This window comes from Pinus tabuliformis, chromosome 1_2 (assembly GCF_031772625.1).
Source record: "Pinus tabuliformis cultivar Carrire ecotype Pingquan chromosome 1_2, CPIR1, whole genome shotgun sequence".
Taxonomy (NCBI): Eukaryota; Viridiplantae; Streptophyta; class Pinopsida; order Pinales; family Pinaceae; genus Pinus; species Pinus tabuliformis.
Window position 1 is genome coordinate 764,202,401 of NC_142298.1, and position 72,089 is coordinate 764,274,489.

Here is a 72,089-nt window from a genome sequence, read left to right on the forward strand (position 1 = left end):
CTCCACTATCCGAAGAATTCAGAGCTTGAACTGCAGATCTAGTTGCCTAATCAATCAAGATGACCGGGTATGTTGAAGATCTTTTTTCTATTGAAGGTTTTAAGGAATATTGGGACAATTTTGATGATGATCAAATTGATGAAGCCTTCTCAAGTTTCTTACCTATTTATTTAAATTCGTGCAAATGTAGTTTTGAGGATAAAATTCATTTCTTAGAAGCATTTGCTGAGAAACTTGAAAAGGATCTCAAAGCTTTAGATATTCAAATACAATCCCATAATTCCCAATATCAAAATCGACCTTTTGAAAGCCTTTTTTATCCAAGTCAAGAGGAGGTAGTGTTTCCCTTGGTTTTCAAGTTTGAAAAGTGTTTTATTTTTTGGAATGAGTTTAGCAATTCATAGTTGAATTCATGGTTTGACATAGTGAATAGATTTGAGAAATTCAACAACGATTATCCAATCATTCAATACCTTGAGAATCATCAGATAGATCATCATTTTTATGATCCCATAGTTGACTACACGGAGGGTTTTTTCAGTTTAAATTTTCCACGATTCTTTCCCTGTGGAGACAAATTACATGGTTAAGAGCATGTGTTTCCTCCTAAGAGGTCACAGGTTCAAAACCAAAGGGGGGTACAGTATATATGCCTTCGTAGAACTAGCAGTCAAATTGTTACACAGAGGTGGATCCCTGTCCCACAAACAAGGGGGTCTCATACACCAATTTGGTGTCTAGCTTGGTCGTGACCTTAAAATTAGACAATAATAATAATAATCATGAGTTGTCTTTGCCACCATATTGTCCAATTTTTATTTTGTTGAAGCACAAAAAAAAAGCCACAGTATTTAAGCAGCCACTGGATTGGTTGCATTGGCATTTTTGTATTAGTTGATTGAGCATATATTTCAACAGTTTAGTGTAGGATGAGTGTGCAATAAGCTTATTGGCCAAGCATCTATTTTCAACCTACATTTTTCAGTTTCAGTTTACAGTGTAGTGTATAGTTTAGTTTGGATTACAATTTGATTTTCAGTTGCAGAATAACTGTAGGTTGCAAGTTCCAGTTGTTGAGTTGGGATCAACCCAATGGATCAAGCTTTTGGTCTATGGGGTTCTTGTTGCCATCGATGATCAACAACATCCCCATGGAGCCAGTGGTTATCACAATTTTAGTCAATATTTTTAAAGTACTGACAATTTCAGTATCAGCGTCGATCTATAAATAATAATAAAAATTAAAGCGTTGACAACGAGAGTGTCAGCGCCAATTTTAATAAAACAGGGTTAAAGCGCTGAAAACCAGAGTAGCAATGCATTTTTGTAAAAATGGTCAATTTTACTATGTTTTTTCCTATAAAAGGCAGAAAATTAGGGCACGGTTTCCAATCACCTGGAAACGAATTTTTGAAAATCCAAATAGGTTTTTGTCAAAAACAAAGCCATTAACAAAAACCTCTCTCAAGTTTTACACGTGTCACGGTTTGAAATATTCAAATTGATCTCTGAAGCCTATTTTTAGGAATTCGCCAAAATTAATCTTTTCTATTTTTAGAAAAATGCCTTATCAAATTTGACTTGGATACCACCTCATCAAATTCGACTTGGGGATCCTTAGATTAATCCATGACTCCAGTAACAACATGATCTTCGGATACAAAATATTATTTCTTTTGTTTTACGATGGAAAGATGTAATGTATTCAGTTTTTAATCAGAGAATTGCTCATCTAGTTTTAGAATTTGTAATTAAACCTTTACTGGAAACTTGCTTACATTATGTGAGTATTCTATAAAGACAGAGACTTTGTAATTGGAAAGGGTTGGAAAATTCTTACAGAACCCTGGTATAGTGTGTAGAATTTTGACAATAATATAAATTGTCGTGATCAATGTTACTTGTTCAAATTTACATAGATTCTTGTGTGATGGGTTTCATGTTTGTTTTCTAGTGCATGTTATTTCTTTTATTTCACAATATGATCCATAAGTCTTCTACGTTTGGAATTGAGTGATTAAATCTGAATTTTGTTTATCAACGCTGATTTAGAATTGCTAAATTGTTTATATGTTTTCGACTTGAATATCTTTCACAGAATTCACCAATTGCTTTGTTTTTTATATTTATTTCTATCTGCTTCTATCATAGTTGAATGATGAATTGTCTAAGAAATTTGTTGCTACCTTGCCTATGTATTCTATTCATATAGCCTGTAATCAGTGACTTGTTGTCAAAAAGACTCCATGCCCAATGGTTTTTCCTTATCCTTTCCATACCAATTTTATATAATCCAATCAAATATAGCCATTATTCTAAGTACATAATGAGTCAAATTGACTGAGTTATAGAAGGGATCACCTTTCGAATTGAAAGAGCTAGCTTTCAATTCAAAAGATTGGTTAGAGGTTACCTTATTGTTTTTCCCTTACAGTTGGGGTTTTCTCTATGAGATAACACCACCTTTGTATTAATATAATTGTACAAGGTGATATATCTAGGTTCAAAAATGTCTTTGATCTACCCCAACATGCTATCAATTTGCTCATACACCTCCCTAATTATTGGTCGATTTGAATCTGCAAACTTGGCCATATAATAAATTGGTTTGGTGAATTGCATAACATATTTAATCTGTGATCAAAAGTAACTATCAAGAATAGTTTCCTTGGCTACATTAGCACCATCTCTATCAGTGTTATTGTCCTCCCATGATTTGGAAATCGCCATATTATTTAAAGCTTTTCTCACCTTCACTAGTTGCCTAAAGGTGAGGTAATAACTTGCAAATCTTGTTTTTGCAAGTTTAAGCAACTACAACTTGGAGTAAGTGCCATAAAAGTAGTTTACCCTTGTATGCCCTGTGATAAATTTAGTGAGTTGCTTCCCTCTCTTGTAAAGCCCATTAATCCATTCACATTCTTTATGCTTCACAATATCATGCATCAAAAGGTTCAATGTGTGCACCAAGCAGCCAAATCAAAACATGTGTGGATGAGTACACTCAATAATTTCTCTTGTTACCTTACAATTTGTTGCATTATTAGTGACCACTTGAACCACATTATTAGTACCAACATCTTTGATTGATTGCAATAGGAGATCTGCGATGTTTTAGGAAGTTTCACTGATGGAGGAGGAGTCATGACATGCAATAAACATTGCACCACTAGCAGAAACACCAAGAACAATTATCAAATGTTGGTTTCTAACATTTTTCCACCCATCTGATACAATGGATACGCCAAAATCCACCCACTCATTTGTAAAATGGGTCAAAGCTCTTTGAACCTTTGTTTTTTCTCTTTCTAATAACATTGTTCTATCTTTCTCATAGTTGGAGCTCTTATATCCTTTTGGGGCTTCATTGATGACCTTAACCATATCATGCCAATAGGGAGCATGAAGCACATTGAATGGTACACCGAAAGCACAAAGAAACTAGACTATCTTTCCATCCACATCATCCCTCCCAACAACATTCAGGAAATCCCCTATTGTTCTTTTACTTCTAGAGGTTGCAACTATTGTTCTTTTACTTCTAGAGGTTGCAAAAGTACCATGAGGAGATGAACTACCAAATCTAGATGTTGCACTTGATTCAGAATGAGTTTCTTGTTTCTCGTTTTTTTGTTGGGCAGCCTCCTTTATTTGGATGTATTTTCTTCTTTGTTCAGTTGAGACCTTTGGGCAAATTTCTATCCCCACAACACCATTTTTGTGATCATTGTCCAACACCCCACAAAGATACCTCCTCACATGGGTATATGAACCACTATATGGTTTTCCTCCATGACAACCATGAGGGCACAAAACCTTGAAGAATCCAATTTTGGTCTGACTTGTGGTGTTGGTAAGAAAACTCAGAGGGCTACCATAGGATGTAATTTCATATCTTGGAGATCTGAAATTACATAGGTACAATAGTTTCAATATCAAGCTCCTAAAAAACAAGAAAAAGTTGTGTATATTTTTAAATTTTGCATAACTTTTGTTTGAAAAATCAGTTTGAAGTGATTCAAAGGGCATAGTGAAGCATAGATATCATTGTTTTCTTCCAAAATGCCTCGAAATTGTTGGACACCTAATCCGCTAAGGGTTAAGGTGTGGGAGCTAAACAGTCAAAGGGAGTCCAAGAGACGTTGGAATATGAATCCAACAGTCATATCAATGTATTATAAATGTGTATCATTGTTAATAGTAGAGGCATTAACGCTTTATCTTATTTGGTTTTCCACATTCCATGTGTGTTTAACATGGTATCAAAGAGGGTGATTGTTGGTCGTGCTCCAATTTGAGGCATTGTTCTTGTGGCCTTGCCCAACCACTGGCTTTGTCGTCTTCGTTGCCATGTGGTGCCTATAACTCAAAAATGACAGCATATAAATTTAATTAAACCTGGTGCTCAGAACTTATCATCACTATCCATCCTCACTCAATTAAAAGGTGTCAGAACGTCCCTGCCATGTACAATTATTAAAATACTTTTCTGCCACCTCTTTGCTTTATACGGGTCGATTTCTATTTGTGCTCTTCTTGTCAAAGTGAAAGTTTATGTTGATGGCTCTGTCACATTAATTTCCCAACCAAAACGATCGTACTGCTCTGCTCAGTGAACATTAGGTTGTTTGTTCTGCATCCCTGGCAGACTAAACGCCTCATGATTGAGCACTAGTGTCTCCTCCTTGAATTTTTTTTTGTGCATGGAATCTCTGCAAAAAAATTAGCGCCAAAATAAAGACTAAAGGTGTAATTATTCTGCATTGAAAATGTTTTGCAAGAGTGATTGAAGGGAGCAGTATGATGTGGTGAAATGGTGATTGGTATGTTGTACATTGCAATGTGGAAAAAGTCGAAGTCGGGATTAATTTGGCAAGGTCGAAAAGTTGAAAAACTCGTCAAAGTCGGGAGTTTTTTGAAAAAGTCGGCAAAATTAAAAAACACAAAATTATTCATTTTTTTTTTTAACATCTAGAGTATCCACAACATCAAATAAATGCATTTCCACATAAACATGTAAAGAAAGCTAATATATAATATGTATATGAAGTCTAATGCTACATCACATATCAAAATAGTGAATCAACTCCTGAATTTTGAGTCCTGTCCGAGTCTCAACTCTCAAGAGTCAAAATATCAACAAAAAATATAATAAATGTATATCATGAGTCATCTAAAAGTCATCAAGTAATCAGTCACTGAGATCCTCTTCCCCTTTTAATTTTTGTTTCCGCTAATTGTATTAAGAAATAAGTCATGCATTTATTCAGTAGATTGTAATCTGCTTGGGTAATAAGGTGTCAGGTGCTAGGTACAATGAAAATTAACAGTGAGTATCACAGTAGATGTGAAAATTAACGCTTGGTGAATCCAAGCTACTTATTTTCTGAGAAAACAGTAGATGTCAGATTATTAACCTAGCCTTGGCATCTATTATTCAAAAACTCTTGGAGGTAAAATCCACTTCTGATACATAACCTTTCCCCACATTTACAGGGAATTCACCACTAAAGAAGATTCCCTTTCAAAACGTGCTCTCATTGCAGGAAGGATCTTTGCTATCACAAGATTTCATAGGTACTTTGTTCCTGTCTGAAAAATGGGTTCTTTTTTGAGGCACTGGTTTTGTTTTTTCTGGACAGGTTGTTGCTATTTGATCTTCATGGAAAGCATTCAACAACTGTAACAATGTTTTTGATGGTGTGGGGTTCTTTCTACGGAAGATTGTTGTATGCCTATCCTTTTGGTACTTTTGTAATCTTTTGAAGGGGCAATGGCTGTTACAGTCTGGATCACTGAAAGCCTGGAGGCTTAGCCAATGTATACTTTGCTTTCTAACTAGAAATATGAAGTATAAAGATTTGTTTTTCCTTGGAAAACAAAAACATATCTTAACCTCAAAATAATAGATTACGAATGAGACTACTATGCTCGCAAGAAGTATGACAAACAATACAATGCAATAACTTGAAAATGCATGGATGGAAGCTTCAATTTACAGTTTTTTCACCTTTGCGGCCTCTTTATCCGCGGCCTAGGAAGGGAGGAAGACTTTTTGGGTAGACTCCCGATTAATTCGGGAGTATAAGGAAAAAATCGCGATTTTTCCTTTGTGAAAAAGTCGCCAAAAAGTTAGTTCAAAAAAATCGCGTTTTTAAGATTAAATCGGGATTTTTTCAGACTTTTTCCACACTGGTACATTGAACTCAGCAAATCATGATTGTGCTTTGTTGTACATAAAAGTATTGCTGGCTTGTGGCAAGCACAATTTGACGTTGCTCCTCCACGGCCAGGACTGCCATATCCTCCAACAACTAGTTTTAAGTCGAATCATTGTTTGCAAAAGCATATTTAGACGACTATGTAGCATAGAGCTCAGTAAAGTCATTGCATTTTGTTTGGAAAGGACGGATATATATTTTGAAAGGCATATCATTGAAAGGCCGTTGAAAGGATATAAACTTGAACCTAATGGCTTCTAGACTTTGAAAGGCATTTTCTAACCAATCTTAAAGGTTATGCCAGTGATTTCGACCAAATTTTTTACCTGGGCCCTCTTAAAACTCTCGTAGTTCGCATGACGGTAAAGCTGAAAATACTCGTTTGTGTTGTTTGACATACTTGTTTGTGATTCTTACCTTTTGACATCACTTGAGAGGCCTTTGCACTGTATGAACCCTTTGCCTCCATTATTGTATTCACAGTCCAATGCAAGGTGACGAAGGGGAACGTTGTCGGTATTCTTCAAGTGATACTGAACTCCTATTTCTAAATTGGATTTATGTATGGTAGATGTTGATGTTGTATGGTATATGTTGATGCTGATGTTGTATGTATTGTTGTCGGATTTGGACAACACGTCGAAATCGTTGAACAACATACATTGGAAAATATCCTCTTCTTTGCAATCATTGATTGCCTCCAGATTGAGGAGCTGGGAGTTTGGGCGAGAGCGAAGAACCTAAATTTCATACACTTAATGTGCCAACAAAGGCTGGTCGTTGCACTGGTTTAGACAGAATGATGTGCAGGAGGTGAAAATTGCATTATTTTCCGAGGAACGGCCCTTAGCTTCAATTGATGGTGTTGGACACAACGACTCTTAGCTTCAATCGATAGTGCAGGCTTGCTAATGAATGTTGGGTAAACACCTCTGCCTCGTTGTGATCGTCAAGTTATCCTTCAGGGATTTGAAACTGGAAATGTAAGAAGTCTAGTGTTCGAACTGCTCACAGAAGGGCTCACAATACTCAAGAAAATACCACTCTACTTGTTGCATAGAATCATTGTTGAGTTCTAGTTCCTAGTGGGATGCATCCATTTCCTGTTGAGATATCATATATCTGCAACAATTATTCTCTGTCACGTTATAAAAGCAATCCAGATATACATTCAGAAATAGATTAACACCAGCCTATTTTTGGGTTTGTCGTGTTCAGACGGCTTACCAAGGCGAGGTTTGCATCCGCACGACACTTTGCTTTGCACCTGCCATATCTCATCATTCTCGAACATTGCAAATCCGTTACCAGTCGCCATTATTGCTACTGTTGTATAGGAAATTCTATCATGTCTAGAAATTGTGTTTCTACTAAGGCAACTTAAGGTGTGAAAATAGGTGGGAGGTGGGAATGTTAGTTATAAATTTAGAGGTATTGAATCTCTTGTTTTTAAATCAAGTGAGCCCTGTGAGAGCCATTCTATATCTGGGTTACTATTGTGTGCCAAAAGGGACGACGAACGCATGGAACAAGTTTTTTCAAGAATGGTGATATCCACCATATATGCATGAAATTCCTTGAGTGTTGGTTCTATTATTGAGGTCTACTTTCTTCAGAGAATATTGGTTCGTACTATAGTCAAAGCGTCTATATATATATGAGCATTCAATTCCTGGTATGCCATAATTCCTTCTTGAAAACTGTGTGTATATGTATTGGAGGCATATGTGGTTCTTTGATATGAAAACACGTTAAAAAAAAGGCGTCGATATATGCTATGAGTTTTTAAAATCGTCGATATATATTGAATGGTATTCCATGACATGGTGCGACAGATGTTGAAGTTTTGATAGCCATCGTTGCCACTTTGAAAGTGTATATGCTGGAGGATTTTATAAGATCGCATCTCAACATTGGTTATTGTATTATTGAAGTCCAAGGGAATGACAGAGTTCAATTTTCTATCTGCAACCATATTGCACACAGGCTAAATTTTCAGATTTGATACTCTGGAAAGCTTCTCTAAATAGTATAATATTGATGCTCCTCTAAATTACCACAAGTTCAGTAAGTATTGCAGAGTGATATTGTTACTTCTATTAGTGATATTGGAACTCCAAGAATTAATGATATTGGTGCACAGTGTTCATAAGCATTAGGGATTTTTTATATTCTTTAAAGTTACAGCTATTTAGCATTGTGTGAGATATCTGTCCATAAGAAAGTGCATTTGTAGTTGAAGCATTGTTATGAAATGGATTGAATTGATGATGCATTAAAGTTATTGAATAACCTAATATGTTCCACTACTGATGGGATGGTAAAATCTAGTAAGGAAACTCTTTTTGACATTCAAATTTCCTTGCAAAATTCACAAGAAAATATAGAGTTTTTGCAGTTGGAGTCTCATCTTCAGCAAGATGAGTTATAGCAGCATAAGCATCATGACACCCATCAGAAACCAGCAAGTGATAAAACCGGTGACATTATGGTTGACTCCCATCATGTGCCTATTTCAGGAGCAGATTTGCTTGCAGATGCAAAAATTTAGCTTGCACTTCCCAAGCCAATCATCAGACCTTAGAAAGATATTGTCAACAACAAAAATAAAATAGGTCTTGGATATGATAAGGATGTTTCTCTTCACACTCCAGACTATTCCAAGCCCATTCAATTTCAAAGTGTTGGGTTTCTCCATGGAAATTCATCCTCACCTCTTTCAGATTTTTCTCATCTTCCACAGCAGCCACAACAGAATGTTAGATGCCAACATTGTGATAGAATTGGCCATGTGAAAGATCATTGTTTTGATCTTCACCTGTCCAAGCACCGTGGTCAACACAATCATTCTTCATACAAATGCTTCAGAAACAAGCCTCCTACAAGAACAAAGATTCACCTTGGATGAATCGCTTCTTGGCAATGGAATTCAACATCTACGAAGATATTTCAGTCATATTTCAAAATTTCTTCTAGAGTATTGAAAATTCGTTCAGTTGAGTTTTCTCCATCATCTCACCTTGTATCTAATAGGGGGGGATTAATGGTCATCTTTAATTTTCAAGGATAAATCAAGTGAACCTGAGCCACAACCTGAACCTGTTGCCTGAGCCTACAGCTAGAGACAGTCATACCCAGATTCAGAGTTGTAATCAGAAACACAGAAGCCCCTAAACATGCCTATGGTTGGTGGCCTTCCTTAAACCACTACAGGTTGCAAACCTCTCTTTTCTAGGTTGAAGGTCTCCCTCTCTAAAACATTAAGGAGCACTTCCTCTAGCAGAAGACTTCAGCTTCTTGCCAGATTTGGAAGAGTTTCAGGAATCGCACTAAGCGTTCCTTTGGTTGGTGGCCTTCCTTAAACCATCGCAGGTTGTATACCTCCCTTTCTCCAAGTTGAAGGTCTCCCTCTTCAAAGCATTAGGGACACTTCCTCTAGCATAAGACTTCAACTTCTTGCTAGATTTGGAAGAGTTCTGGGAACTGCACTAAGTGTTCCAGTGTTGGTGGTCATCCTTAAACCACTGTCGATTGAGACCTTGAGTTCTCCCACCTTATGCCGTCATCAGAAATCACATTCAGCCTATTTCTATCATGCATTATTGTATTTTGTATTATAGCTCTCTTCTTGTACTTGTACACACCCCTTCGGATTAAGGGGGGGATGTTGGACGCCTAATCTGCTAAGGGTTAAGGTGTGGGAGCTGAACAGTCTAAGGGAGTCCAAGAGACGTTGGAATATGAATCCAATAGTCATATCAATGTATTATGAATGTGTAACATTGTTAATAGTAAATGCATTCACACTTTATCTTACTTGGTTGTCCACATTCCATGTGTGTTTAACAGAAACAAAAAAAGTGGACACACCTAGTAAGAAACCAGAAAGCTCTTCTATGACACATGAATAAGAGGAAGAAATGTAGCATGATATATCAAAATTACGAGACCAAGTGCAACAAATTTCTCTCTCACAAAAAGTAACAAAAAATGATTTGGAAGCCATGATGAATGTTAAGATAGATGATATAAAAAGGGACATGGTAATTTTGAATGATGGTTTAAAAGCAGACATGGAAGTAATGATGAATGTCATGATAGAAGGGTTGAAGGAAGGTTTGGCAAAGTTTTTAGAAGAAATGCTTCCCAATGGTGACAAGGTAATCCATGAAAATCATGATGGAGACAATAGGAATATGAATTATGATTTTAGAGACTCCAATATTGGGTTTAAGAACCACCACATTCCAAAATTGATATGAGGAAGTTTGATGACAAGGATCCGATAACATGGATAATACAGAGGGAGTAATATTTTGATCTCCATGATGTGCAACACACATAAAAGGTACACATTGCATATCTATATTTAGAAGCCAATCAGTTTGTATGGCATTGATGGCGTTTTTCTCATAAACCACTTTTCACTTGGTCAATTTTTACAGAGGAAATGATAGCACATTATGAGGATACAAAGAACAGCACCTTCTTTAGCCAATTGTTAAATCTCAAACAAAAGAGTTCAATGGCAGAGCACATTGAGGACTTTCAAAAATTGAATATCAGGGTAAGTGATATTCAAAAGGATCATAGGATTGATGTCTTCGTAGGGAATTTAAACGATAAAATCCACCATGAGGTTCGTCTTTGGAAACCTGATTGATTGGAGAAGGCATTCAGGGTGGCAAGAAAATTTGAAAGAAAAATTATGGCAACAAGGAAGTCTACCACTCACAAATATAAAGATGGAAGTTTTGTTGCTCATAGCTTCCACAACCTAAAGGTTGACACCACAACAATTGGAGGAAAATAGAGCAAAAGGGTTGTGTTACAGTTGTGATAGAAAGTACACTAAAGGCCATAAGTGTGTTGAGAAGAAATTATTCTACATAGATTGTGAAGAGGAGGAAGAAAAGGAACAAGAAACATCAAAAGATGAGGATATACACCAGGAACCAACCCTAGAGAAAGAATAAATGAATTTGACAATATCTTGTAATGCATTGGCAGGAATTACCACTCCTCAAACTCTCAAAGTAGAACGATATATCAAGAAGAAAAAGTTAGTAGTGTTGATTGATTCAGGTAGTACCCATAATTCTATTCATTGTGAGATAGTCAAGGAATTGAATTTATTCTTATATCCAGCACCAAAGTGTCAAGTGATGGTTGCAAATGGAGGTATTATAAATTGCTATGGAAAGTGCCATAATATCAAGTTAACCATGGGGGAATATGTATTGAATAGCCCAATGCTTTCCATTCCAATGGGTGGTGTTGATGTTGTACTAGGAGTCCAATGGTTACAATGTTTGGGGACGATAGCTTCTAATTTTCAAGAAAATTTCTTAAAAAAAAATTGGGAAGAAAAGGAAGTTGAATTAAGGGGTATCGCAGGGAAACCAGGAAAGATAATCAACTCTAATGGCATCACAAAGCTTCTAAAGAAAGACGAACGGGGCGTAATTGCACAATTATGCTCAGTAGAGGTTCAAACATCGAAATCATCTATTTCTCCAGATCTCCAAAAAGTCTTGGACAATCATTCCAAGGTTTTTAAGACTCCCAAAAGCCTCCCACCTATTTTTTATCATGATCATGATTCATTTGATTCCAAAACATGTTCCTCCAAGAATCAAACATTACAGATATCCCTATGTCCAAAAGAGTGAAATTGAGCATATGGTTGCAGAAATGCTAGAGGTCAGTATAATTCAACCAAGCCGAAGTTTTTCCTATGCTCTAGTAGTATTGGTGCACAAAAAGGATGGATCACGACATATGTGTCTGGATGCTTTTCCTTTTGTTGGTTTGTTCATGTTTCTTCTTTTCTGGCTCCTCATTTCCTTTAGGCAGTTTTGTACTTGAGGTGAATTTATTTCTTCTAATATTTTCTGTTTACATTTTTCCAAATACTGAGAAAGAGGAGTATCATCTTCAAGTGAGTTTTCTAATGCCTCTATTTCATTCTGACCCGAACCCTCCTTTTCATTTTCTTCTTCAGGATTAGAGTTTGAGAGTGACCTGTGCCGACTTCTTTTAACCTTTTTACTTATTTCTTCTTCCTGGGCTTCTACAAAATGATTGTGGACTAGAAAATCTTGCCAATTATCTCCTTTGGCTTCTAGGTGTGCTTCTATGAGGATTTTAATGAGTCCATGATGATAGAGGGCACTATCGAGGGTTTTTTATTCTCATTGCACACTAGAGGCCATCTTCCTAAGACTACAGAGCAAGAAATATGGCAAATTTATTTCATTCCCATCAATAAAATGCATCAGAAGTCGAGCACGGTAAAAGAACATGGTTATGAACCTTCCTTCGCAGGTTAAAAAAAATCGGAATAACTAACAGCAAATTCCTCCATTTTCCTTTCAATGTTGTGACTGGAATTCCCTTTTTAAATATAGAAATGTCCATACCTGGATCCATGAGGAAGTTTACCCAGTCTTTCTCTTTGATTTTCCTATTCTTAAACCAACTCTCTCCATTTTTGAGTAATTCTGTAGTTTCTGCCATGATGGACTTTGTCAGTATAAGTTTAATGTTGTGAATTTTTGCCTCTACCCCATCAAAAGCCTGAGAAAAAGATTTGGTCACCTTTGTCTCATGCCCATCAAATTTTTCAAAGAACCTGAGCCAACCTACTTGCTACAATTTTTCTTTGACTCGTGGATATGCCTGAAGAAACTTGACTCCATTTGGTTCTGATCGGACGATGACAACCATGGTGGAGAGAAGTCTTAGTCTTAAATTGATTCTTTCTTAACAAATGTGATGGAGGGTTGATAGGAGGAAAGGTAGGAAAACTGGATGGCGATAGGTATGAAATGGACTGAACTGATAATGGAATGAAATATCACAGCGTATTTAACTTATGATAGGACTAAACTATTTCGCATGATTCCCATGATTTTTAGATCCGATTTCATAGGATCGATAAAATTTATGTGATTTCAAATGGATTTGATGTGACAAGTTAAGCTATAATGATGGAATGGGGATATAACGGTTATGACAGTGAGATATATTTTTTAGGCAGTTTGTAAGGTCCTTTTATTTGCCCAAGATTTTTAATGAAACCATCCAATGAATTAAAATCTAATGCCCTTGTATGAAAATAATTTAAAATTCTACATACCTCATTATGATATTCCTTTGTTGCAGATTCTCTGAATGTAAATTGTTTGACTTGTTCTAGCTGTAGAATTTGGAATCAACTGCGGGATTGAAGATTAGTTGTAGAATGACACTAATTTTGTTGTTGTTTATTCCTTGAGATTCGCTGCTTGGTCAGAGGAGAACTCCTTATTGTTGTTGCTTCTTTGGTGATCATTGAAGAAGGTTGGTCTCTTGTAAAGTTATTAGAAGAAAGAGGGATAAAAAGAAATGGGGAAATGATAAAGAAATTATGAAAATCTAAACTGCCAAGAACTCTTGGTTTTCAGTTAATATTTTATGTATAAGCATGCCAACATTGTTGGTTTTCATGCTTATACTTTTATTTGATTATTATTATTATTATTATTTATTTATCAGGGGATGATAAGAAAAATTACAATAGAGTTGGAGAATGGGGAGAAAAATCTCCCTTCTTAACCAACTTGAATTCATAATTTTCTTGCAAATATTTGAAAAACTCTTCCTTTGTTAGTGGTTTATGATAGAATCTTAATCTATGACCATTAACAAGGAAAGTAACTTGTTCATCATCAATAGTTTTGATTTTGATTGCTCCATTTTCAAAAATAGTATCTATCTCATAAGGACCAAGCCAATGAGTTTGAAACTTCCCTTGAAAATCTTTGAATTTGGAATAAAAAAGAAGAGCCCAGTCACCTGGCTTGAACTTTTTAGCTTTGATAAATCTGTCATTCCATCTTGATCTTTGTTGTTGAACTATGTTGGTTCTTTGGATAACATCTTATCGAATTTCATCTAGCTCATTCAATTGTGCTAGTCTTTGTTTCTGAGCTTCAAATAGATCAAGGCCCAATTTAGTTGTTGTCCTAAAGGTTTCCACTTGGAACTCAATTGGAAGCAAAACTTGCTTCTCATAAACAAGATCATAGGGAGTATGCCAAGTTGTATTTATCCATGTAGTTCGATATGCCCATAATGCGTCTGGAAGTTTTTCTGCCCAATCTTTCCTATGCAGATGCATAGTTTTGGTTAGAATTGCTTCAAGTGCTTTATTGGTGTACTCCACTTGTACATTGTCTTTTGGATGATATGGAGTAGACTTTTGATGCTTGATCTTATATTGCTCCATGCTCTTTTGCACCAACTTGAATGTGAAATGAGTACTTTGATCTGTTATAATTTCTCTTGGAACACCAAAACGAGTAAAGATATCATCAAAAAGAAATGTAACTACAACATTTTCAGTTGCAAATAAAAGAGGTTTAGCTTCTACCCATTTTATAACATAATTTGTACAAATGCATATATACCTTTTCTGTTTAGATGGAGGATTTATTTGTCCAACAAAATCTAGAGCCCATTTTTCGAAAGGCTCTACAAGTACCTGTGGTTGTAGATACATTTCATCTAATGGAATAGGATTCCCCATTCTTTGACAACTATCACATCTTTTGACATATTCCTTAGCATCCTTAAAAAGAGATGGCTAGTAATATCCTAAAATAAGGATCTTGTAAGCAGTTATTATGTTAACAAAGTTTCCTCCACATGGCTCATCATGACAAGCTTTTAATATGGCTGGTACTTTATCTTCTCAAACACACCTTCGAATGATCAAATCAGGTCTAGCTTTGTATAATTCTCCATCTATCCAAGAATAAGGTGCATTGATTTTGATAACTTTTTGTTTTTCCCTGGATAATAGACATGGAGGTAATTTTCCTTTAGCTAAATAATTAGCAATATTTTCAAACCAAGGTGTTTTAGTAGATATTGCAAAAATATATTCATCAGAAAAATTTATCTTTTATAGGAACATCATCATTATAATTCTACATTCTAGAAAGAAAATCAGCAACTGTGTTTTCTTTTCTTGGTCTATCAAGAATAGTAATGTTGAATTCTTGCAATAATAATAACCATCTTGTAATTCAACCATTAGTAATTGGTTTGTTCATTAGATATCTAATAACAAAATGGTTTGAATGAATGAAAGTTTCATAACTAGTGATATAATGACGAAATTTATTAATGGCATGCACAACAACTAAAAATTTGCTTATGTAATAAAAAACATGAGTTAGATTTTGTTGTCCCAACACAACTCCTAAAGTTGTATCTAAAGCATCAATAGAAATGTGAAAAGGAAGAGACCAATTAGGTCTTCTTAAAATTGGTGCTTCAGTGATCTTTTGCTTCAATGACTCAAATGTTTTTTGGCAGTCAGAATTCCAAACAAAGTCACAATATTTTATAAGAAGTTTGAAAAGTGGAGAGGTTATTTTTGTGAAATTTTCTATGAATCTTTTATAATAACTAGTGAACCCAAGAAAACTTCTAACATCCCTTTGACAAGCAGGAATTGAAATTTTAGAAATCACTTCTTCTTTAGATGTATCCACTTTAATCCCATTACTTGAAATATGGTGGCCTAAAACAATCCCTTCATTGAACATCATAAAACACTTCTCATGGCTTAATGAAAGGTTTTCTTATTTACATCTAATAAGAATGTTTTCCAATTTTTCAAGAGCTTCTTCGAAATTGTTTCCATATACAATAAATTCATCCATATAAACTTCCACAAAATCATGAATTAAGTCAGAAAATATACCTAAAACTACTCTTGAAAATGTTGTAGGTGCATTACATAATCCAAACAAAAGTATTTTATAGGCGTATGTTCCCCATGAACATGTAAAATTAGTTTTATCTTGATCTTCTGGTGCTAGTTGGATTTGGTTATATCCACTAAAACCATCAAGAAATGAAAAATATTTCTTCCTTGCCAAGGTATCTAATACTTGATCTATAAAAGGTAGTGGAAAATGATCTTTCAAAGTAGCTTTGTTCAATTCCCTGTAATCAATACACACTCTACATTTCCATTTTTCTTTGGAACAATAACCAAAGGTGACACCCATTGACTATCTGATATCGGATAAATTAAATTCACATTAAATATTTTTTATAATTCCTGTTGAGAAATCTAGGGCATGAATAGTTAAACGATTTCTCTACTTGATAATTGTTTGTGATATGCTTTTACTTCTTAGCTTATAATCTTTTCTTCATTATGTTATTATTGTGTTCGTTTCATTAAGACAATTACCAATATGCACAATAAAAGACAAGTGACACAGTATGTAGGCTTGTCAGCCAGGGCCAAATTCTCTCACCTCTTGAGAGGAAAACCCGATCAAAATTCTTCTTCTAGATTTTCAATTGATGAGTACCAAGACCATGACAAACACCCTTGACTCTAGTATCCTCCCAAGAACCTTGTCACTAACCTTGATGTTTTTCATCTTCCCTTTCTCAACTTTCTTTTTTATCTCGAACTGCTCTCCTCGACTCCTTCTAGAGAAACTCAGTCTCTATACTTCACATTGATTCTTCTCGACTTCTCCTAGAGAAACTCGGTCTCTATAATCTCACTAGCTTCCTTTAGAGAATCTCAATCTCTAAATCTCTATCTTGGTTACCCAAAACAAGTATCCCAGAAGAAACCTTTCTTCGTTGGCCCCAGAAGTAAACTCTCCTTCGTTGACCCAGAAGAAACCTACCTCATTGCCCCAGAAGAAACTCTCCTTATCCTTTTTCGCACTTCTCTTGTGAGCCTCTTCTTTGCACTTCTTCTTCAACGAATGCTTGTTGAGTTACTTGCCGCTAAGTGAGGCCGAGTGAGGCTACTTATACACATCAACTCATGACCCTTAGGCTGACATGATGACAAGTCGAGCGAGGACTTAGACAAGGATGTCCTCTCTCCCCATTTATTTTCTTGTTGATCATGGAAGGTCTAAGTCACCTTATATTTGAGGAGAAAAGGTTGGGTAGATTACAGGGTATCAAAATTACCAATGGATGAATACTTACTCATTTAATTTTTGTTTATGATGTACTAATATTCCTAAATGGTTCTATTGGTGATACTACATCCCTTTCATTGATTTTCAGAACTTTCTACTTGACAACTGGTATGGAATGTAATAGTCAAAAATCGACTATGACTACGGGTAGTTGTTCACCTCATGAAGTTCACTATGTCAGCCAACGATTTCCTTTTACTGTTCTCCCTTTTGAAGAAGGGCTCAAATACCCTGGATTTTGGCTCAAGCCTATAGAATATAAGATTGCATATTGGAGCTGGCTAGTGGCCAAAATTGAAAGGCGATTGAATATTTGGCACCACAGATGGTTGTCCCGGGTTGGTCGACTCATTCTCATCAAATTGGTTCTTGAATCCACTTCGGTGTACTGGATGTCTTTGGCTTGGATTCCAAGGGGAAACTTGAACAGGATACAACAGTTATGTTGCAGATTCCTTTAGAAGGGGAAACATGAAGGGAATTTATATGCTTGGGTCAGATGGGAACACATTGCCCTTCCTAAGAAATGGGGTGGTTGGGGCATGAAAAATCTTGTTGCATTTGCCAAATCATTAGCTACCAAATTGGGATGGCATGTCATGACGACCAAGAATCTATGGACTGAGGTGGTCATACATAAATACATAAGTCATCTACACCCTCTGGATTGGGTCAGGCTACCCTCTTGGAACAGGGGTCATATCTCAACCATTTGGAGAGTTGTTCTAAAATCTCTCTCATATATTCGTGATGGGCTTACTTGGAGGATTAGATCTGGATCCCTGGTCTGATTGGGAATGGATCCTTGGTTTGGATGTGGGAATGCTTATCATCTCCCACCTTAGCCCTTACTCTCCTCTCGACATTTGGTCACACTCATCTTGCACACATTACTGATCCAGACAATACCTCCATATTTTGACAAGCCTGGAAATTTGATGAACAATTGAATATCCCGCACAACTGGCATAATGAGTGGCAATCCTACATAAATGCTCTATCTAAATCACATGTCAAGATTACTGAGGGTGAAGATGTACTTATTTGGGCACATTCTCAGCATGGACAATACTCTACTAAGGATGAATATCCCCTTACATTTGCAGCACAAAATCCCCAAATCACAGATTGGTGGTGGACATCTCTTTGGAAGCTAAAAGCTCCTCCCAGAGCCAAACTATTCACATGGTGTATCCTTCGCAACATTTCTCCTACAGGGGATAATCTTCAGAAGCGAACCTTTCATGGCCCCACCTGGTGTATCCTCTACAATCCATAGATCACCTCTTTTTGCAATGTCCATGCACCATTTCCATTTGGCACAATGTTCTTACATCCCTCCAACTCCCCTCGCGCTGGCAAGGTAACAATCTCTTGGAAGCTTGGCAATTGTGGTGGTCTGCTGCACAACCCATCAAGGCTAGGAATATCCCTCTGTTGATCTGTTGGTGCATTTGGTTACTAAGAAACAGATATATTTTCTCTAATCATACCCCGCATTGGCCTCATGCGACTGCACATATCATTTCTATATACAACAACATACCTGATGACGATCGCCCCCAAAATGCTCGTATCATTACCGCAGAGAACATTGACAGGAACATCCCTTGGGCTTACTTTGATGGTTCAGCACAACAGCAAGGCTGTGGGGGGGTGTCCTATTGCATTTATCAGACATTCACTATTACAAAATACATATGGGTCTAGGAGAGGGTACAAATAACTTTGCAGAGCTCATCACACTCAGACACTTACTTTGTTTTGCACTTGAGAAGGGTTATACTCGCATCTAGATTTTTCGAGATTCTAAACCCATCATAAACTGGTTTAATCATCAAATTGCATGTCACATGCACACACTCCGTCATATATTGGATGAGATTTATCTTATGAAATCTCATTTTGACTATATCTCTTTTCATCACACATACAGGGAGTGCAACCAGATTTCCGACATATTATCCAAGGAGGTTGCGCTCCAGCCACGGGGGCACTAGTTGATTTAGGAGTAGATTAACCAGGATTTCTTCCAATATTTCCACCTACCATATGAGGACAAACCACTTGATGGGGCCAACAGGACCTGATTTGATGATATTTTCTAATATATTTGTGTATATATTTATATTAGCTCTTTCATGTATATATTTTTTACAGACTTTCTATCAGTTTTGTTTAGATTCCCAATCTGGGAATTTTTTTATGAAGTTACTATATGATAGTGGCATAGCGACCTATATAACATATGCTCTTTAGCATCTACAACATCTAATTTTCAACATCTTAATGAAAATTGTGATTTTTCCTTTGGGAAAAAATAAATGAAACTATCTACTCTTACAACTCTCCAGGGTGTCCTCCTGTTGAGTGTAAGTTTGTAATTGATTCAATCGACCCGCTTAACCACGAATGATTAAAAACAAAGTATTATATTAATTGCAGAAGTCTTTAACAAAGCTTGTAGATAATTAACAATAACAACTATTGTCTTTTTGGTTTCGCCTCAAGGCTTTTATACATTTCTTTATCAAAACTGATCTAAGAGTCCTATGTCGAGAGGCAATTTAACAACTAAGAAGTAATATTAAATTGAAAGTCTATCTCCTCATGATTTTCTACTGGAAGAGAAAATCATGAGGGATTCTAATCGAACACATCAACTCCTAATTGAACAAATCATTTCCATGCTCGCTTGATCTCGCCATGATCTCCTGCTGAAATTTGCTTGACCGCTGGAACATCATAGCTAGAGTTGACTTTTGGTTTGACTTCTAGATCTTTCAACCTCTGTATCTTGCCAGATCATGAAGATAGGTGGACATCCATGTGTGGAAAAATTGTCATCTACTGGTACCTTTCATTCATTCTTTAGTGCATTGAAACATGTCTAACCATGGAGATAGCTACAAAATTCTACATTAGTTGTGGAATGAGCAAGATTTTGTAGTTGTAGAGATGTTTTAATTATATTTCACAAAGAAACAATATATTCTAAAACATGGATGATAATACCTTTTGGATGCTTGAGTATGTCTATGATGACCTTGTTTAGATTGAAACTACAACAAAATGGTTATAAAAAGGTAAAGGAGAGGAAAAAGGGTTGTCAAAAAGAGAACAATTTCGAACTTCAACACCTATCATTCTCAGGGTAAGGAGTGAATAAATCAGACACATTTAGGATGATATTATCTTGTTTATTAGGAAAACAAGAGGGGGGACCATCATTGTACCTGGGGATAAACCATGATTCTCCACTTTTCATAGGGGAAACCAAATCTTCATCAAAACTAAGGGAATGAACCTCATCACAAACATCTATTTCTGGGCTAAGAACACAAGAAGGGGAAAATTGCTCACTTTTATGGGTTTGAGATACTATGGGGCCTTCATTTTCATAATCATACCAAATTCCCCAATCAACAACCCAAAAATCGCTCATAAATTCTTCATTTGATGATCATGATCTTCCTCAGAATCATTCAATTCCTCACTATGTATTTGATGTTGGCCAAGTTGCAAATCATCCTCTTCTTTGTTAGGCGGGGAGGCCTCTTCTTCTTTCCTCTTTTCTTGAAGAATACTATCTAAGGTTTTTACTACATGAGTTTGATATAATACTTCAAGGAGAAGGGCATCAGTAGGGTTCTTGCTATAATCACATTTCATATTATAGAGCCTCTCTGATTGTCCATATAAGTGGGAGAAAATATCTTTGGTGTTATATGTTTCCATAAGTTACCTGCAAGATTCGCTGTATTCCACCATCCTTTCTTGCAACACCTAGAGGCCTTCAAGGTACAAGTCCTCATCTTCCTTTTCATGGGAGGTGCCTTCAAGTTTATCATTGTTAGTATGCAAATTTTCTTTTGGCAACTCGTCTACATCTTCCTCACTTTCCTGGTCATCTTGGTCATCCAAATCCTCATCGGGTAATGAGCCATATTTTTCATTGATTTTGTGACACAAGGAATTGAATGCACCAATATAGTAGGCAACCTCATAGAAGAGATATTTTGTAGGGCTTTCTTCATACTCTTTCCATATGTTTTGGAGGTTTAACTTACTCTTGTTATAAAAATTGAGTATGAAGTCTTCGTTCTCATGCTCTATCAAATGATCACAAAGCTTAGCCCACAAATCCAATCTTTCCCATAATATTTGGACATATTTGGGGCTAATTTCATGGATACTTTCCTTCTCTCAATTAGCCATTTTTCGTGATTTTTCACATAAAACCAAAATGGAGTCGCGAGGGTGAATCTAAGTGCCTTGATAGATGCTTGCTTCACCCTACAAGCATTGACTTTTAAAGCTTAATGAAGAACTAGGGCTTCGTTCTTCCAATGGATTCACCACGAATGACATGTCAATATTTTCATATCAGGAAAAGGACACATGTCTCACGTCCCCAACAACGATGCCAAAAATGTCACCACTAAAACTAGCAGGGGTCCTAGGAGGGGTTCTTATAGAGCAACTACTAGGTCAAGTGGCAACAATGGAGCAATAGCTCACTATGACCTTAGCTAAAGCTCCTTACTCTATACGAACTTTCACCAATAGGAGAAGTCCCAGTATTAGGGAAATCACTAGGAGAGATATACCAATGGTGTGAAGGTAGTGATTCCAAGAGCCTATTCAAAGGAGATACTCTAATGATACGGATTGCTTGCTTTGGAAGAAATAAGAATGACTCTCCAAGGGCTAGAAGGAGACCTAAACCTAGGGTTGAGGAGTATTTCTTGATATGAAGCCCCCTATACCTAAGAATCCCAGAAGAATAGGGTTTACTAAGCAATCCTTAAGAAATGGGAGTGACAAGGTTACAGGACCACAAAGAAACCCCAATGGACCCAAACAAGGTCAAGGTTTTGGGATGAAACTTCAAACAAAGGATCTTGACCAAGTGAGGGAGACGAAAAGGATCAAGAAGATGAGATTTGACTTGGACTTTCAATGCAATGATCCTTAATGAAGCCACTAACCAAAGGAAACCTAGGGAGAAATGGTCTTCAAGCTAGGGCTTGTCATAACTTGAGATTCAACTATCGAAATCGCTTGAAAATTGGAGGACCTATCAAGGACACACTAGTGAATTTCTAGGCCAAGTTTCATCAATTTTGTATGGCTACAATATATTTCGTATGATGTCATAGGAAGCCTGCTAGGGTTAGGGCTTGGAAAAGAGAAAAGGAGGTGAGAATGATTTTTGTTTTAGTGGTCACCTAGGGCTAGACCAGTGTCTAGCCTATTGGGAGAATGGAGTGAAGGATGGGATTGATTTAGGGATTTTTCTCTATCAAGGAGCCTAATTGCAACTTCACATACCCTAGTGAAGTAGCTACCCAACTACAATAATAATTTATACTTCGATTTGTCAAAATAATGGAGTTTCAAGGTTGAATCCTCAATGATAACCCCTAGGAACATTCACTTTTCATGCCCAATGGATAACACATGCAATAGATCAAGCCTACTTAGTGATTCAAGATTTTCGCATAAGTTTAGAGCACAAGTAGCATCATGATGTAGTATTTCATACATTAAACATAAAATGAAAATTTTGCATAAGAGAGAAACTTACATGGCATAAAAATTATATCCATCCATTATATTTGCAAGAGAGAAGCTCCAAAATAGAATAACATCAATCCAAACATCAAAATGCATCCAAGAATCTCCAATTCGTCCTCAATAGCTAATGTGAAATTCTCAAGAAGAGATACCAATCCAAATCCAAGTGATGATCAAATGAAATGATCATCACATCAATATATATCCTCCCTAAGGGGTTTGATTTTCCTAATAAGGCTTAATAATGCCCCAACTAATAAAATAATGTGCCAAAATAACATTCCTTGGTGACAAGCCCACCAAGATAGCTCCATAATACAAAAATAAGCCTCCCAAGAGGGAAAAATAGTAGATACAATAGGTTGAAGGGCCATTGAGGAGGCCTAGTGGTTTCTAATGTGTGCCAAGATGAATGAATGAGCTCCAAACATAGTGATAAAGGGGGTAAACCTTTGAATCCAAGCAAACAACTTGTGGTTAACCATGAAATTGGGCATAGGAGACAAGAGTACAAACCAAGCCCACTCTTTTTGTCGAATCCCCCCACTAATCCATGCCTCAAAGTGTCCATGATAAGTAAACAAAAATACCCAAATGTACAATTAAAAGCCATACCTTCAAGGTTGGAAAGGCCCAGCTTCAAACATACAATCATAAAAAATAGGTGAGGGAGCATATGGTTAGCTTAGGTGGCGGAGATAGTGGCACATCAAGCTATCTGGTTGTTGCAAGGGGTTGCTAGTTGCCGGCTAAGGACCATATAGGAGAAAAATTTTCTCCTATGGATACTACCAATGAGTGGTGGGTAACAGTAACTTTCTTACAAATCCTAAGCTAGAAAAACACTAGAAGGCAAGGCTTGTGTCAACTTTTTTGTGCCCCTAACATTGAATATGGTCCACTAAGATAGTTTAATGGTTTTTACCCCTAATGATGTTGATTTGAATTAATCTTGAGGGTATGTTTCAAGTGGTTCATTGCACATGTGGCAGAGATCCTTTGAAGGATGACTTGACACTTATCCAACCATTCAAAGGGCATTTTGTGCAATATTTAGAGCATATATGACCTTGCAACCCTAGAATTGTCGTCCTGAGATAAACATTTGGATTTGAGGAGCCTCACATGGTTTTATGCCTCTTGCTACACCTCCAAATGTTGAAACATTAAACCAGAAAGCCAAGGCATTAACTCGTTTGATAATGTGTTTAGATGTACCCAAGATGCCCTAGGTTGGCCTTGACCTTGTTTCATGGAAATTACCTTGTTCCATAGGCCAAATGATGATGGAGATCACTGAGATGACATGGGAGGGATAACACATCATGTCAAGATGCCAACGCTTGTCCTAAAGGTTTCCATATCATCCCTACATGCCCTAAAAGGGTGACATAAGCCTCCTTGGAGATGATCTCATGTTGGAGGAGATGTTACTTAGAGATGTACCCATGCAATTTAATGAGTTCCTTGGAGTTAGAAGCACTCATGGACCACTTTTTCACTTTCTTGATGGAGATTGTCCCTTCTAGGAGAATTATTTCATGTTGGAAGGAATTTTTTCCCAAACATGTGGGAGATTTCGATTTGTTTATTATGTTTTAAAGTTATTTTAAGGCTGCCTTCTAACATTTAAACGTAGTCGAATGCTCAAGAAAACCTTTCAATATTTGTCTTGTAAAATTATGAAAAATGACTTGTTTTCCCTAATATAAATAGAGGGAAGTCACTTTCATTTTGTATCATCACACATTCATTCACTTCTCTCTTATAAGAAGTGCACACTAGCTCTATTATACTTTTCTCTTAAACATAATGGATATCTAATGGAGATAATTGTCTTGGGAGGGATATTTTTGGATCGAGACACTTGTTTGGGATTGATGAAGTGATTCTCATGGAAGTTTTGTAAGTTTGTTGCCATTATCTTCCATTTTGCATGCTATATTTCTACAAATAGGGTTTCTATTTATGCCATGTTAAAAAGTGCAATTATTTTTCTTGAAATTTTGATTCTTAATGATATGTAATTTTGTTTGCAAGCATCCATAAAAAGAACTTGGTTTATGCATCCCTAGACCTTAAATATCCTATATAGAAAAGTCACTAGGGTTTCTAAGGGATGAAATTTAGTCTTCCACCCTCTTTATCCAAGGCCCTCTATCATAGACCTTTCCCTCATTGAATCCATTGTCCAATTGAAAGAAGGAACTAGTCTAGTTGTGGTGATCAACCTAAATTTCTAGTTCTTTTCCTAATTTCTAGGTAGCTATGGTTAGTGTTTGGATTTAATTTACATGTCATGGTAATTTTGCATCTATATGTCAATATTCTATGGACGAAAAATGCATTAAATAAATTGAAAAGGAAAAACTATCATTTATTGCATCTTTATCCCCTAATTAGGATCAACATTTAGACTTATGTTGTTTTTTTGTGCATGTTAAACCATTAAAAAATACAAAAGTTTTCCCTAGACTACCCCTTGATAGCCTTTGATACTTTGTTGAATCTATCTTTTAAAGGTTATTTTTTGGCTGCTATATGCTTTTGCATGTTGTAAACTTTCATGTGATAGAAACTCTAGTTATAGTGGCCCTCTTCTAGTCCATTGAGATTAGTGGAAAGTGTACTTTATTGTTTGTATCTTTTATCACAACCATCAAGGCCTTGCTAATACTTTCCTTCATAACCATTACACCTTATGTCACCCTTGAGCCCTTGTTTGTTGTAAATATTGCTTGGTGATTCCTTTAGGTAATCCTCCCTTGTGGGGATAACATCCACTATTAAATAGTTGGAGAGATACCATTGAGGTGATAGTGATGGTTGGTCTCTTTGTTTCCATAAGACCTAGGTGTCCTAGTGAGGCTTTGCACTAGCCCTGCTAGATTTTGCGGTAACAATCCTAGAATAATTTTCAAACAAGGCATAGCGGCATTTCCATATAATATAGTTCCTGAGAGGATTTAAAACATGAAATTTTGACATGATTTATCCACGCACTTCCATTTATCCTTGTCAATCTTTTGTATTTTAACCTAGGCTCATTTTTTCTTTTCTTTCTGCTGCATTGACCTCTTAGGGAAAAGTTTCTAGACCCTTGCTCAAGGATGAGGACAACAGGGAACCAATACTAGTGATAAGTAGCAATCAACCCAAATATGGGATGTGGATACATGGGGAAGATGAAAGGTGATAAGTATGGATTACCATGGACACACAACGTCAATTAGAGACTCATATTTGTGGCCCTCTTAGAAAATGAAAAAGTGGCCTCAAGGAAGGTCAAAATGGACTAGGGACAAGTGATAAACAACCAAATGAAACAAGAGAACAAGTGTATAGTCAAAAGTAATCTATTGTCCAACTCAACTTGTGATCCATACCATAATGCCCTTAAACATTAAATGCATGCACTTGAGTAGAAAAATGGTTAATGTACCTCATATTTGATGACCCACCTTCATCTAATGAGTAGGATAGACAAAGAAATAACTAACCAAAGAATGGATGAGAAGCACTTGAGGCTAGTTATCTGTAGATCATGACAACATTGCTCACTGGCAAGTTGAAACATCAGGAGAAATTTTTTTTCTCCTAGTGGTCACTCCAATGGATGGGTAATAGGGAACATATGGATATCTCAATATGCCATTCAAGCTTATAAATGTAGGATCAACATTAGAAAGGGCTATGGATTTTTCCTTTATAGACCTAATTATGAAGGTTATAGAGATATACCAAGATGACTACCTTCTCCAAGGAGAGAAAGGATCATGTGCCACATCTAAGGCAAGTATTCAAAACATGCATAAAACATGGTATATTTCTAAAGCCAAAGAAATTTGTCTTCAAGGTTTAAGAAAATGTGGTATATTGTTCCTTGGACATATTATCTCGAAGGAATGGGTCAAGATAGACCTCTCAAGGGTAAAATCCAAATAGCAAATTCCCTTCCCTGGAAGCAAGAATGTGGTGCAACCTTTCTTTGGAAAGATCAAATTTATATGAAGTTTCATCCTCGACTTTGAAAAAATTAACAAGCCCATATCCAATTATTAAAGAAGATAGGAATTCAAGTGGTATAATTATAGAAAAAGGGCCTTCAAAATGATTAAGGATGTTATAGTTTCAACACCAATCCTAGTAAGTTCAGAATTCTCAAAGGAGTTCTAGGTGTTTTTTTTCACTTCAAAAGATACAATTGTTGACATTTTGTTGGAAAAGAATGATCAAAACATGGAACAACCTATAGCATTTAGGAGCAAAGCATTAATGGATTCATAATTGAAGCACACTATAATGGAGAAGCATGCCCATTCCCTTGTACAATCTTTAAAATATTTTCGGGTTTGTGTGGGATATTTAATTATTATTGCATGTCCCTCATGGTGTGATTAAGGTTATACTAACTTAGAAGAATTGTTTAGGCATCCTTGGAAAATGGTATTCAAAATTCAAAAGTACATCATGGAAATCATTCCTACAAAGTTGGTAAAGGAACAAGGATTAGCCAATATGCTTGCCGAAGGAAATGAGAGAGCAACAGATATGAATAAGGAAGAGGTCCCTAAAACGATAGTTGTGGTGTTGGATGAATTGGAGCAACATGAGTGGTATGCTAACATTGTTTGTTACATGAAGAATTTGACATGTCTAAAGAATCTAATTGATTACAAGAGAAGTTCCTTGATACTCAACATAAAAAAAAAAATTGTATGATCAAAGGAGGCCTCGGTTGGAGGAAACCATGTGCTTTAATCCTAATATGTGTTGATAGTATAGAGTCCCAAAAGTTAATGAAGGAAATGCACACGAGATTGTGTAGTGGACATCACATAGCTCAAACCAAAATTGGACATCACATAGCTCAAACCAAAATGCACAAGATTTTGAGAGTAGGGTAAAATTGGCTAACTAGATTAACCAATGTTCATAAATTTGTTAGAACCTATCAACAACGTCAACCTATCAGATATTTGCAAGAAAGTATAACTTGGAAGCTTTACCTTTTACAACCAATGAAAATAGAGTCACGCTTCCAAAAATGGGGCTTTAGACTTCATTAGGGAATTTAAACAAAATTATAGCAATAGATTCAAATGGATCCTTACCACCATTAATTATTTCAGTAGGTGGGTTGAGCTTATACCCACGAAGAGAGCAACATGTAGTGTGGCTAAGGACTTTCTGGAAGAAAATACCATCACCATGTTTGGTGTCCCTACCAAGATTACGAGTAATTGAATGCCTGACCCAATGAATTAAGTACAATAGAACTATTAATATTATGCTTTGATTACAACATTATCCCATACCACTCACCAAATTATTACCAACAAGAAAATGACCTCAAGGAGTCAAGAAAACAAGATTCTATGGCCATTATCAGAAAGGCTATGGGGGACAATAAAATAATTTGGGACAATACAATTAAATATGCTTTGTGGGTGGATAAGATAATGAAGAAGAAACCAACAAGAAAAATTGCATTTGAGTTGGTGCACAGGATGGAAGTCACTTTGTCAATGTATTTGAAGATTCTAGTATATCGTTTATTGTAGCATTTCACCATTGAGAAGGAAGCAATCTAGGTGAGAGTCAATCAACCTAACAAATTGAATGATAAATTTGGAGGAAAGAATTTGAATATCTTATCCAAAATCAAAGCAAGATCAAGAAAGTGTTTGATAAAAGGGATCATCAGAGGGACTTATAGAAAGGATACTTAGTTTTGATGTGGGATAAGAGGAGAAAGAAGCCTGGAAAGTATGGGAAATTGTGATGTTACTACTTAGTAGTTTTTCTAAGTAGTATTCGGCACAATTTTAAAGTTTTTCTAAAGAGGACTTAGGAAAAGTGGGTTAGGAGGGCCCCACTTGCAAATTTTTGGCTAAGGGAAGCCCACACATAAGATAAAGGAGGCAAATAGAATTCCTAGTGGATGGTGGGGGCCACCCCAATGGGAATATGCACCCCTTAGAGCAACTCACGCTTTGGAGGGAAAAAGACAAGAGGGGGTCGATGCATGGGACCCAGATGGAGGAAATGGGAGCTCAATGATAAATAGGAGGAGAATGCATCATTTTGGGGTTTTTGATCATTTGACAAACATACATTCTTGTATGCTTGAGCTATTAATCCAAGTCTACGAAGTGTTGTTCAACACACAAGATTTCTGAGGGGAGATCTCAACTCCTTTGGTGGACTTCGAATGCCACCCTAGGGGAGCCTTTGCTACATTTGAAGATATTTTCTAGGAGATTCAAACTATCTTTGGAGTGGACTGGGCACAGAAAGGGACCACACATTCTTGTGGAGAGAGAGCTTCAAGGTAGAGTTGGTTAAGGGGTTTTAGGAGCACATGTCCTTGGAATTTAGCAGCATTTTTGTAGTGGTTTCATGGGCTTATTGGGTGGCCATTATTCTGGCTGAATTTCTTCTTTTTGGGTCTGCGCAAAGGTGGCTTGACTAGGCATGCACAATCATTTGAGTAGTGCACTTGTAGTGGGAGGATTGATAGAGAGTTTGAGGCTAAGTTTTTCTAGGGGTGGTAAGGAGAATTAATGGAGGGTTTTCTCAGCATTTTGGGGGATCATTTGGGTAGCAGACTCAGGGGTGTGAATACCTAGCTAGAGGAGGAACCCTCTCTATTTGGGGATATTTATGGGAGGTCGGACCGAGGCCAAACCCTTTCTGGGTCTTTGTGGGTTTGGTGACGAGAGCTCAAGGTTAATTTCGCACAAATTTTCTGAGCACTCTAGAGGGGTGAAACTCCAGTTCCATTCTAGCCAGCATCAACAAAATTCCTGGGCCGGAACAGGGGTTGAATGAGCAAAACTTCTTATCATTCGGGCAACACATTTTATCACCTGGGGTTAGTCTAGATTGCTTTTGCAAGCCCAGGTGAACCTACTCCATACATCTTTGTACCCTCCTTGATATATAAATAAAATGGCTCAGCTTGGTGCAATTTTGGCTAAATTTTTGGGTGTCTAATTGCTTGTTGAATTTTTGTGTTGTATATGGTGTTTTTGTTTTGATTATCACTGTTAATTCCTAGTAGGAATACTACAATGGTATCAAAGCACTGGTCTTGGCTCAGTCGTGGGGGAAATATTCTATGACCACAGAAGAGAAGCAAAACATTACCTACAAGAGGCATAGATACAAGAGTTGGGAGAGGGAATTGGATATCATACTTGATATTGATACCCTAAAAAAGGAGGTAGTGGAAGTGAACATGGGGGAACTAACAAGCAAAAGCAAAGAGGATATATCATTCAATAGCCTCTTGAAGGCTTTGAATGACCTAGAAAAGGGGTAAAAATAAATGTTGGAGGAGCTTAATCAGAAGAACTGTGACAAGCAAGGATTTCGTGTTTGGGGAGACTTTAGGAGCTTCCCACCAGTACGATCACCATTCCCCTTGACTCACCCACACGCCTTCAATGGGCCAACCAGAACGACATTTCCCACGTTTTTACCTTCAGGAGCTGGTGAGCAGGCTGCACAGGATGAGATGTCTATGGGAGAGTACTTCTAGGAGTGGCACACTACAAGGAAAAGACCTTCTAGCGAAGGTTTTTGCAGAAGCCCCTATAAAAATAGCCCAAAAATTCATTTGTTGCGAAGGTGGGTGGGCAAATGTTTTAGCGAATATTTTTTGGAAGGTGCATCTAAAATATACAAATGCACCATTGCTTTACTATCCATACAATCACATGGTGCACCGTGGAAAAATTATATATATATATATATATAAAAACAAAAACAAAAAAAAAAAAAAACAAAAAAAAAAACAAAAAAAACAAAAAACAAACAAAAAACAAAAAACAAAACAAAAAACAAAACAAAAAACAAAAAACAAAAAAAAACCATGATGCACTAAATAACACAATGAATCGGTGCGTGAATAGTCAATAGCACTGATGTCCTTCACATAGTATAACGTCCCAGTCCATACCAGTAAGGAGCACTGATGAGGTTTTAAATTTCAGATAAATTTTGTGTTATTTTCCAACAACACTCCAGTGCGATAAACTTATCAAAACGCCTCGGAGCATCATCTAAAGTGCACAGCTAGGCGGTTTTTAATTTCTAAAAAAATAACGGTGCTATATTAAAAACACAGCACCGTTGCGGTACCTGTAGAGAAACAACCCAAGGCGTCTCAAGAAAAGCACTCCGATATTTTCTAATTAATAAAAAACACGGTGCTTTTGGATATATCACGCACCGATGCGGTTAGAGAAACACACTGGAGGAGCGTTAAATAAAAAAAACCTTCCTGACCATAATTTTCATTTTTACCATCTAAAGTGCGTTAGAGCTCGGAAGCACCAGTGCGACTCTTGCCACATGCAAGCACCCTGACATAGGTGCTTCTCTTGCTCACCATCTGATGCAGGAGCATCCAACTAGGGCACCATGACCGGGTGTTGGTCTCCGCCAAGATGGAAGTTGTGTTTTTTTTATGTTAGTTTGTTAAAGTAGGGTGGAAGATTTTGTTTACTTTCAGTTTCAGTACTAGTTAGGGACAGTTTGGTCAGTTAGGGTCATTAGTTTGTTTGTCTTTAATCAATAGAAATTTAATAACTGTTTTGTCATTTTGGAGAAAAAAACAAAATGTGTTTGATGTAAAATCTTGTCAAAAAGCATAACCGAATACAAGCATCGTTATGTAACTAAATAGAATTACAACTGAAAACAGTTACTACACAGTTCAAGTAACTGTGAACAGAGACTACAAATGTACATGAAAAATCCATTGAAAGGGTTCAGCATTTTTAGCATTCAAGCAATAACAATAAAAGAACAGACAATTCGAATCCATCTGTGTGTCCATAACATTTTCGTTTTTGTTTCCTAATTCACCAAACATCAGAGTAACCGATACAATGCATACATACAAGTTTATTTAATTCTTATTTTTCTAAGAAACAGAGTCCAGATAGTGAGACAGAGATGCACTTCCAGAATGAGGGTTTGTAACCCGTGAAAGAAATCGACAGTGAATGAACAGGAGCGAACGCAGACAAACAAATCGGACAAGTTAAGCACATACGAGCCATACATTATTTTCCTAATTTCGAAATCGACCACCAGAACGAATACCAGAGCAACTACAGTGCTTTCTGTTCGTGGAAGAAATTACAAACACAGCTGCAAATTAACAATCCTAATTCGAGGGCATTTAAGTCGGAGTGAAAGGAACGACAGCCAACAATTACCATTAAAACAAAGGTAATCAAAACCAACATTTCTCTGGAATTTTTCTTTCAATTATAATATGAAATGTATGAGCATACATAGCAGAGTTCCAACATAACCCACGAACAGTCACATAGCCGACAGTCGACAAACCCTAGGTGAGGGTTTTGGGAAGCGGCTCCCACACATTATAAATTACAGTCAACAAGCACAGAATCGAGGAAGCCTACGCTAAACAAAACGACCAGGACGCTGGGCTACAGCCGAGAGACAACATTGACCAAGCATTGAGGAAAACCAAACCCTCAATCTCACAGGCCTAATCCTAAAACTAAAGATTAGTTGCATTGACAGAGCCTACCAGGCAGAGGCCGGCGTGATTGTTCCGAGCATACCCAACTGCAAACCCTATCACCTGCACAAGAACCAAAACGCAGTTGTTAGCAACCTGTCGACAGAGGGAGGAAAAAAAGAACAAGTGCATGAATGAAATTGTAAGAGGGATTCATTCCCCTACCTGAAGGGTTCGCAGCAAGAACAGAGTACAAGCCCTTGAACCTCGAATTCCAAACAACGACTGAGACAAAGGAGCAGCCACATTAGTAACAGAAGGATGGAAAAAGAAAATTGAAACATGGACGGAAGAGGCTACCTGCATTGAAGCCGAAGACTGGAGAGCGCCATGGTTACGCAACCTGAGTGCATGCCAACCCACTGAGATTCACAAGCAAGACAACCTCATACCAGAAACCGAGCCCGTGGAGCAAAGACCAGTTGAAACAATTGCAAAAAGAGCACAGAAAAACACTTACACAGGCGGCAGAACCATTTTTGGTTGCCTAATGAACCAGGACCAAAAGTTATCCAAGAAAATATAAGAGTCACACTGTCGGACAAGAAAACCCTGAAAGTGCGCCCAACAGGTGCAGCGCAGCTGCATACACAGGCAGCAAAACCACAACAGAGCAAACCTCGACGACAAAGTGCAAAGAACAGAAGTGGTTGAATGAAAGACGGTGGAAGGGTTTTGGCGTGAAACGAGGAGCGGGAAACGCGACCCGAGATACAGTACAGTGTATTAATTGCACACATAATTGCCACCTTATCATTTTCCAGAAAAATCTGAGAACGATTGGTAATCATAAACTAATCCACGGTTAATCACATTTAAATCATTTAATTGTTGAGTAATCCAAATAGTGTTGGGTTGGTCCCATCACCATCCTTCCCTACCCTGCGCACTGGCTGAGTTTTCAAATTTTTCAAACCGTCCTAAAAAAAAAATTCTCCATTACTTGTCCACAATGCCTCCCCGATGACCAAATGTCCAGGTAATGTCTATATTTCTTTGTAATTTAATTTTTTAGCAGATTAGAATTGCAAATTAGGTTAAATTTGCCATTGTTTTCTAAAAGGAAAAAAAAATCATCGTGTGGTGCGCTCGATATGTTCAGCTCACGCTGATAGTGGTGCGCTCGATAAATTTACATGGTGCATTGCATTTCGGTGTGTGAACATAATGCACTGTCATTGTTGCGGTGTGTTTTGTAAATGAAAACCCACCAGGAAATATGTGACAGATTGTACGTCAGTGTGTCACACCCAGTGTGTTTATATTTACCAAAAGCACTGCAAAAATAATATTTAAAAATATAGTTATAACTTGGTGCGTTCAATAAACTGAACGTTCGGTACTAGTGTGAAAAGGTTATATGTGCTTACTGGTGCATAAGTTTTTCGCACTACTAACAAAAATTAAATTTGTAAACCAACAACAGTGCCTCATACTTACGTGCGCACCGATATCGGTGTGATTATTGTTGAAAGCACACCGACATTGATGCATGACTGTGTTTTGAGCACAGTGGTGATTTTTAATTTTATTTTTTAATTGAAAGTTATGTTTCTATATTTATAAATGCATGATTCATTTAATTAAAAAAATGTATTTTATGCATGAGGATGATGTATTTTATATGTCAACCATGTAGCAAAGACATCAGTAAAGGGAGCAGCAGGAGCAGCAGGCGGACCCATACAATATGCTCTGAACATGGAAGGCAATAGAGAGGGAGAGAGATTTATACCCTACCCTTATACTGCAGTGACTCGAGTGCTCTTGAGGAATGTAGGCCTCCTCAAGTAATATGAGGACGATACATCCCTGAAGGCGCACTTTGTCTTATTAGTGCATCTGATCCGCCAATGGAGTGCCCAAGAGCAAGCTTTCCATGTCGGTCCTAGGGCATGGTCTAGGCCCACTAAGGAGGATATATACTTTATCATTGTCCTATCAAGGAGAGGGGAGGATTTTCCCCAATTCCCTGATGTCCCCCATGGGGTTGCAACTGAGAGTCATCTTGCATACACTCAAAGATATGTCGAGCCTCATGTGGTCTGTCCATTAGATTTTCAGGTATGTGGTGGACAACTATGGATTTATTCTTTTGTTGCAGAGGAGGTTAGGTGCCTCTCGTTATTAGTCACGATGCTTTAGTGCGATAAACTTATCAAAACGCCTCGGGGCATCTTCTAAAGTGCATAGCTAGGCGGTTTTTAATTTCTAAAAAAATAGCGGTGCTATAGTAAAAACACAGCATCAGTGCGGTACCTATAGAGAAACGGCCCAAGGCATCTCGAGAAAAGCACCACGGTATTTTTTAATTAAAAAAAAACATGTTGCTTTTGGATATATCACGCACTGGTGTGGTTAGAGAAACACACCGGAGGAGGGTTAAATAAAAAAACCCTCTTGACCATAATTTTCATTTTTACCATCTACAGTGCGGGAGAGCTCTGAAGCATCGGTGCCACTCTTGCCACATGCAAGCACCCTGACGTTGGTGCTTCTCTTGCTCACCATCCTTCCCTACCCTACTCACTGTCTGAGTTTTCAATGTTTTCAAACTGTCCTAAAATTTGTTTTCTCCATCACTTGTCCATAATGCCTCCCCGACGACCAAATGTCCAGGTAATGTCTATGTTTCTTTGTAATTTAATTTTTTAGCGGATTAGAATTGCAAATTAGGTGAAATTTTCCATTGTTTTTTGAAGGAAAAAAAAAATCACTTTGTGGTGTGCCCGATATGTTCATCTTGCACTGATAGTGGTGCGCCCTATAAATTTACATGGTGCATTGCATTTCGGTGTGTGAACATAATTCACTGTCAATATTACAGTGTGTTTTGTAAATAAAAACCCACCGGGAAATATGTGACATATTGTACATCAGTGTGTCACACCCGGTGCATTTATATTTACCAAAAGCACCGCAAAAATAATATTTAAAAAATATAGCTATAACTCGATGTGTTCAATAAACTGAACATTTTGTACCAGTACGAAAAGGTTATCCGTGCTTATTGGTGCACAAGTTTTCCGCACTTCTAACAAAAACTAAATTTGTAAACCAATAACAGTGCCTCATACTTATGTCTGCACCGATATCAGTGCAATTATAGTTGAAAGCACACCGGCATTGATGCATGACTATGTTTTGAGCACACTGGTGATTTTTTATTTTATTTTTAACTGAAAGTTATGTTTCTATATTTATAAATACACGATTAATTTAATTAAACAAAAATGTATTTTATGTATGAGGATGATGTATTTTATATGTCAATCATGTAGCAGAGACGTCAGTAAAGGCAGCATCAGGCGCAACAGGCGGACCCATACAATATGCTCTGAACATGGAAGGCCATAGAGAGGGAGAGAGATTTATACCCTCCCCTTATTACTGCAGCAACCCGAGTGCTCTTGAGGAATGTAAGCCTCGTCAAGTAATACAAGGACGATACATCCCTGAAGGCACACTTTGTCTTATTGGTGCATCTGATCCGCCGATGGAGTACCAAGAGAAGGCTTTCCGTGTCGGTCTTAGGGCATGTTATAGGCCCACTAAGGAGGATATATACTTTATCATTGGCCTATCAAGGAGAGGGGAGGATTTTCCCCAGTTCCCTAATGTCCCACATGGGGTTGCAACTAAGAGTCGGCTTGCATACACTCAAAGATATGTTGGGCCTCATGCGGTCCGTCCATTAGATTTTTAGGTCTGTGGTGGACAACCACAGATTTATTCTTTTTCTATAGAGAAGGTTAGGTGTCGCTCGTTATTAGTCACCATGATGGCAGACTCTAGTAGTGATGGGCAGCACATTAGTTTCCTTATTTTGTATTATGTTGATTCTTTGATTCAGGTGTCATGTTGCATCAGATGGTCTACCATTTTTTTGAGGTTATTTTGCATGGCTTTAGATAGATGTCGTCCGTTGATACATGGGACGAAGACCTTCCCTTTCACTTTTGAGATTTTTTGTTTATTTTTTCATAGGTTTCCAAATATGAGGCCTACATTTGACCGTCGCCCTCCTAGGTCGATCAATGAGGGACAAATGCGCATGTGGGGGCAGATGATGCCCAAGAGGGGCCTTCCGGAGTATCCGACTAGGATTTATCCCGAGGCACTGGCCCTACTGGCTAGTGAGGATGACCATGCATTTGTCACATTGGCATTTCCATGTGTGGGGATTGATTGGAGAAGGTGTCCCAACATCATCTTCACGACGGATGAGCCTCTAGATGATAGAGGTGATATTAGTGTTTTATTTAAATTAATTTAGTTTCATTTTCTTGTTTTAATGAATTAGAATAAAATTTATTCTAACACATTCTTTAACTTGTTTTATTAAATTGTTTAATGAAATTGCCTAATTATTTTTGTGTACTATATATTTTGTAGACATCGGCTCATTTGATGGGGACATGCATCCTCCCCCAGCATTGGATGGAGGAGATGAGGAGATGGGCAAGGCCCAAGAGGGTGAGGCACATTCTTAGGTGGGCATGGGCGTCCAGGGCCGTAGGGATGGTCTGCGATTTCGGATGGACTACTGCGAGAGATTGGTCAGGGTTTTGGTTCGGGAGGGAGTCTGCCCTGTGAAGCCTCGAGATATCAGCGTGGATCCAATGTTTGTGGATCTCTACAGGGACTGTCCACACGAGATGATGCCTCTTGTGCGGACTATCATCAGAACTAGTAGGGCACTGACAACGATGAGGGATGCAGGCCGACATGATGCAACAACAGATACATCGAATGAGGGTGGTGATGATGATGATTAGGTTGATTATCATGATCATGATGATGAGGGTGGTGATCATGATGCTTCTGGTAGTACCACCCCATTAGATCATGGTCGTTAGGGTGTCAGTGATCCTTCTTGTAGTCAACATCCTTGTAAGTCGCATGATGATGTGATGCCAAAACCAGGATGTGCCTTATGTTTCTCCTGATAGAGCAGACCAACCACCTCCTCCACCACCTCAAAGTTCGACAAACCGCGTTGAGGGTGCAGTAGTTGACCATCCATCGTCTTCTATTGCAGACCAACCACATCCGCCTCCACCTCAAAGTTCGCCAGACCGCGTTGAGGGTGCAGTAGTTGACCATCCATCGTCTTCTATTGCAGACCGACCACCTCCTCCTCCACTTCTATTGCAGACCGACCACCTCCTCCTCCACCTCAGCTGATTTTGACAAACGTTGATCATGAAGTAGTTGACCATCCATCATCTTCTACTGCAGACCAGGCTGGCACTATGTCTATTTTATCAGATATTTGATTACACTTATTTAACTTGACGTAGTTATTTGACTTGTTTATATATATATATATATATATGGTGCATTCTTTTGTTAATATTTATGTACTTAATTTATATGTTGGTGTTAATATGTATATTGTTAGGTCATGTTAGATATGTTCATTTAATGTGCCTGCAGATAGATGTGTATGTGCATGATAGCAGTTATTTGACATGAGATTGATATTAATTTGATGATGTGTGTGGTGATGATGTTAGATTACAATGTTTGTGTTTTATTAAATGTGATCACAATGATGATGCCATGTTAGATTATTAGATTTGTGTGCTAGCTAATTATGTTTATATGTGCTATAGGTTTATATAATTAGATGATGGTAATGAATTCGAATGTGTATCTTAGATGATGTTTATGATTGTTAGATGATTATCATCATAATGTTTATTTTTATGAAATGATATTTATTGTAGATTGTGTATTGATGAATTTATATCGAACTTTTATATATGGAATTGCATGCAAAACGACTTACTTTAAAAAAATGCAAAGATATTTTTATAAATTACAAAGTTTAGTGTGGTTGAAACTATGATTATAAAATTACGATAAATATGTGTTTATTGCTTATATAGTTCATTGATATTCAATCTAACTTAATTAGTAAAATATTTCAATACTCACAAGAAAAAAATAATTAAAGGTAAAATAATTTAGTTAGTTCTTAATAAGACGAAAATGTGTAACTCATTCAATTTTTAATATAAAATATTATTAATAATAAATTATTCAAAAATACAATTTAACTAATTCAATATTGGTTTATAAAATTCAATCTATTGTTAAATTTTAAAAAATTCAAGTCGCAATTTTTTGTAACCTGCAACCTAGATCCATCTTAACTCTGGATCTACTAAGCTTTGAGATGGATCAATTTTTTATAATGTGCAACCTAGATCCATCTTAACTCTAGATCTACCAAGCTTTGAGAGGGATCAAATCTCTTGAGATGCAAATTTTTTTAGAGTAAAAAGAGATTTGATCCCTCTAGACGCTTGGTAGATCCAGAGTTAAGATGGATCTAGACTTGTATAATATATATGTAGTTGACATTGAATTTTTTTTAATCTATAATTCAAGCTCTCCACATTAAAATGTTAAAAATCCCCCTTGTATTTTTTCTTGTATGTATACATTTAATTGTTTTTATTATTATTATTTTGTAAAATATTACATATCAAATCCATATTAAACATCGAAAAATTTATAAATATCCCTCATGCACTAAATTAGAAAGAAACTATTAATGGAATAGGAGGTATCTCAATCTTTCTCACTAAAGTGAAAATATAAGGAAAAAATCAATTTAAATTACTTTATTTGTCTCTATATAAAGTATCTATAAAATTATGTTATTTAATATGGGCATTGAAATATTTTACTTATGGTTGTTAGTAAAATAATTTTTTTTATAAATATATTTTTGTTTTAAACATTGCATGTAAATGGAACATAGAATGAATTACACATAACGTAATATCAATAATACTATTTCTTGTCATGTGAAAATTTTACATTTCTTCCTTGTAGTAAAAAGTAAATTATATTTTTTTACTCATTACATTTCTTCCTCATAACAAAAGCTATTTTTTTTACTTTCAATTACTTTATATCTCTATATAAAGTTATATAAGATTAATGTGTAAATTGAAGTATTGTAACTATGGCGGACATTAATTTCTTTTGTTATTACTATTTTTTAATTTGTTAATTTAAATTATTATTTTACTATTTTTAAATGTAGCGTTGCATGACAACATCTCTCCCGTACTGAGCTGTAGTACTGAGCTATAGAGGACCTCTCGACACAAATTATTTAGATTTAATATAGCTTAAAAAATTATATTTTTATAAAATTTAATTTATTGCTGAAGTTATGAGATTTTCAAGCAATTTAAATTTAATATTTATAGCAATTCTTACTAATTTAAATTAGAAATGTATCTCTCTTAAGATGAGGATAAAGAAATGTAACATAAGGCTTCAGGGGAAGTTACTTGTAGTCGGGGATTTGCTCGATTGAAAATTCTCCCTTAAAGAGGCAAGTAAATTTTTTTCTAGTAATAAAGATATAACATTTTGATGTTATTTTGGTTCTTTATTATCCTATTGCCGTTGTCAGTTATTATGCATTTGGTAAGTCGTTGACTGTGGAATTAGTGAGCTATTGACCAAAAATTAAAAATCGTTGTCAAATGTGAATATTGCAAAACCAAAAATATTTATTTTTTAAAATATTTTGTTTTGTTTTTTCTTACACTCTATTGGTCATGCTCTTATTTGGCAATGATTTCACTGCACTGACAATAGTGAATACAAATCAAATCCAGCTTGCCAGTTGTTGGGTACGAATGAATGTAAACGTCAAGTCAAGTTGCTCCACATCAATGTGAGAACAAGTGGACACCTTAGACGCTTTCCACAAGTTGAGTACGCATGACTCTGAACATCAGAGTCGAAAGGATGTGAACCTTTCCAGCTGTTGAGCATGCTAGTATTCGAAGTTGAAACGATGTGACCCTAAAGCTAACTAAGCTTTTTCTTTTTCAACATCCTGTTATACTCTACGTTATGGTGGGGATCTGTGAAATTCTAACAACAGGATGACAGGCTTTTTATGGAGAAAATTCCATTGTTTTTTTCAACAACAACAAAAAACTAAAGTTTTGTATTGACATAATGAAGTGTTCAACTCTTCAAAAAATTAATCAAAATATCATCTCCATCTCACTAAAATAGTAAAAACACTAATCTACATATAACATATCGACCATAAAGATCTCTATCATCAATAAAACTAATATTAATAATCTTGATATTAATAATGTCAAGTCTATTTATCCACTCCACATAACTTCAATATTCGATCTCTTCTTTCAATTCCAGATTCTAAATGATGGTATGTCCTCCACTGCATGGATTCAACACTGGGCACGCGAATTCAATAATGAACTATCCTTTCCTGCCTGGAATCATAAAATAAGATATTGAACCAAGATTTTAATCTGCATATTCACATTTGGAACCTGTAATTGGACATCGATCTTTTGTGATAGGATAATCTTATCGAGTTGCGCTCCCAAGTCCAATTGCTTATAAGTTGTTGAGTATGAATGACTCTAAATGTTGTCAAGTCAAGTTGCTTCACATCAAACATCACATCACTGTAGTGGGCACCTTCGTCCTGAACTAAATTCAAGATTCAAGATGCTTTCATTAGTTGAGTATGGGGTCGTTGTGGAGAAAAATCCACCGAAAAATATGCATTTGGAAATATGTCTTTAGACTATTGCCAAAGGAGTTCTCTACCGAAGTAGGCCATAATTTTGTTACGAAAGTTATTTTTGTTTTAAAAATCTGGTTTTTTGCACGCGAATTCAATAATGAACTATCCTTTCTTGCCTGGAATCATAAAATAAGATATTGAACCAAGATTGTAATCTGCATATTCACATTTAGAACCTGTAATTAGACATTGATCTTTTGTGATAGGATAACCTTATCGCGTTGCGCTCCCAAGTCCAGTTGCTTATAAGTTGTTGAGTACGAATGACTCTAAATGTTGTCAAGTCAAGTTGCTTCACATCAAACATCACATCACTGTAGTGGGCACCTCCGTCCTGAACTAAATTCAAGATTCAAGATGCTTTCAGTAGTTGAGTATGGGGTCGTTGTCGAAAAAATCCACCGAAAAATATGCGTTTGGAAATATGGCTTTAGACTATTGCCAAAGGCGTTCTCTACCAAGGTAGGCCATAATTTTGTTACAAAAGCTATTTTTGTTTTAAAAATCTAGTTTTTTTTCTTAATTGATTTATTTCTTCTTCTTTTTTTAAATCTAATTATAAAAATATTTAAATCATTTTATAGTAGAAATAGATACAATGCTATGAAAAGCATCAAATCTTATTAAAATTGTGACATCGTTACCGTGTCGTTGTTGAGTGCGGATAACATTGAATGTCACCATAGAACCTTTCCAATTGTTCAACATGACTTATTATCCTAGCAGGTATTACCCATTCGGTAAGTCGTTGACCACCGAATTAGTGAGTTATTAACCAAAAATTAAAAATCGTTGTCTAATGTGAACATTGTAAAACCAAAAATATTTATTTTTTAAAATATTTTGTTTTGTTTTTTTCTTACACTCTATTGGTAATGCTCTTATTTGGAAATGATTTCATTGTACTGACAACGGTGAATACAAATCAAATCCTCTGGCGAAATGTACAAAGTTCATACTGATAACAATGAAATTCTTGCCACGAATTGGATCAAATCAGATCCTCCAACGATCTTTGCAGTCGAAATGTACATAGTTCTAGCAACAGGGTTCGTGGAATTCCTCCTCTAGAGAGACAAGAAACGTCTTCCGGAATAATGTTTCCAAGGGATCTGCGCACAGAGAATCTGATGCTTTCTCCATTAAACATTTATTTAATCGATCTAAGAGGACATTTGACTTCTGAACAGGACAACCATCCTGAATACTCCCATGAATATTTAATTTCCTTTTGTACTAACAATTTAGTTGTACAAAAATGATATCTATTTTTTTTTATAAAGAAGATTTAAGACAAAGCCACGCTTTTAATTTTTCGATTTTGATTGTATTCTACACAACTACACAAAGTAGAAAGAGTCTTGCTATTGTACCTGATGTGGCAAAGTTAACATATAGATCATTCTTTAATGCATTTAGGGTTAATTAGTTCTATATTGATGATAAATTTATATTATTTATATAAAATATTATATTCATTATTATTTTTTAACATTCAAAATTATTTAGGTAATTTTCATTCGATTATGGATCGAGAATCTTATTGCAAGGCCGATAGTAGGTGTACTAATGTTAGGTGTATTAATGCCCACCACTTTCAATCATTAATTTATTTTAGATTCAAAATTAAATGAAAAAAAGTATGAGTATACGTGTTTTTCTTATTATACCTGCTACAACAAGGTATAATACAACCACCCAATAAGACTAAAAACCTATTCACAATTACATCAAAATGAAGTCATAACCTTACGAGTAAGTAATATCATCTTCAAAATTGAACTCAAATGAGAATGTAATTCATTAGGAATCCAAAACATGTTTTAATTATTCGTTCACAACAAACATTGTATTCTACATTCACATTAATATCAAACCAAACAAATATGTAACTAGACAACTATAGGTGATACCATGTTCACAACTGAGCTAAAAGTAGAATGTAACTAGACAATAATTAATAGCATGGTCCACTATTTATCCATTAAATCATGTGTATTTGAGTACATATATATAAATTCCATATAAAAAAAACTCAGAACAAAACTCACATTTCCATATAAAAAAACCCATAAAACAAAATTCACAACTAACAACGCAATGAGTTCTAAACAAATCCAATTATAACTAAAAAATATTTATGCAAGAAAATTATTATTATTAAATAAAAATACTAAATCTATTGATTTACCCAATCAATAAAAGCATTTAATGTAAATGACATAAAATAACTTCACGTTAAGCTTTTGTTCAAATTTGAAAGTTTATTTATATTTTCAAAGTTCAATAATTAAGCAGGAAACACTAGCTATGCGGCCTTGTTTGCTATTGTATTGGTTTAAATTTAACTCTTTTTAATAATAGATATGAGTTAGATAACACAAAAATGATAATATATTAGATTTAAACTTTTGACAAATAACATATTTGATTATTTCTTAATGAACAATTCAAAAAATATTATTTTTTCCACATACTTATCATGAGATAGTCACTAAAATTCATGTTTTCCACATTTGTCCTAGCTAATATTACATCATGTTCACAATGATAAAGACATGTCTACTTTAAATCATTCTGTTATAAATACATTAAAAAATTAGATATTTATTTCACATAATCTAAATAGGAAACAAAAATGCATCACCAAGTCCATTTGAAAGTCAAATAAATGTCTCTTAATCAACATCAAAAATTTGGTTCACTTGATATGTTCCTATTTGAGAAGGATTGTGACCTTGAATCCTTATTATCATAGATAATGTACACAATTGGAAATACTTAGTTTTAAGTACTGTAAAAATGTTTCCGTTGCAAAAAAACGTGTAAAAAAGTTTGTGAATCTTATCAATTATATTACAAAATGCCAACAAGATGAATAAAAAAATAATATAATTAGCAAAATAATGACAAAAAAAACATACAACAATAGTATAAATGATGAAATAACACAAGTACGTATCGCTCTCCATTGCATCACCCTGATTATCTTCCTCGCTTGGCATGATAACACTATTGTTCTCAAAAATATATTTTGATATAGGGTCGTGCCTTAACATGAACCAATGATCCTTATCCAACACATTTGGGTAAAAAAAAAACTAGTTGCAACGTTTTGGGAAAACATAAGGCTCCCCAAATTCATGCCACATCTTTCTAGAGTTGATAGATATCAGCCCACTTTCATGATATTCATTTACATTATTTCAATCAAAGGTGTTATGAAACCAGCTCACAAAAAGATAGAAAAGATAGATGAACGAAATGAACAATTTTTGGATGATACAAATGACAATACCTCCTTTCTATATATAGGAGTCTAAGTGGTCCCAATATAATCAAAGCCTACATAACAATAATGTTGTAGGGGCACAACAATAACAATAGTGGGCTTCTATGGGCACAATAATAACAACATGGGGACTACATGGGCACAACAATACCATAAGGGGGTTGCACTAATAACAATAAGGGGCTACACTAGTAGTATAGGGACATAACATGCCCCTCTCCTTCAAAAAGTTTTGTCCTCAACACTTGAGTAGTTATGGATGTTTCTGTATAAAATTCTCGTCCTCCCATATGGAATCTTCAGCGGGTAAGTTCTTCCACTTGATGAGATACTCTGAAATTGATCAACTTCTTAGTTGTCGAGTTCTTGTTTTCATGACTACTTCAGGTTCAAATATGATTTTTTCTTCCTCGTCAAGTTCTGACAATATTGTTTGAACTGGGACCTTGTCACCTATAACCTTCTTTAAGCATGAAACATGGAAAATTGGGGGCACTCAGGAAGATGCAGGAAGCTCCATTTTGTATGCCATAGTGCCAATCTTTTGCAGCACTTTATAAGGACCATAGTACTTTGGTGATAATTTATTATCCTCCTTAGCTTGCTTGAGGAACATTTGTTTGTATGGTTGTATTTGTAATACCCAGTCCCCTATATCAAAACTTCTTTTGCTACGATGTTGATCTGCTGGTTGTTTCATTCGATTCTGTGAGAAAGTGAGGCTGTCTTTTTTCTTCTTGATATGTCCTTCTATCTTGAGAGTTTGAGGAGTGGTAATTCCTGCCAATGCATTACAAGATATGGTCAGATTCATTTCTTCTTTCTCTGGGGTTGGTTCTTGGTGTATATCCTCTTCTTTTGACATTTCTTAATCCTTTTCTTTCTCCTCTTCACAATCAATGTAAAATAATTTTTTCTTAGCACACTTATGACCTTTAGTGTATTTTCTATCACAACTGTAACAAAGTTCGTTTTCTCCTTTTTCTTCCAATTACTGTGGTGTCAACCTTGTAGGTTGTGGAAGGCTAGGAGAAACAACACTTCCATATTTTTAAGTGTGAGTGGTAGGATTTCTTGTTGCCATAATTTTGCTTTCAATTTTTCTTTCCAGCCTGAATGTCTTCTCCAATGAATCAGGTTCCCAAAGATGAACCTCATGTTGAATTTTATCCTTTAAATTCGTTATGAAGACATCAATCCTCTGCTTCTCTGGAATATCATTTACCCTTATATTCAATTTTTGGAAGTCCTTAATTTGCTTTGCCATTGAACCCTTTTGTTTGACATTTATCAATTTGCTAAAGAAGGTGTTGCTCTTTGTATCCTCATAATGTGTTATCATTTCCTCCATGAAAATTGACCAAGTGACAAGTGGTTTACGAGAACAAAGCCCTTTATACCATGAAAATTGATTCAGTTATAAATATAAATATGCAATACGTACCTTTTGTAACAGTTGCACATCATGTAGATCAAAATATTTCTCCATCTCTAGTATCCATGTTATGGAATCCTTGCCATCAAACTTCCTCGTATCGATCTTTGGAATATGGTGGGTCTTCAATTCAATGTTAGATTCTATGAAATCATGATTAACATTTATTTTTTCTCATCATGAGTTTCCTCTACTACCTTTTCGTCATTAGGAGGCCTTTCTTGTAGCAGCTTTGTCCCACCTTACATCAAACCTTCCATGTCTTTCTTCAAATCTTCCATGCCTTTATTCAAATCTGCTTCCATACCATTGATATTAGCTTCCATGGCACATATAAAACTATTTATCTTAGCTTCAATCACATTCTTCAAATCATCCATCCACTTTTGCTTACTAGGCATTTCTATTTTCTTGATTCGAGTCATTATTTTTATTGCTTTTAGGAGCTTGATATTTAAACGACTGTAACTCTGTAATTTCATATTTTTAAGTTTTGAAATTTTGGTATGTGATAACCCTCTGAGTCCTATTTCTAACCCCACCAATCTGATCAATATTGGATTCTTCAATAAAGAGTTATGCCAAATCTCCTACGATGACCTGATTATAGACTGTTCAACAGAGTGAACTTGTACGAAGTGCCATGTGTCACTGTTTCAACCTTCGGACCTGAAAATAATATACATAAAAGTACAATTTGTCCTCTTTTTGTAACTTCTTACGAAATTTCAATCTGATGCTCAGAGAGAAAGTTATGACAATTTTCCCAAGGTCACATGTTTGGGATGTAATTCAGGAGCCTACAGAAACCCTAAATGTCTTGGACTGTATCTCCGAAAATATAGCGAAACAAGATCTGAAATTCAGGCCCGAGCTTCACCAAGATTTTGGCTCAAATGGGTTTTAATTTCAGAGTCTGAACTTTCGTAGAAAAACAATTATAGCGAAAATTCCACGATGGCCTGTTTGAGATGGAATTATGGATCTTGCAAAAACCCTAACTTCCTCAGATCATATCTCCGAAAATATAGCAAGACAAGATGTGAAATTTGGACCTGCGATTCAAAATGGTTTTAGCTCAAATGGGTTTTTTTAGCTTATGAAACTCGTAGAGAAAAAATTATAGTGAAAATTTCACGATGACCTATTTGGAGCAACGAAACCCTAGAATCCAAAGCTCTAATACCAAATGTTATGAAACCAGCTCACAAAAATATAGAAAAGATAGATGAACGACTTAAAAATCAGCCTCTTCGAGGAGGCAACCTTCTTTACATTACACAAATGAACAATTATTGGATGATACAAATGACAATACCTCCTTTCTATATATAGGAGTCTAAGTGGTCCCAATATAATCAGAGCCTACATAACAATAATATTGTCGGGGCACAACAATAACAATAGTGGGCTTCTATGGGCACAATAATAACAACATGGGGACTACATGGACACAACAATACCATAAGGGGGTTGCACTAATAACAATAAGGGGCTACACTAGTAGTATAGGGACCTAACATCTGATACCAAATGTTATGTAACCAGCTCACAAAATAGAAGAAAAGATAGATCGATGTCTTCAAAATCAGCCTCTTCAAGGGGGAAACCTCCTTTACATTACACAAATGAATAATTGGATGATACAAATGACAAGACCTCATTTCTATATATAGGGGTCTAAGGGGTCATAATATAATCAAAGCCGATATAACAATAATAATGTAAGAGCACAACAATAACAATAGTGGGCTTCTATGGGGCACAATAATAACAACATGGGGACTACATTGGAACAACAATACCATAAGGGGGTTGCACTAATAACAATAAGGGGATACACTAGTAGTATAGGGACCTAACAAAAGGTGTCACGCCACTTGCACCTAAAAATAACACATTGGAACAAAGAGAAGTCCACTTGAATGATCTCGTGCATCTTTCCAACATAACCTAATGTCCCCTGCATTCGGTTTTCATCGTGATGGCTAACATGATTACATTGGTCGAACTTGACTTCCACTCCACAGTCTTGTGTCATGCATCCATCATTGACATCCTCCATGCATGCAAAAATGATGTCCATATGTCGACATAGATGGGAACAAATGCACCTATAAAAAGTGAAAAAATCAAGTGTCATGTGTCTAAAAACCCTAACATAATTAAAAATATAAAATATATATATATATATATATATATATATTTGTTTGTTACAATTCAAAGATGCAGTAGGAAATTAAAACTATATAGAAAGAGAATATAATTACCGAGTTGTTGCACCTAATCCCTATGTTTAGCGCATCCTTTTTAGCATGCGGGTAACAACCAGATGCACCATATTTCTCTCTGACTTGATCAGCAGCCCAACTATCACGGCATGTCATTGGCATATTTTCTTTTAAATGATGAGTATAAATCATGTTTTTACCATTCAACCATTTGAATTATTTCCTATCATTGTCTCATTTCCTCATCTTCTCTTAGTACGATGTGACCCAAGGTTGTTTCGCTTCCATATTGTAAAGAATGAATTTGTTGATGGCTTCAATTTATGAATTTCTTAATGAAATCAAACCAATATATATATATATATATGAGATTAAAATATGCATTAATATGAAGTTCAGTGTGAATAGCTATTGTGTAGTAATTTGACAAATGATAAGCCTACGATTACTCTTTCACATGCACCTCTTTCCTTCGTTTCAAGAAGTTTCCCTTCTCTTTTGTCTTCATCCCTTTTGTTGTTCCAAATTGTTGCACCTGGTGTGTTATCAATATGCTTGATGTACTCACTGGCATAATAGAAAGATTCATACGATATATATACCCCTCTGCCATAGACCCCTCAAGTTTTTCCCTTTGTCGAATAAAATCTTTTTTTTTCTTCATGTACCTCTCTAAGAAGAACATCCAATGAAAAGAAACGACCCCAACTAATTCAACCTCATCTACTAGGTGAATTAGAAGATGAACTTGCAAGTCCATGAAACTCGTTGGCAACTCCTTGTTGTCTAGGCAAATCCTCTCTACTGACAAAGACAATCCCTCTAGCCCAATGAGTGGGACTAGCAACCTACGCGACAATCTAAAAGAACACTTTCCTAAATTACAATCGAAATGAGAGAAGAGGAAGATGGCTTACCTCGTTCTGATGCTATAGCGTACTCTTTCGTTGAAGACCTTGAATCGCTTGCGCCTCAGGCTCAGCTCTACTGCTCACAGCGTTTGAATTCCTGCACAAGAGATCAAAGACATAACAAATCATACAATTAAAACTAGCATAATTAAAAGTAATCCACTTAACATATCAAGGAGCATTAAGATAAATGATGCATTAACACAAACATTTATGGAAAGTGAACCAACTATTGGATATATTAATGAAATAAAGGAGAAAGCATACAACCAAGCCTTGATGTCAATAAGCTCTCCTTGAGTGAATGTCCAAGTCCAAGCTCAAGCTCTCCAAGCACTCCTTCTCCAAGCCAAATGAGTAGCATGTAAGCATTATCTCAGCATAAGGGTGCAAATAGCCAAAGACCAACCATTTGGGAATGGGAGAGGATGAATATATAGGTGGGGAGAGGGAGTTAGGATCTATCCAAACATAGGGAAAGGCCCTCATCTCAAGGAGGTAGCTCATAGGGATAAGATCAAAGGGAAAAATTGGGAGAATTCGACCACGTCCACATTGAACAACCTCCAGTTCGTCGTTCTAGAAGTCTCTAGATCACGAAGCTTCTTGTCCACTTTAGGAAAACTTCACTTTTAGGGATCAGTGTGGGTATCCAAAAAAAAATCGTGTTGGCATCGCGAGGCTAGTATAGTGCAACTAGTAATCAGCACGAGTTGCTAGTGTCAGGGTCGTATTGATCCTAAAATTAGTGTTTTAGAGCTCACTTTTTCAAGGAAGGCTCAAGGCATGTTTCCATTAGTGTTTCACGGAGGATCTGAGCTGCATATCAAGATGGGTACATTGCATGATTGCCAAGTTTCGGGCACTTCGGGGTATGACACAAGGAAATGCAGTAAGCGTGACAAAATACTGTGTAACAGATGCCCCCTAAAGCATCAAGGCGGAACAGAGAGTGATGGTTGAGAAGCTTTACGAGCTTTTGCAAGGACAAGAACAAACACTGTCAAGAGACCTGCAAATCAAGGATGCAAATACATATACATATCTGATATCAAAACATGAATCCACGGTATGGACGCAACCATTCGGATAGAAAGGACTACGTGAAAGGATCCATGGTATGGGTGTAGTCATCCAAATGAAAAGGATCCCCTGTAAATCTAAGATCCAAGGCATGGGCACATCCATCCAATATAGAAGGATCATCATTATAAATATAAAGTCCAAGGTATGGACACAGCCATCCGTATAAAAGAAACATGTGTACAATCATGAACAATACATAACTCCACTCAACCTGAGTCGTATCTGACAAAACTCAGGGTCTTGCGCTCCATCGCAACCCGATCAAAGTATGAATTCTGACATGTGAATGAATTTGTCAAAGTCGAACATGCTAGAAAACCACCTAATTATCGGCCAATGATGTGGACCGTTAACAAGTACGAGAGAAACCACCAATAATGACAATGGCCCTCAAGGTACAACAGTACAATCTGTGAATGTGAAAATGAAGTTGATGTCGAACACTCGTGGAATCATCTTATCGAAGGTCAATGATGTAAACCTGTCATTGGATGCGAAGAACTTGTCATTAAGGCATGCAAGCTCTAAGGTATTGAAAGGGAGTTTCTAAGTCATCTTCCTGGATAATGAGCTAAAGTCGACAGGAAGTGACCCGTCAAAGGAGGGCCATGATGATTCCCTCGTCATCAACACAAAACAAGGAATAAAGTGGAATGAATGAGTAGGATCCAAGACTGTAGTCAAGGGTCAAACAATGTATATGTAATGAACTGCATATAGGACTTCTCTTGAACATCAGTGACACAACTTTGGAGTGTGGTAGAATTTGACTCAACTCAATACCAAGGGTCATGATGACAAAATGGAATAGTCAGATGAGAGGAAAAATGGATCACCCAAACCCGGAAGGACAAGTGACTCAGCAAGGATATCCCAAACTCGACACGAGAAACAGATGAGTGTCATGTTCAAGAGCGACATGCTGCCTATACAAGAGATGTTTCACTTTGATTTTTCCCCACTATTTCTAGTGAGTAACCCAATTATTTTTTAATCACAAGCTTCAAGGGGATAACACATGCTTGTCATATAAGTTAATTCTTCGAATGAATCCATCCTAGTAAGTTTTACATGTCCTAGGAAGCAGAAACTCGATCTCATCATGGTGACGAGTCTTTCGCCGTTAAAAATTTTAACGGGTCCGACGGAAGGATAACTCGGTATCTTTTTCATATTTAGATTTTTTGAAAAAGAGACGAAAAATAAAACTCCATCATGTCCGTTTTCGTAATTTGTCTCTTGAACCCGAAAAGGTAGAAAACAATATTCAAGAGAACCTCTTGACCATTTCGACCAAGGTATACATTTTTCATAAATAGTCAATCCCAGCCCGAAAAAGGGGTAAATGTATACTAAGACGACATCAATTCATTTAATTTAACGAGTTCAAAAAGACAAGTACTTGACGATCTTTTCATATTCCGAGAGTCATAAAAGATCTTAAAGATGACTCCAGAGAAGTTCCTTTTTCGTTTATTTTTAACGAGTATGAAAATGGGATAAAACAAAAACTCGTTGAATAAGTAAAAAATGATCATTGTAACTATTGAAAAGAACTGTAACTACACAAAGACAACCACACATCACTGATATTGAGGAAAATAATAAAATATTGGCAAAAATGTGTTAAAAACTTATAAATAGACCAACAGTAAAATCATTTTTACCATTTCACTTAGAGTAAATTGGAGAGTGCATTTTACCCCATTTTCTTTGATTTTTCAGGCGAGCAGTGTGGGAGATCCAGGGCGCCATTTCCCGAACCATCAGCTATAGGTAAAAGCTCTGTCTTTTCTCTTGCTTTTTAGTTTACTTTCATGTTATTTCTTAGGGTTTTTATCAGCCATAAGAGGGTATTTCAAAATTTAAAATCGGGTGTGATTAGCACAAGTTTGCTCATCAGGTCTGTGTTGATCGCCCCTGAGCCCGAAAGGCTCTCGCACTGCCAGCGCGATATTAATTAAAACAATCACGTTGCTCGCAGGACGGAAAAATTGAAGAGAAATCTTCTCTTTTGAGCGAAATTTTTGATTTTTTATCCCATGAAAAAAGCATTTAATCATTGTTAATAGTTGTTTTGCAGGAGATTTCGACAACATGGTCATCGAATGGAAGGAAAGAGGCCATGAGGTAGAAGATCACCAAGCTTCCCAAGATCTTGAATGTGTCATTCATTTGAGGAACTGCGGACTACTGAAATTCTTCCGAACCCTAGGACTCAAAGCCCAAAATGAGCTACTACACTATCTGATCAGTTTATGGGATGTCGATCGGGAGATCTTCCTCATTGGAGACCAAGAATTGGAGCTGGAAGTGGGGTACATTTACTTCATTATTGGATTGTCTAGAAGAGGGGAAAGGGTTCAACTCTTCAAATCTCGTGTTGGAGGTGAGAGCCCTAATGCCCTAATCAAAGGGCATTTCCAGGGTGCAGAGACAACAGTGAGCGAGAAGGTGAAGATATTGACTATCGAAAATCTTCCCTTGAGGACAATTCTACACACCATGGCCCGTATAGCTGGGTTGCAGGCTTTGCACGAGGTCTCAAAATCACAATTCCAGTATGCAGTGGATTGCCTTACTCCAACAGTGTTCAACTAGTGTGAGGGACTATTGGCCAACATGAAGAGGCAACTGACCAAAGGCAAGTGGGGAAACTTGAAGCAGTTTGGCTTTGGTTCGATTTTGGTCACTTTCTTTTTGGAGCACGTGCCCCTATTTTGGTATCAAGGACAAAGGTGTCGGATCCTGCTCCACAAGATCTGAGGTTGCTTAGATGGAGTGAGCTCATGCCTCATGGAGGAGGGGGCCAGTGGATGCATTTCCCTCCGCAGTTCTTCGATTGGCTGCGCTGACAACTGATTGTTGTGGATGATTATGCCTATGCAAGCACAGACTTCAGATGGGACCTAGATCTGCCTCTACCACCAGGTGAACAGTTGACTGATGCAGGTAAAACTTGTTTTTGGAAAAAAATTTCAAGTTTTATGAGTTTTTTATTAAAGTGTATCTGAGAGTTTACTTGTGATGAATGTGCATATGTAAGGCCAGAAAAGCCTCCTGGCATATCACCAATAGCACAACGAGTAGCACATCAAATAGAAGATGCTCCATACAAGGAAGGAGTAAATCCTATGGTAGAGATGGAACGAAATATAGAAGTGATCACTCGAGGGATTCCAAAGTATGCGACCATAGATGACGCGCCACTGCGATACCAGAGGAACATAGTAGGAGTGTTTGAGATACTATGTTGGCTTTTAGGCCGAGTGATCAGAGCGATCTCATGCTATTGAGAGCATCATGTGGTCGAATAGCCTTTATAGTCATGTTTTTTGCACTGTTGTAGGCTTTGAAAGCCATGTGTCCCAGAACACTTTATTTTTTGAGATTTTGATGAACAGACTTTGACAGGCACGATATATATATATGTTTTATCTTCTACTTATGTGTTCATGTATCATGATGATATGATCAGTTTTATAAATTACACAAATGTCTATCAAGAACATAATTTGCTAATGTGTCTGTTAATGCATTCAAACTACATGGAATGTGTTGATATGTGATATAATCAAAATTTCTTTCCAGTAATCGAACACGTAGATACATACGCAAAATTTGTGGATTTCTTACTGAATAATGACTATTCAATTGTAACACAACGAGTTGTGAATCTAACTTAACAACTAAATTTCTAATGCCAAGAGCAATTGCTTCTGATAACAGTTCAATAAATGCATTGTACTCGGTAATATTATTAGTTGTTCGTCCCAGGCAAATACCTTGTAAATCGATCAACTCGCCATCAGGGGCAAAGAGTGCCCAAGCTGCGGAAGATAAGTTATGTGTGCTATGACAAGCACCATCAGCAAAACCAACATAATGGTTTGATGACATCTACAAACTGAGTGGAACACAAGGTAAGCAGAAGGAACATGTCTGCAAAGCAAACAATCACACCAAAAAATCAAAACTGCACACCAATGAATTCACACACTAATGTACAAAAGTAATTACATGGAATTCACGCATAATACTTTTTCAAATAAAGCTCGTTGCGAGGCTGTGATAACGCATTACCTTCGTAGTCAACTAGCTCATAGGCGCATTTTTGCAAGACACGTTTAACGATATATGGCCCATGCCACATAGGTTCGAACTTCCCAGCTCCCAACTTATCGTTGGCTTGGTCATACAGCAAGACCAAGTCACCTTCAACGAAAATGCATGAAGACACTGTTTGATCAAAATGATATTTAACTCGTTTTTTTTTGTGCCACAATCACCATCGCAACAATACAACAGGTCTCATCAAGTCTCTCGAGATAAAGTAATCGTTCCTCTTCAGGTGAGGTATCAGGGAGTAGCTTGATAGCTAATTTTAATGAAGGAATTTCACAGTCGATTGGGAGTGTTGCTTCTAAACCATAAACCAACTGGAATGGAGTGAAACCAGTGGTTGTCTTAACTGAAGTCCGTAAGCCCAAAGAGTCAAGAATAGCATGAGATGCCAATCCTTTTTATGCTTCCCAATGGTTCGTTGAAGCATAGTAATCAAAACTTTGTTAATTACTTCAACTTGGCCATTGGCCTGTGGATAGTAAGGATTTGAGCTATCATGGCGAAGACCCAACTCAGCAGTCAGCTCTACCATCATGTACTGACAAAAATGTGATCTGTGATCACTGACAATCGCTTGAGGGACGCCAAAACGGGCTATGACATGGTTAAAGAGGAACTGAGCAGCAGTGATACCATCAGCGTAATATGTAGGCATCGCCTCCGCACATTTAGTGAAGTAATCGACGACAACGATGATATATACATACCCCCTGGCCGAGCAAGGGTTACATGTCATGAAATCTATGCCCCATTTAGCAAATGGGCCAATGGTAATGACTGGGTGTAAGGGTGCTGGCGAGGCGCACTGTTTGCGGTTATAAATCTGACATTCATGGCACTTTTGAACGACCAAAATGCAATCTTTGAAGATGGAAGGCCAGAAATAACCAGCGCGAAGGATCTTATGAGCAATGGAATAGCCTGACATGTGACCACCACATGCCCCAAAGTGGTAGTCATTTAAGACTCGTTTAGCCTCTTCAAGTGTTAGACATCTGCGAAGAACATAATCAACACTAACTCGGTACAACATATCACCAATAATCCGATAAGGTTGAGACTGATGCTAGATGCGACGTCAACCAGATCGAGACAACGCGGATCGGAAGGTTTAGGTCTGAAGATAAACAATGATATCTCCATACCACAGGTCAAGAGTGATGATGAGAAACACAGTTTCATTAGGAATCTTCTCAGTAAAATTAGTGGAGGTGTTTGCAGAAGGAAGGGCGCAGATCAATTTGGAAAAAACGAGTGATTTCGTTGATTTGGCGGCAATAAACTCCAAATTAAACTCTTACAGGATAACAATCCATTTATAGTATTTGCCCCCAAGAAATTGACAAGTCAAAATATAATTCATGGGGTTAGAGTCGAAAATCATTGTGATCTTTCGTAGAAGAATGTAATGGCGAAATCGTTAAACAACATGGACTGTTACCAAGCAAGTTTCTCGACATAAGCATATCAAGTTTCAGTGTCAATGATATTTCGACTCAAACTATAAACTGCATGTTCATTGCCATCGTCATCATCTTTGACCAGTACCATAGCAACGGTACTGTCAATCGCAGCCAAGTATAAGAAATAATTGCGATGATAGTTAGGAGGATGCAATAAAGGAGCATTGATGAGCGTTTGCTTTAGAGCATCGAAAGAGTTTTTGGAAATTTCATCCCAAATGAATGGGATCCCCTTTTTGAGCAATCGAGTAAATCCCTTGGCAAGCTCAGCATAATTCAGGACAAAGCGATGAAGGAAATTAGCCTTTCCTTGCAAACTCTACAATTAGTGCAGCGATGAAGGAGGGGGTAGATTTACAATAGCTTCAAATTTCAGAGGATCGATTCGGATACCTTCTTGGGACAAAACAAACCTAAGAGCTAACCAGATTCTATGCAAAAGACACATTTATGCGGATTGAGACAGATATTATAGTGTCGACAATGCAGAAAGATTGCTCGAAGGTGGTTCGGATGGTCACGACGCTTAGAAGAATGAGCTGGTAAGTCGTCTAGATAAGATTGAACAATGTGTTTAATACCATGAAAAGCATATGACATTGTTGTCTGAAAGGTAGCACTAGCGTTTTTTAGGCTAAAAGGGAGCTTCTTATAAGCAAAAGTCCCCCATGGACATATGAAAGTCGTCTTGTGTTGATCAGCGAGTAATATGTTAATCTAGTTGTAACCAGAAAAACCATCCATAAAAGAGAAGATCTCACTCCCAGCACACTCATCAATGATTTGATCAATAAATGGAATAGGATAGTTATCCTTAAGGCGTGATTGATGTCACGGTAATCAACACAAACTCGAATGGTTCCCTGCTTTTTAGTAACGGGTACAATATTAGAGACCCAATATGTTAATGGTATAGAGTAAATAAAACCAGCTTTTAGAAGTTTTTCAACTTCTCCCTTAATAGTAGTGGCCTTCCTGGGATGCACGGGACGGAGTCGTTGGTGAACGGGCTTCACATTAGGATACGTGGGTATTTCATGCACCACAATAGTTGGATCAATACCAGGCATTTCCTCATACGACCAAGTGAAGACATCACAAAATTCTTTGAAAAGGTCAGTGTAAACCCTGATCTCATCAGGAGAACAAGAAACCCCAATGTGAATTTTCTCAACAATTCCAGGTTTAATGGAAATGTCTATTGGCATGGTTGCAGTAATATTTCCCATATTACCTTCGGACAAAACTTCATGCACCAAAACAGGTGTTTGAAGTGGGTGCGTCAGGTTATGAGAAACAAAAGCTTCAAGACACAAAAGAATCTCACTTAGGCTAGGAAGAAACGAGGAACGATGATGGATATCGTTCCAAGGAGTTTAGTCAAGAGACATAACCTCAACAATACTTTCGTTGGTGTGGAATATCTTGTTCAAGGGATCCAGAGAATCCCAAGAACCAAGCTAAGGAGATTGTGAATAAGTATCCAGGTACATACTGAGAACAACATGACTTTCTGAAGCAGTCGCAGAAGCCAAGACAATTTCATGATAATCTTGTTCCAAAGGACTTAGCAGCATAGCGTCACCAAACGAATCAATCTAATCTGGAGAAGGAATGATCCATAGATCTATAGAAACAACGATCATGTTAATCAAGGCGACATGTGGAGGTGGGAGCGAAAAAGTTCCCATTAAAGCATAATCTTTAAAAAGACCTGCCCCCACGATCTCACATGGAATATCGGTATTTCCCACATATGGGACGTTGCCATTCGAGGCACTGAAAGAGAAAAAGGACAATTGATCGACGATGACAATTTTCCTTCATGAGGAAAATGGAGCACCCGGAACAAAGAGGAAACCACACAAAACATGGCATGGGTCCAACTTCGCCCAAGTAGAAGGTTGTAATTCAGATTTGCATCTACAACTTCCACTTCTAGCTTGACAGTCTTCCCTTCCAAAGTGATGGGAAAACTTGTGAGAATACCATAAGGACAAGAGCCTCTACCATCAAAGGCCTCCAAGGTGTTTGGGGACTGGTTGAGAGGTGGAGAGCCAATAGCTTTCCAACATGAAACAGACATGATGCAGGTGGAAGCACCTTCATCAATGACAGTCTAATGGATCATCTTTCCTTTTATAATGACTTGAATAAAAAATGAAATCTGATGAGGAAGACGAGGAACATGGTTTTCAAGATCGAAAGTAATCAATCTTGAATTAGCAAGATTGATGCCTCCTATAGCAGACAATAATGATTTCTGTTGCGTTGGACATGTTTGGAGAACTTCCAAAGTAGACATCGATGAAGATGCTTGAGCTAAGTCTTCGACAATATTGTAATGTTGGGCAGCTCTAACGTTCAGATTATAGGATGATTTCCGAAGCACACCTTTGGGAGGTGGTTGGATAACGAATTCATTATTAGGTCTTGCAATATGGAAAGGACTAGAACTAGGTGGAGTGGAAGTAGAAGGTATATCAATGGCTTATTTTTCCACCGTCTACTTTTGAGGGGTTTCGTAATATCTCGATCGAGTGGATCAGAGATAGGTAATGAACCCATCATCATGCAAACTTGAGAACCAAATGAGGCAGAGGATTGTGGTTGGTCTACTAACTGAGTTTGCTGAGATGGGAATGGCTCCTTCAAAACAGTCAGAGCCCCTTTCAATAAACGACTAGCTCCAGCACGTCGGGGACAATCCTTTGTATAATGATCTTCCTCAAAAATGAGGCAAGGATATTCCAACTTTCGTTTGGAGGCATCATTAGCAGATGACTTAGGAGGATCATGTTTCGAGGTATCGGATTTGGATTTACCTTTACCCTTCTTCTTACCTCTCGAGGCTTTATCTATCATGGTAGACTGAACAGCATTGACTTCGGAGGTTTTACCAAGATTCGATGGGTTTTTCGAAGGATGACTAGAATCAATATTCGAAACAGATTTTTGCTTCGAAGAAGATTTGGTGGAAGTTTGGGATACTGATCCAATTATACCATCAACAGGTGGTACATCGAGAGACTTCGAAGATGATGAATCTGAAGATGTTCTTGGAGCATCAGGCAACATTTCATATAGCGTGCCGGATTGGGAATAGACCAAATCCAAATACTGGGCATGGGAAATAACCTGGTCCTCGGTAACACAACCACCCATTACTATATCTTTAGCGATTTTGTTTACGAATGACTTAGTGAACCATTTAGTTAACAACTCATCAGGGATTTCAAATTTGATAAGGTAACGTTGACGTCTCCATTCATGGATATGATCAGAGATATGGGTCGCGGTATCCTACTTCAGAGACGTGAGCAAATGAGTACCAATTTCATAACAAACCGGCAACTGGAAGTGGGTGAGGAAGGCCATGGCCAAAGAGTTGAAGTCTGCGTAGGTACCTCGAGGCAACTCGACGTACCGCTTTGTGGCAGCACCTGTCAAGGTTTGCTAAAAGATGCAGAGATGAACATAATCATCAATGTAGGAATTAGAAGAACACCATAAGTGATATGTCATCACATGGGCCTGAGGGTCCTCTTTAGCTTTTCCTTCAAATTTGGGGCAATCGCTTGGAATTTTAGTGGGAACTAGAGGCCAATAAGGCAAATGAAGAATTGGATCATTAGTAAGCCTCGAGACATCGGGCAGTTCCAACGTAGCCAAAAATGGCAATTGTGGGTTAAAAGTCATATAAGGCCCAGTCGGGAGGATTTAGACCATAGGGTGGATTTTGTCCATGGTAGGGGTGATATTGACCTACCATAGGCTTTTGGTAACCATAAGGAGGATAAACATTATGTGTGGCATATGGATTGTGAGGTTGTTGCACCTGTTGACCCTGGAAATAAAGTTGTTGGCCCTGTTGTTGTGGGGGTTGACCTTGTGCCTGCAAGGTTTGGCCTTGTGGATATACAGGTTGAACTTGCTACTGCAAGGGTTGACCTTGTTGCTACAAGGGTTGGCCTTGCGGATTCAAGGGTTGGTTGGGTTGTTGAACAAACTGTGTTTGTTGTTGCAAAGGTTGTTGAAACTACTGCAAAGGTTGCCCCTGCTGCTGCAAAGGTTGCCCTTGCTGCTGTAAAGGTTTCCCTTGTTGCAGTAATGGTTGTTGGACAGTTCCTTGAGGGATTCCCTGTGGGTATTGGTAAGTTCCAAATGGGATTTGACCATATGCACCGGGAATAGAATTTTGACCAGGTTGCACATGAGGACCTTCTTGTGGAATATAAGGTGGATTTTGCAGTGCTTGTGAACCATATGGAACATAAGACTATTGGAGGGGTATCTAGACCGTGTAAGGCTGTTGATATTGGATATTACCTGCCCCGGATGGACCAATAGATTAGGAATACCACTAGCATTAGGTTGATTTACTCCAACCATGTAAGGTTGTGATCCACTAACATGGGTTCCACCTTACACAAAAGGAATATTTTGATTTTGCCCCCCAGGCTATGAATAAGGCGGTGGTACATTTCTTCCACTTGATGGAGGGACTAAGGAACTTATAGACGCATGAACCAAAACAGTTGATTGCACCGAAATAGAAGGTTGAAACAACGGTAATGGTTGTGATAGAATCGTCGGTTGAATCGAAATTGAAGTAACGACAGTTTGCACAGGGATCTGAGAGGTCACGTTAGGAATAAATGGGCCAGCAGTAGGCATAGCATTTGATGACCAAATTGGGTTTTGGTATAAAGAGGAAGCACTGGGAGTTCCTGAAACTAATTGAGCCAAGGTTGTATAACCATGTGGAAGCATAAGCCCACTGTTTTCAGGAGACGGTTGATATGGAACTCTTCCTACATAAGGAAAGCCTTCTGGAGGAAATTCAAATTCGGACACCCAGTTGATCGTACGGACTATAATGGCATTAAGGAGATATCACAAATGGATCAAATAACGGATTTGGAAGGTATAAAAATAACCTATGTGGACTCTCAGGGGTTTTTGGATCAGACTCCTGAGATGACAATGAATCTTGAGGTGGAGGACGAGAAGCAAGGGGTTGGATACCTGGGACAATTCCAAGTTCAAAGCTTGAGCTTCAAGTGACTGCAGAAGTTCAGGTTGAACTCCTTGTGAAGACCCTTCAATATTAGACAACGAAGGGGAACTTTGCGGTGAACTCAATGGTTCAGTCACGATGACTTTCTCTCAAGAGAAGAAGGACAAGAGATGATTCGTTAAGGGATGATTGAAATTAAAATTTACAAGGAATTTACTCAATGTGAGGCCGAGAAGCAACTACATGGGTTCGAAATGTTATCGTTGGCAGTTAATTTTATGACACGAAACAACAAATAAATCAAAATGGGTAACACTAGGCAAGAGGGTTTGCCAAGTATCTGTGAACCGTTATATACATCTTATTCTAAACTAAGGACTTGAATTACGACGGCCGATATCCCCAAATGTTGTGTTCGATGTATCATGTTTACAAGACGGCTGACTCAGTTACCCATGGCTAAAAGATAACAACCTAGTAGGATCTCCCAATATATACTCAACAGTGCGGGGAGCACAAGTCTGTGTTAGCATTGTCTAATGCATAACTGTTCGATGAGAGCATCCCTATATACTTATCATACTGAAGTGCCTCCTATATACCCGAAAGTACTGGAGAACCTTCGATATACTTCCATAATGGGCGGGGATTTCACCCCCAGGATACACTGTAGGTAGTTAACGACAGCTGCTATGTTTAAAGACGTCAGAACACGTCTCTAGCGTAGACATCTAGATATTTGCATTATGTGACAAATGCTACTTAGGTTAATTGAGGTAAATTTTAAGTTTATCTTCACTTAAGTTTCAGTTTGATGGCTCAACGATGTCACCTGTACCTATGATGCGACTAAATGATAAAAATGAAATATTTTCATTCAATGAAGGTTGAACTAATGAAGGAAGAGAGAGAACCAAATAATGCATCAATCAAGTAAAATGCATTAAAACACAAATCTTTATCTTTCCAATGCAAAATGTAAAAACGAAATCTAATCTTTCATTTTCACTAACAACTGTGATGCCAAAATGCAATCCTATGAGAAACAAAAAATCACTTTCCTTTCACTAAGATGCACTAATCATTTCCTTTCACTTTGATTCAACAATGCAAACTAATGCAATGAGCAAAGGAAAATGTGATCTAACACAACAAAAATGAAAATTCCTTTCACTTATGGTTTCGAATGCAAAATGTTCCAAAAATACTTCAATAAAGAAATCGTTCACTTTTCTTTTCGAGATAAAGAAATCAAACAAGCATGCAATTGTAATCTATGCTTGACAATGGAGCTAAAGCAATCTTCAAAGCATCAATATGACTCAATACTAATGAAAATAACTTCACAATCACGAACCAAAAGCAACTTGAGAACAATGTCCTGACGGCAGTAAGACTCCTGAATGGAAATAATCAATCTCAAAGAGGCAGACCAAGCAATGAGCGAAGGGTGACCTAGATACCCTAGAAACCCTAGAAAGCACTCAATCTTCAAAAAACACTTTAGAAAAGCCAAGAGACAAATTGCAATCACACAAGGATGTCAATCAAGACAAATACACTGTAGTCACACTGGAAAATCACTGACAGAGGTCAAAAAACACTGAAAACAAGAAGAAACCCTAATTTTTCTTCTATCCTCTGCAATCAGTGTGCATGTTAAAGGCAAAAGGATGATGAAAGGTAGATCAATGTGACTGTAATTAAAAAATCAGCGCTGACAATGCTTCTATCATAGCAAAAAACACGTTGGGCGAGAAAACTAAGGAAAAAATAAAAAAACTTCAAGATCAGAGCAGGCTAAACATTCTCAGGCAATAACCAATGACTGCAAATAGCTATAGTGATAGACACAAGCCAATAAATTGATGGTTTGTCAAACTCATCAGAGAATCTGATTGAAGGAATGGATGGAAAGGGTTATAGCTTCCCCAGTGGAGTCGCCATTTTGTTGTCTAGGCAAATCCTCTCTGCAGACAAAGATGATCCCTCTAGCCCAATGAGTGGGACTAGCAACCTACGTGACAATCTACAAGGACACTTTCCTAAATTACAATCGAAATGAGAGAAGAGGAAGATGGCCTACCTCGTTCTGATGCTATAACATACTCCTTTGTTGAAGACCTCGAATCGCTTGCGCCTCAAGCTCAGCTCTACTGCTCACAACATTTGAATTCCTGCACAAGAGATCAAAGACACAACGAAGCATACAAGTACAACTAGCATAATCGAAAGTAATCCACTTAACATATCAAGGAGCATTAAGATAAATGATGCATCAACACAAACATTTATAGAAAGTGAACCAACAGTTGTATATATTAATGAAATAAAGGAGGAAGCATACAACTAAGCCTTGATGTCAATAAGCTCTCCTTGAGTGAATGTCCAAGTCCAAACTCAAGCTCTCCAAGCACTCCTTCTCCAAGCCAAATGAGTAGCATGTAAGCACTATCTTAGCATAAGGGCGCAAATAGCCAAAGACCAACCATTTGGGAATGGGAGAGGATGAATATATAGGCAAGGAGAGGGAGTTAGGATCTATCCAAACATAGGGGAAGGCCCTCACCTCAAGGAGGTAGCTCATAGGGATAAGATCAAAGGGAAAAATTGAGAGAATTTGTCCACATCCACACTAAACAACCTCCAGCTCGTCGTTCTGGAAGTTTCTAAATCATGAAGCTTCTTGTCCTCTTTGGGAAAACTTAGCTTTTAAGGATCAGCAATGGTATCCAAGCAAAAAGTGCACTGGCATCGCAAGGCTAGTATAGTGCAACTAGCGATCAGCACTAGTTGCCAGTGTCAGGGTAGAGCTGATCCTGGAATTAGGGTTTTAGAGCTCACTTTTTCAGGGAAGGCTCAAGGCATGTTTCCATCAGTGTTTCAGGTAGGATCTGAGCTGCATATCAGGATGGGTACACTGCATGATTACAAAGTTTCAAGCACTTCGGGGTATGACACAGGGAAGTGCAGGAGGCGTGACAAAACATTGTGTAACACTCCTTCTCAAACATACAAACAATCTCAATTGTCTCTTCACACCACTGTGGAATGTTTGCCATATGAATCTCCTTTGATGTGATCCAGTGTACAAATGCAAATAATTTAGATATGGCATGTCATAGGTCTTGGGGGAAGTCATGGTTCAGACACCCACACATGAGCAGAGGATAATGACAATGCATGGTAAATAGTACATTATACAAAAAATGATTATAAAATATCCCATTACATAAAAATAAAAATAAAATAATAAAATCATGTTTTTGACATACGTACTCTTAGAAGGTTCAAATGCTCAAGCAATTTCAACCCCGACAAATGGTCTTTCACAGTGAAGCAGCACCATAGTGAAGACCCATATAAAGAAGGCACCCTCACACTCATTATAACTTCTTTTTCCAAATAAAGATCATATTTCATTAAAATCCATGGGACAGCACCTTCTTTGAAAGACAAAGAGGGACCAACCTCTCCTCTAGTTTCTTATCTTGGCCAATGTTTCTTTTTAGTTTTGAAGAAATATGATATCTCCTAACATCCATTGTGTCACTTAATTTTGATGATATGTGCCTCCATAAAGAAACTGATTTTTTTTAAATATATGCATGGGATCTAGTAAGTGGGAAATCTTAAGATGCTCCCAATATGGGAGCTCATAAAAGACAAATTTCCTTTTCATCCCAATGGGAAATTTCTCAACATAGGTTTCGAAGAATTATGGATCATCGAACATAGGCTCCCCATTTGAATCGAACATTTCTGCAAACTCCTTCTCCTTCTCTCTCTCATATGTTCTAAGTCATTCAGTTGGTGTCATTATTGCAGGTCTTTGGGTTCTCTCTGGTTTACCATTGAAAGCGGATGTTTCTCTTCTCTAAGGGTATTCTTATGGGAGGAATACCCTAGAGAAATCATACATTGGCTTCCGTAGGTGGTCGGACCATCTAGACTTCAAAGAAGCTCCACAACATATACATCCACGATACTCTTTTCTTACAAGAACTGTGAAATTATTGTATATAGACCGACACATTAGTGACCATGAAAATTTGAAAATTTGTAGAAAATTAAATTAATATGTGAAACAATATTGTTACTAAACAAATCAATAAGAATGTAATTTACCATAGAAAACTCCTAAGCCTAGATAATAATGTATGGTGTAAGCACATGTGCCATACAACATAAAACTCCTCTTTGTTGCGATGGGTCTTGATACATCATACACATGTATCCCTTCCCATAATTACTTCAATTCATCTACCAATGTTTGTATGTTGAAATCCATATTCTTCACTTGCCTTCTATTAGGGATTATGAGAACCAACGTAAGATTTTCATTCTTCACTGACAACCATGGGAGGATATTGTTATTGATCACTACTATAAGCCAAACAAAATAGTTATTGTTTTGGAGGGAATATGGATTGATGCCATCCATGGCTATGCTGAGTCGTAGAATTCATACTTCATCTTTGAATTTTTCAGGCCATGTACCCTCTATATGCTTCATGGGTGTTGAATCTATTGGGGTTCACATAACTCCTGACTCACTTCTGTGTGAGGCATGCCATCCCTGCACCATAGTTAATTCTTTGCAACGAAATAGTCTTTGAATCCTTGGGATTATAGGCATGTGCCTCAATATATTATGAGGAGGACCATGTGATTTACCTTTTTTTTTTGGAATTACGGTACCTTTCATGCCCATATTTCAAACATATCCCTTTGTATGCATATTCTCCTCTATATATAATACAATCATTTAGACATGCATGATATGATATGTACTCAACACCCAACATTTTCAACAACTGCTTTGCCTCTTCGCAACTACCCGGCAAGACATTATCACTCGAAATAACCTTATCTTTGAATATCCTACAGTTGGTGGGGAATATAATTGTACAATGTCAATATTTAACATTCATAAAATCAACCATTTTTAATTTTGATTGTGTGATAAAATATAATAAAAAAAACTTGATTGATTATGCAGGTCAATTATCTCAATATTGCTAAGAAACATGCATTCGACATGCCAAACTTTGCTTTCACGTTGTACAACAACATCATTGTCCCCAACTGAGTAGACTTTGACTTGCCACCAGGTCCAAAGAGAGGGGTGGTGGATCATGATTTCAGGCTTTCAAATAAGGTATCAGTGATATGAGCATCATCCCCTAGCTCATTATTCTAGAATGCATCTAACAACATTGCCTCCATGGCAGTCGTATCCCGTAAGTAATCATCCATACCAACCTCTATTTGATTTCCTCCATTGCCAACTTGTGATGAAGAACTACTATTGTTGTAGTCATTCCTAATTGGTGAATATGGACGTAGTGGGAATTGAATAGGTAGTTGATTCAACCATTCTTTATATGTTTCATCTATGAGTCTTGCTCTTAATGCAACCTTCTCTTGAGTTGACATTGTAGTGGGGTGCACCGGAAGATGGTAGGTGGGTCACTCATCATCACTAGAATCATAATTTCAAAAAATATTGAACATCATTAGTACAATATCAATGATATTAGTAAGCACGTTAATGTAATTAGTTTGTTGAAATTACATTATACCAAACAATTATTACCATCGTTGATCCAATATTGCAGTTGGAAGAGGCCATGTTCCAATTGGCAAGGTGAAGAGGTTGTCCATTTTCATGTACCAATTGCTTGCAATATGTTGCTCCTTATAAGAGCTTTTGACGTTTTTGAAATGGAGAAAAAATTTATGCATCTGAACTTGGTTATGAATCATGATCTTGCAAATTTGGATACATTTTTATTCAAAGTGGCACGGATTAAAAAAAAAACAATTAGATAATCGAAATATAAATAAAATCTAAACTTACTAGATATGGAAAGGGAGAACTTCATGAAGGACTTTGGTTAGCAATATGGAACAAGATGAAATTTTAAGAATTGACCATTTGATATTATTGAGATTTTGTTCTTGTATTAGAGAAAATCAAAAATAAAATTTTGTGTGCATATCTAAAATTAATTTCGAGAACCATATAATCACAATCTGAATTTCAATATAGTTTTCAAATCAGTTTTCAAGAATAAGGCGACTTTAAGCAGAAAATGTATACTATGAACTACTGTAATTCATGTGGATGCATCCTAAAGGATAATTTGAGATTAATATGTCATTTTATGTGAAATTAAAATTTCATATAACTTTTAAACCTAAACGGTGTGCTTATCAGAACAAAGTGCACCGACGCTTTTAAGAAAATAACAGCACTAGGGCGTTCAAATAATGTCCACACCAATTTCCGAAATTCCAAAAAAAAAAATGTTATCATATCAGTTCTCTTCTACAAAAACACACCAATGTGTTTAAAAAACAAACAGCGTCACTAAGCACCTATTTTCGTATTTTGAAAAATAAAAATGAATTCAACTAACTCGGTGTCTTTATAACAATTAAAATCTCTATGCTTTTAAATAGAAACTACATTGTTGCGTTAAAAAAATTAATCACATTGAATCGGGATTTTGAAAAAAAAATAAAGTGTATCATATCGGTGCGTTGAAAAAGTTTAGTGCCCCTACAATGTCAATGTGCTTGTTTTATAAACACACCAGTGCGCTTGACTATCGAACGTACCTATATACGGAGAAATTGACAAAAAACAAAACAAACAAACAAACAAAAACAAAAAACGCGATTTTTTTCCTTTTTTTTTTAAATTAAAAAACGAGGGGCAATTGATTTTTTGAGATCTAATTTCATAAAGTCTTTTTAATAGTAAAAATTTATCCACCATTTCATTATTTTACCAAAAATTTCAAGGAAGTGATTTGCAAGAGAGACATACCAGGAGCATTGTGCAACAACATAATTCTTTGGAGCAATAGAATTATTCAGAAGATCGGAAGCTAAAGGGTATGGTGATTCACTCAAAAACCTATATGGTATAAATTTAAAATTTATTTTTTATTTTACTAATAAAAAATTACAATTTACGTTAGGGTTTAATTAAAAGAGAGATCTTTTGAAATTACCAGAGAATCCACAGTAAAAACCATTTTTCTGTCAAAGTTTCAAATCCCAACTGGGATCCATCATCAGGACTGCTTGAATGCTTGATAGTAGAAGAGCTCAATTGAGGGATTTAAATTTTAAGAAAATGTAGGTCTGCAGCTCTTCTTGTTATCTTCACTCTAAATTTTTCGAGTAAAATGATTTCACTCCATGTATCCCCTCCGTATAGGGAAATGATTCTGGATTTAAGACATCTGTGGTTTATATCTTTTGAAATTACCGGAGAATCCACAGTAAAAACCATTTTTCCGTCAACGTTTCAAATCCCAACTAGGATCCATCATCAGGACTGCTTGAATGCTTGATAGTAGAAGAGCTTAATTGAGGGATTTAAATTTTAAGAAAATGCAGGTCTGCAGCTCTTCTTGCTATCTTCACTCTAAATTTTTCGAGTAAAATGATTTCACTCCATGTATCCCCTCCATATAGGGAAATGATTTTGGATTTAAGACATCTGTGGTTTATATCTTTTGAAATTACCAGAGAATCCACAGTAAAAACTATTTTTCCGTCAACGTTTCAAATCCCAACTGGGATCCATCATCAGGACTGCTTGAATGCTTGATAGTAGAAGAGCTTAATTGAGGGATTTAAATTTTAAGAAAATGCAGGTCTGCAGCTCTTCTTTCTATCTTCACTCTAAATTTTTCGAGTAAAATGATTTCACTCCATGTATCCCCTCCGTATAGGGAAATGATTCTAGATTTAAGACATCTGTGGTTTATATCTTTTGAAATTATCAGAGAATCCACAGTAAAAACCATTTTTTCGTCAACGTTTCAAATCCCAACTGGGATCCATCATCAGGACTGCTTGAATGCTTGATAGTAGAAGAGCTTAAAAGAGAGATCATTTGCAAGAGAGATATACTGGGAGCACTATGGAGCTGTAAAATATTTTGGATCTGTCGAAAGATCAGAAGTTGAAAGGTATGGTGATTTACTCAAAACACTGGATAGCAAAAATCTTGAATTTTACTGTTAAAATATTTTATAATTTTTCTTATATTTATTTGCAATTCAAAATATATATATATATATATATATTAAAAACCCTATAAAAAAAAACAAAAAACAAAAAACAAAACAAAACAAAAAAAAAAAAAAAAAACTTACTATAGATTATACTAGTAAAAATTTGTACGATCTATGTTCCTATTTAAATTTATTTAAAATTCAAAAATAAAAAGAAAAAAAATCAACACTTACTTTAAACCCTTACTTCTTCCTACAAAATTTAACCTCGGGGTTTAACTTCCTCAACCACTTCACAATTAAAGTTTTTCAATTTAGGCATCTCACATTTAATGGGTTTGTGTACATACTATATATAGGGCATTTAACATATAAAGTAGGGGAATCACTTATTGAATTAGATCCAAACCCTGTCGGCCCTCTTCATTTTTTTCTCTTTTAAATGACTCTATGTTCCACGGCGTGCCCTATGTAATATAACACACCAATTCTCCATGTGTAATACAACACAACGCTATACTATAACCCTTTCGATTTTGTCCAGTTTGGTCATCATTGCTCCCAATGTAATACAACGCACCAACATGCCTCTTCCAAATAACACCATTAAATAATTGTGGTGCATTTAGTCTTGCAAATCGCATCGTCATAATTCAAAATTATTTTTAAAAAAATAACTTTCCATGACGGTGCTCAATAATTAAACGTTTGGTGCATTTAATGTTATAAACACACATGTGCGTTGATTTAGGTAAATGCACTAGTTACCAAAGTTTTTTTTCGCTGAAAATTATTTGATTTATTTCTAAAATATATTTAATGGCTTCTGTATTGAATGGTACATGTTGTATGTTGATAAAAAAAATGTCTCAGAAGGTATCAAGTAACAAAAATATTGATCGACACAATGATAACACATCAAAAAAATAGAGGAGACAAGTTATTTGTAAATTCTTTACAAAATTAATATGTTTGAACTATATGGAAGTTAACTAATATGTATTGTTAGTGTGTGTCATGCAGAGTCGCAAAATGAACAAGGTTGATAAGATTATTTCTAATCTAAGTGCATAAGAGCATAAAATCCTTATAGAAAAATTACAAAATGATGGATCAAGTGATTGAAAAAATATTATTCAATATGAGTTTTTTTTCCATTAATAATGTACTAAAAAATATTAGATAACATGTTTGAAACAATCTATTAATTCATATATGTTTAATGTTCTACAGGGAGAAACAACGAAGGAAAAAAACAATGTCGTCCTAAGAAAAGAAAAATTTTAGAACATGTAAAAGACGATGAATTGGTCCATATTAGCTCATATGGAGTGGTGTTGGAGGTTAATGAAAGAGGGAATTTTTTTTACAAAACTATGAGGAATCTAGTGGAACGAACATATAGACGTACTTTCCACTTACAATACAAAAATCAATCCAGTGATTCTAAGAACCAAATTATATCTAAACTACTGGAAGCATTTCCAGAGCAATGGTCAATGAGACATATCAGATTTGCAATAGCAAAAACATACAACAACAAAAAAGAATCATTCAAAAGGTAATATTCTTAATTATATAAAATGATTTTATACAATTACATGTATATATTACTACAAACCATTCATTTATTTATATCGATTTTATTATAGTTTCATATATCTTTATAAAAATAGTTTATTACTTTTTTAGAAAGATTAAATCTCAATGATCAATGCGCTGATATGCGAAACATGCGAGTAGCAATGTCCAAAAAAATGTATAAGAAGATAGTTAAAGAAATGGACATATTACATCACAGGAGGATCCAACTCAACAACAATGTACTTCAAATGTATGTAATCATGATTGACTTTATACGTATAAAAAATTAATTTTGCATTAAATATTAATTTTCAAGTATTTTTTTGCAGAAAAGAAAACAAGATGGAACTCATTCAGCACATAAAACAAGACGATAAGGAAGAAAATGGTTGATTTCAAAGTTTGTGAATAATTGTTAATATTTCCTTATAATAACTCAAGGCTTCATTTTTGTATATTTTAAGTTGTTTTACAACAACCATCCTTGAATGTCTTCAAATAGGTGCTAACATACAAAGAAGAGTCATCGAAAGAATTGATTGACATTGGGTTAAATAAGGGTTGTGAGTATATGTTGGCATATCAAAAATTAATTATGGAATTTGTAAGTATTTATGTTCTTTTACTTCTCTAAGTTTATAATCAATAGAACCAAAAAATCCTTTATATTAAATCTATGATTTATAATGAGGTTTAAAACATGCAGGAAACAAAGTATGGAACTTTGCCAACATAAGACTTGTTGAAACAAGGCATGGGACTTGGTTTTGAAACCATGTGCACAATTTACGAGTCACTTCTTGCTATGGTACATTGCTATTCAATTTACATTCGTGTATATTATTTATCTCATATTTCATTATTCTCGCCAATGTAGATACACTCATTACACTTTATTTGTATGTTTACAGATGGAATTGCAAGATCAAGAAGATGAAAACAATTGATGCAATCAACAAAACATTTCTCCAAATAACCCAAGTCATGGAAGTAGCTCGAGCACTGACAATAGTTCCAACGAAGAATGATGATCTATTTGGATATCAATTCAACCTGTTGTATTTTTTGAAATAATTGTCTGTGACAATCAAGCATTTTGTTTAGTGTAATGGACATAGTGTCCCAATTGAAAGAAAAAGGGTTACCAATAACAATCCCATTTTGTGTTACAAAGAACCTCTTATTGATATATAATAAAATACATTTTAATTTATTCTATTGTGTTATCCAATAATGTTGTGAAATGTTACACCACTGATTATATATGGATGATTAAATATTATAATGAAGAGATGTGCAATTTGATAATATAACAAATCAATCCAAATATCATATACAAATACACTAATCAAATTTTAATTTATATGAATATTGTTATAAGATATACGCTGATTTTCAGATGAATAACAAATTTAAAAAATTACAATAATTGCACTATCATAGGTCGATGTTTCCGAAAAAGAGAAAAACTCATTAAAAAAATCAGTGCATCTATAACATAAAAATGCATCATTGCATATGTTATATAAAAGCACTGTGATGACATCTTTTTTCATGATCGGTGCCTTCTTAGAAAACAATTGTACCATTGTGTTTATCTCTTCAAGCACCGACATTGTTTGATATTAACGCCCCGATGGATTGTAATTCTTAATGCACCAGTGCTTTCATATAACTAACACCCCGGTCCTACATATTATTATTTCCATCCCAGTGCATTATGAAAACTAACAACACCTATCCTTTTGTATAACTAACATGTTGAGGCGTTTGTACAAATGATATGCATCGACGCTGCAAGTTTTTTTTTTAAAATCACTAGCACAACAATTATTATTTGCATGTTCCTGTGTCATTCCTTACAAGAATGCCAAAGAGATTTTTTTATCTATTAGCATCGATGATGTATATATTACG